We start from the raw sequence: 72,089 nt of genomic DNA, 5'->3' as shown, positions 1-72,089 counted from the left end.
CATGGGATGGACTTGTATGTATGTAGTATGTGGCCAGGGCCTACTTAAAGCGTCTGCGGTGGTGTATACAGATTAGGCTTATGAGTGGGGCGGCGGAGAAAAAATTGATGAAGAAAAATTAGAAAGAAGATTTTGGAAAAACTACGGGAAAATTGCGCACCGTATTATCATGTGCAGTAATAATGAAACTTGAGAGAGCTTGCAAGATAATTAGCTACTGAATATTTGGCAACTTTTCACTGATGAAAGTTTTGTTACTATTTCCAGACTGAAAAATCCGGATAAATTCGCACAAATTTATGGGAGGAGGCATTGGCAGTTAGTTCCAGCTTTAAGTTGGGTAGGAGTTGACATTTATGCGCTAGTCCCAGGGCTCCACATAGAGGTCGCCAAAGTCTCTCATCTCGCAATTCCTATCTTTCGCCAACACAAGGCGAAATACACTTCACACCCTTTCAATCTGAAGGCATGGTTTTGCCATTGATGGGCACTTAAATGATAGCCTATATAACTTGACAATTTTCTTAAAAAATACGAAAGGCGTGTGTATCCATAAAGCTAGGCCGTCAAATAAATTCCACACTTTCACTTGCTTCTGACGATTTAGAGGAAACAAATATCCTCGAAGAAGATTTAGTAGCATGATAATTCCGGACTGCATCGATTTCCTAAATTCGAGTAGACTATCAAGATGAGTATGAAATCACCGAACCGTGATTTCAAGGAAATTGTCCAAATTTGCTGTGGATGGACACTCTAAAACGTTTGATGTAATTTAACTTAAATATCTCGAGGTAACTCGTGATCCTTTTTTTATAATCCTACACGAACACAAAATTTCAACGAAAAACAGAGTCCTCCAATTTGTATCGTATCGACGATAAATATAGCAAGACAGCGAAGAAATTAGGTTGTATGAAATGGAAATGAAATGTGGTACTAATATATTATAGCTTTTGTACAATTAATCTGCTTTAAAAGATTCAAGGTCCAACATCTGTCGAGCACGATATTCCCCGTGGCTAACAGCGAGCTGCGAACTATACCGCACGTTCGAAAAATCGATCTTTATTTCGGCGTCGCAGGTGGTCGCAATTCCCCTTTTGGTATAATACTCTATAGGTTTTGTTGTATCTGTGGAGTAAATATCTCGAGGTAACTCGGTGATCCTTTTTTTATATAATCCTACACGAACACAAAATTTCGACGAAAAACAGGGTCCACCATTTTGTATCCTATCGGCCACAAATATTGCAACTGAGTCGTGAAAGTAGCAAATAATTAACAATAATAAACCGCATAATAATATTGTAATTTTTTGTTTCTATTGAATCACTAAAAAACGTGTGGCATTAGTTTTAACATTCTGAATTTCGAAGAAAGTTCAATGGGGGCAAATTTTGCGAAATTTGCTCAACTTTGAGGCCAAGTAATTTGTTTAAAAAATTTACCTATGAAAATAGGTTTGGGTCAAAAAATGCGCTAATGTATTGACAACATCTGTGCTAAGTTTCAATTTCCGCACTCAAAAAAATCGATTTTGAGGTTTTGTCCAGCTTTTTTCGGTTTCAGCCCACTGTGAGCCGTTTCAGCTTGGTTCCTTCAGCTAGGATGTCATGAGCATGCTGAATTTCACCTTGGTTCCCGTCACACCTCTTAGGACGTGGCTAATAAGAGCGACTAACACTGCCTTTACTGTTTCGAGTAGCAACTCATCATCACTGGTCATCATACCTAAGATTGGTTTGACGCATCTTTCCCCTCTATGCTCCTATGTTCTAATCTTTTCACACCTACCTATTTCTTACTTTTCGCATCCTTCTTTACCTGTTCCATACATTGTATTCAAGGTCTTCCTTTTCGTTATTGCCATTTACTTGTCCCCCGACGATTGTCCCCATCAGACCTGACTCAAGATATCTTCATCACGTCTCAAGGTGTGGCCGGTATGGTTGTTCCGTCTTCTTATTAATATGTTCATGAGGCTTCTCTTCTTCCCTACTTTTCTTAGGACTTCCTCATCACTAACTCTGTCGATCCATTTGATTTTCATCATTCTTCTGCAGCACCACATTTCGTAGGCCTCTATCCTTGCTTTCTCCGCGGCTGTCATTGCCCATGCCTCACTTCCGTACAGAAGCACTCTCCAAATGTAAGATATGATTAATTTTTTCTTACTTATATGCTTAAATTTCCCACATAAGGACATCTTCCTCCTGGTGGAATGCTCTCTTCGTCTGAGTTGTTCTACTAATAATGTCTTTCTTACTTCTCGCTTTTAGTAGATCCGATTTGAGTAGCAGGCATATTGATTGGATACGACCTTGACGTATAGATTCTCGACACCTTTCGCTCTAGTGATGAATTCATAATGAACCTAGTTGCTCATTTACTCAGACCGAATCGCCTACACGAAGAAAAATTGCTGTTGTTGACGTGTTTGAAATGGCATGGGTTTCACGTCTAAATAACGAAGGCATACGATATTAGTGACGCATGTGAATTCATTTTTTTAATCACGACAAATACATTTAAGCCGGCATAAAAATAGTTGTTTATGATCATAAAAACGCTTACAAAATCCGTTGAAATTTATCAAATTACCTAATATATATTTTAAAATGAGGACCACTTTTTTTGTTTCAACTGCAAACGTCGTCAATACTTGCAAATTGCCTGTGGAGGTCAAATCTATCCACGTTCCACCCTCTTCACTTGACGATGCTGTGACCAAAAACGGATATATACCCTAAGGATGGGCACATACTTACGTTGCTAAATATCGGTAAAAGAGGCTTTCTAAGATATAAACAGCGGTGCTTATCAAAGACGGAGCGGAAGTGGTGAAAAACGGAGTATGAGTTTTCTAGAAGAGACCAGAGGCAGTGATTACCTAACTAAGTTTTCCTGGATATAAAACACTATTACTTGTGCCACTTCTTTATTACGAAGCGCGACCCGGGTTTCGATGAAGTATCATCATCTTCAGGCGCAAATTATGATCTGTTTGTCTTATTCTTGTTACCTAGAAATTTTTTAAATTGAATTAAAATTCATCAAGTAACTAGGTAACAATAATAAGATAAACAGATCATAATTAGCGCCTGAAGATGATGATACTTCATCGCAACCCGGGTCGCGCTCTGATATAAAAATAAGTGTAATATAAGTAATTGTGTAATAACCAAGAAAACTTATTATGGAATACCGCAAAATTAATCATGAGTTTGTGAATTTTAATTACCTAACTCTCATTTTTTGACACCAATTATCAACATATTGCGTCAATTGTATTGTATTATGTCAAAAAGTCCGGTGACTAATTGCGACGAATACCGACCGGCATTTTTGATTGGATAATATTTCTCAGCATTTTTCATAATTAGATGACTCGTACTTTTCCACCAAATTTTAAATAGAAGTGCAACACATTTCATCGCTAACCGGCATCATCGGACACATTAAATGTTTTAAAAATTACCTGGTGATGCCTCTTGCAATTAGTAATGAAACGTGTGGTACTGTTAATTAAAAGTTGGCTAAGATGCAGACATTCTCTAATTATGAGCACAATTTACTTCCGCGAAGTGAATTACCTGATTTGGTTGAACACATTTCTCAACCTTTTAAGGAAGAGATGGATAATCTTTTCTTAATGCGCTATCATCTACATACACGTTGTCTTTTCATGAATGTAATGTCCTCATCCATTCACAGCAACTGGCCTCTGCTTCACCTTTACACCCTTAAGATGCAAAAACCACATGTACGCCGATGATCTTCAGATCCACATTGACTGTTACCCATCTGATGTGACTGAAGCCATTAATAAGGTGAATGATGATATTCGAAATATATGCAAGTGGTCACAGGAAAACTGTCTGCAACTAAATCCCTGAAAGACCAAAAGTATTATCATTGGTAGTAATATTTATGTTAATAGAATTATACCTGATGCCCTGCCAAAGATAATTGTTAAAGGTGTCGAAATTGATTTTTCTGATTGTGTTACTAACTTAGGAGTTACACTAAATATAACCTTATCACGGAATGAACACATAAAATCCATTTCGCATTGGGTCTTTAAGACTCTATATCAGTTAAAACAATTTAGGCACCTTATCCCCGTCCCTCTTCGCCAAAAAGTAGTTGACACTCTTATTTTACCTTATATGGATTATTGCTGTGTGGTATATTCTGACCTTACAAATGAACTAAATCTGAAACTGCCGAGGTTATCCCTTCGCGTTGAATAGACATTTCCTCCATCGGTTTCTCAGTGAATGGGTTGTCTGAATTATATGCAGTATCGTCCGTAGCGTATAAAATTTCGAAGTGGGAGTTTAACGAGTTAGCTTTGCCAATATTTTCGGTTACTAATTTCCCTATCTTTATCAAGGAACGAATCTACGGTTGAAGATTTTCCCTGAAGTCTATCTTACGTGACCAAAAAAATTTCGGATTTTCTTCGACTTATTCAACTGGTACTTTTTTGTATGAGTATCGCAGTGTGATCACGCGTGGATATTCTTATGTTTTGGGCGTTGAGGAGCACATCTTTGTTTGGCTTCAAGTTCCTTCGGCTTTTTACCCAATGCAATGGACTTTTTGAGCAAGTTGTAAAGTTTTCCTCTGTTTCCTAAGCTCTCTCCTGACATCGTTGTTGCACCAGCTCGGTTTTTTATTATAACTTTTTTAATTTTAGCGGAGTATATTCATTGATTTCTGGACGTAGAATTTCTATGAAGCATTTTCATGATATGTCAGTGCTTTTATTCTCTGTTTTAGTTACGACGTCCATGTACGTATCACGACAAATTTGCATTGCATGTAGTTACATTTATCAAATAAATAAATATTTCGTGTTGGTTTTACACTTGACCCTACTTCTTTTTTACGGTTGCAAAAAGCACTTAAATGATCACTTATACCGTCAAGAATATCGATTTGTTTTTATCAACTTAGGATGGCTTACTGCCAAAAGGTCTGACATTTTATTTTCTCTCTTAGGCCTGTCAATTACTTGTGCAAATGAGTTATTCGCTAGTGCGTTTACCCACACAGCACAAAGTGAATAATATGCACTTCATATTCAAATATCATGCTAATATTATGCCACCACAATGGTATAAATTGTGCATGATGTGTACATAAAAGGAGCATATAAATGGTATAATTTCCTCATAACTTGCGATATATGCGCATAATATGCGGAATATATGCACTGAATGGAATGGCATATTGTTTGCATGTATACGGAATATATGAGGACATTATCTATATATATAAAAGAAAGTCGAAAATCGTGTTAGTTAGAACACTTATAACTCGAGAACGGCTGCACCGATTTTAGTGACATTAGACTCTTTGGATTAGTCTCAGCCCCGGATAACATATAGGACATTTAACAATAGGAAAAGTTCACAAAAAAATTCAACTTAATCTTAGAGACTTAGTTTTTAGGAGTTGATTGTTAAGACGGTCAAAAAAATAAGATTTTTTTTTCGTTTTTACTAATGTATTGACTGATCTTTTTAACAATATTTAAAAAAATTTAAATGTTCAAGCATATTAAAAATATTAAAGTAATATTAAAATAGTATTAAAATAATTGAATTAGAGGTAAGCTCAGCTCGAAATGAGTTGTCAACAAACACATAACTACCGTGAGTGTAAACAAATATCCAAGCAATTGTTGATTATCAGTAATTCAAACTTTATGTTTCACGACCCCTTATTATATATATATTTTTTTTAGATCACGAGATGTGGGTCAATTGTAAATATTATTTATTTTTTCCAAACTTTGCCAACGTTTCGGACATTATATTTGTCCATCCTCAGGGCTATAAAAATGATAATTTATGATACAAAATTAGTTAAATACAGGCAATTTTACAGTTGTTATACATTAAAATACATGGAAATACATATTCAAAATTTACCTTGGCAAAACGCTGGCAAAGTTTGGAAAAAATAAATAATATTTACAATTGACCCACATCTCGTGATCTAAAAAAAATATATATTATCAGTAATGTCCGTGTACTCTGCATAAATTCAAATCTTTTAACTTTGTAATAAACGAAGACGAAGTCACCAACTATCTATCTAAGTATTTAAAGTCCTTGGACGCACCGGGCTTACCACGGCACGATTTACAGCTAAAGGTAGGCTCTGTGTTCATGATCTTTCGAAACCTAAACCATCCAAAACTATCCAACGGAACGTGTTTGGTTATCAAAAAAATGATAATGAAAGTGATTCACGCCACTATACTCAAAGGAAAATTCAAAGATGAGGAAGTTCTCAATCCGAAGATTCCATGATCCCAACTTATATGCCCTTTGGAGCTTAAACGTATTCAATTTCCAATTCGTGTTGCATTCGTGATAACGATTAACAAATCGCATGGTCAGTCTTTCAGTTTTTGTGATGTTTGTTCTCATGTGTCAGTGAAAACCCATGATTTTCTCATGGTAAATAATATGTGGTATGTTTACGAGTCGGTAAACCATCCGCTGTATTTCTTCCTTCGCTTCAAGGGCGCAGCTAGGAATTAAGGATAGGCGCAGCTAATACTGGCGGGTCTGTAGGGTATAGAAAACTCGCCAAGGTAAGCGAGAGGTGTGGGGGCCCTCCCCAGACATTTTTTTTGGGAATAAGGTTCAAAATGGTAGGTTTTGCGGCTGTGTGAACAGTTAAATATTTTGTGACTCATCCGTCCCCCTAATATTAATAACCAAATGTTTTATAAAAAAATTCTCTGAGCTTTTGGGGGAGTTTTAACCCCCAAAAACCCGTTTTTTTAAAAACCCGGGACCCCCAAAGTCCCGGATCTTAACCCGTCCCTGCTTCGCTTCGTTATTTTATTTAGCTTCATTCGCTTTATCTTGCGCCTGATAATAAAACAAAAACTGTTATTTATCAGAAGGCGCTTGACGCAAGACATTAAACCCGAATGTGTAGGGCACACCGTGGTGCGTTTACGCATGCAGCACGTTTACACAGTGCATTTTTTCCAAACAGAGATGCTATAACTGGCGCGCCTTAAGTCATTTGATACGAATGCTGCTTCATAGGGGCTTTTCTTGCACGATTTTGAGCATCAGTCAAGCGTCGGTCTAGCGTTGCGTTAACCTGCCCCGTGAACGAGGCAAGTTTACGCTACGGACTTAGACCTAAAACCATTTTTTTTACGGTTAATAACACAAATAGCCAACAACTGAATGATTATAATTTTTATTTAATCAATATTTTCTCATTTAATTTATAATAAATCTAATATGATTAAAACGATACAGCCGCTCTTTATTTATACATGGTGCAACTAAACTATAAGTTCATTGAATGTTAGGCGGTACGAAGTTCGCCGGGTCAGCTAGTACCATATATATGCACGTTTTATGTACATATTATGCACATGCATACTATTAATATGTACTTTTTATGCTAAATCTATACCATTGATGTGGGCTAATATATATTTGCATTATATTTAAAAATTATATGAATAAACAGAATGAATGCTGGAAACGAGCTGAGAATTAATGAATAATTCACCTTGGAACAGCATACATTGCACAAAACGGGGCATAATCCTCACTATACACATAGCGACACATCACAAATTTACATGAACACAGATTTACAAATATTCAGTTAGAAAGTCAATGTGAATATTCAGCCGCAAAGTTGGTTAAAATAACATGAAAATGGCACCTAAAGGCAAATATTCACACTTCCATAATCGTTACTCAAGAAAATGAGATTCGAAAGCACAAAGTATGTCAATCGAATTCACAATCACAGCACTCGCGATAATTCCTTCCATGACATCCGCGTGGGTGAACATCTACGTTTTTTCCCCCAACGAATGCATTTTAAATTGTCTAAAATGTGATTCAAAGCCACAAAAAGGTTTACTAATCGCACAATTACCTCTGTGGAAGTCGTAGAGTTGTGGCGAACAATCACGCAAACGATGTAAACAAGCCGTGCTTGAAGATGAACTCCGAAAAATTAAGAATAATACTGTCAACAATAATCACAAATCAAAATAATTATTTGCGTAAATCATCAAGTATGTGATATCTTCAAGTCGATAGTGCAACTCACAAACTCGATCCATAAGTGCCAATACTGTATCCTTCCTCAGAATAGCCTTTCTCCATTTTTCAAACTGGAACTGAAAAAGTATCGTTAAATATATATCGTTATATATAAATTTTCGGAATTCAAAGAATTAATTTAAACACTGTGAATTAACGCACAAAATTAGGAGCATAATGACGTCAGATTTTATTGAAAACGCTATGGTAAACGACAACGACTCACGTGTACTTTTTTTGGTTTTAAATAAAGTCCTGTTCTTCACACCCTGAAGTTTATTTTATTTAGTTTATTATTCCTTTTCGTAAATGTGTTTCCAGAAGAGTACTTTGACACAAAAAAGTTCCGTAAACTGATTTTTTCCAATTAATCTTAGATTTGTCAAGAGAATTTCAATTCACTCTTGCAAATTCTCATTACAACTAACGGCAAAATGGCTACCAAGCTGCCTACCGTGCCAAACCAAAATATGACCGTGTTGAAAATAAGAAAAAACAATAATATGTATAACTTTTCACATATTTCAATGCATATGATTTATAAATATCAATTGCTGAGGATTTGTTACATATAACGGATTTATATGTATATCCAATAGATATTTTGTGCTGGGTAGCACACATGCATCAGAAAATATGTACATATTATGTAAATATTATTTTTCAGTTTTTCACTGTATAATATTCGCGTATTATTTGCATGCAGTGGATATTATTCACATTATTTTCATAATCGACGGAATATTATTTGCATATTATACATATCATTTACGAATACAGTTTCTTCTCCTGACCTTCCTTATTATTACAACAATGTAGTGTTTATGATCTTGGAGTATAGGTCATGACCTATACTCCAAGATCATAAACACTACATTGTCATATCATTTACGGAATTTTCATGAGGTGTAAATTTTGAGTGTGCTGTGAGGGTAGTAAGATCTCGCTGATTTTTCTAATCCTTGAATTCGGTTTTGAAATGCGTTGATAGAAATTCAGATTGCCTACAAATGGCAGACTGATGCGTGAGAGCAAACAAATAACAGAGAAGTAGAAATAATATTTGGAAGATCGAAATTGCTCCTAGAAGGAAGCCAGTGGATTTGGACTTGAAAGCAGAAGAAATGGTGCCAACGTAAGATAGAGGTTTTGTCAATGCTGATGAGGGGAAAAAGAAAAAATAACTCGGGGCAGAAGGGCAATGGAGACAGAAGTGGTGAAAAAGACCTGCTAGTACACCGCATAATGATGGCTGCTTAATAATTGTTACATTACTAGAGTAATAAACTGTGGCCTTATCATGTCAAAAATTCTATTTTATAATGTGGCATATATATTTACTTTATCCTGGTCTTCGCCGGGTGTGTGAAGGTCTGATTACACAATTCACGTACGAGTTAATGTCTAAATGTAGTATGAACGCGTAAATGGACACGAAAATTCACCGTGTAACCACCCAACTTGTGCAAACTCATACAGGGAAAATTCATTTGAAATGTGAAATGCATGAACCAAATTAGACCTTTTCTAATTTGGTTCATGCATTTGTACATGTTCCATAACCCGTCCACAAAAATTATTCATGCTTCTACTCCTTGATTAGTACGTGTTAATGTACTGAGTAACCAGGCCTTAAGTAACATATGAGCCAACCGTTCAAATAATCTAAATACCTCTTCCATAAAAATTTCAACTATTCACGTCACAAATTCTTATTTATCCTTTAGACATACTACTTTTTCAGATTGTATTCTTAATTGGTATAAGAATATTATATTTGAACCTGAAGCCAAACTTCAAAGATAATTTTTTGATTTACTTTATTACTACTGTTCACATCAAATAATCTAATTTATTGTTTTGGCTAAAATCTTGCAAGATTTATTTTCCAGTTTTCACTATGAACGTTAAATATGCCAGAACTCAGTGTTAAAATATTATAAATTGCGTATTTTTTGCGTTACCATTCCAACTGAATAAGTAAAAATTCTTATGCTCCCATCCTTTGGACATAGCTTGCTCTGAAAAATTCCTTACCATTCAGATTAAAACTACGTTTAACCCTCTGCGAAAATTATTCAAATTGTATTGCAAACATTTTGAATTTCAAACAATACGCATGAAAATTACTTTTTTTTGGCTTCCAATTTCAGATTTTCCAGCTTATTCCAAGGATTCTCAGGGAACATGAAATCACCCCTTCAAAATAAGTCAATTGGTCTTCTTTTTGCGTTCTATTTTTTCACCTTTCCGCATTATACAACCCTTGTTGATCCGCAGGCCATATATTTCCGCGAAAAAATTCCTCATAAACACCGGAAAAATAAAAAATCACTCTTGAAAGAATTTTATTGCTGCATTGTTGAGTTTTATTATTCAATTGCTTACCATGAAATATCTTATATATTTCTCCAACACAACGAAACGTGTCCTGAAAAACTTAAAACTTTTATCATATCCTTCGTTTACCATCACACTTTGGCAGACGTGATCACGAGAAGAAAATAAAGGAAAGAGACTGCAAAACAGAGATAGTTAAAATATAATTCATTCCTCTTACTGTAACTAAGGATAGCAACGGTGCCTCAATTAATAAAATACATAAAATTAATAAATAAACTCTAGCTAGGACGACTCATTGCATGTTTACATTTTCCACTTCTCTAATATTGCACGAATAGGAATCGTTGGCTGGTTTTGCCTTTGAATGGACTTGACGCATATGTTGTTATTCAGCGTATTTTCATGTCATAAAACACACACTGCTCACTGTAAATGTATCGATCCGCTACGTATAGTAAAGAACTCTTATGCATCCATCCTGTGGAGATAGCTTACTCTGAATGCCTTACCTATGCCATTCATAATAATGTTACGTTTAACCGTCTGCGAAAATTATTCAAATTGCATTGCAAATATTTTGAATTTGAAGCAACACTTATGAAATTTACTATTTTTTTTGCTTCAAATTCCAGATGATATCTCCATTTTCCAGCTCGCATGCTGCATGCTGGTGATTCATCAACACAAACACCCTAGAGGTGGCTCGCAGGGTGTTATGTGGATGTAGACCTCAAGTAATCCTAATGTTGAACAGGAATATTGGATATATTTGAAATAATTGCTTAAAAATTCAGTAGCTTTTCATTTTCAGTTTTGAAGGAATGTCAGTTCTGCAAGGATGTTAGATCCTCCATCGCTGATCTGCGTTCGGCAATATGATCGTGTCGGAAAACTCTGGACCGCTCAGGGGTTCATTACACGGCCCAGTAAGCTAGGTATGCAGCAAGTAGAATCTTAGAGCATTTTGGGCCTTTTTTAGGCTAGTGATTAGGGCAGAGTGCAGGGTTGACCATGGGGATGCAGGTTACGTTCAAACAACAAAAACGTGTTTAAATTGCCGAAAATGCCTTGCGAAAATAGTGACAGTACAGCTGTTAACTTCAGGCTTGACTATGTGAAACCTCTCCATATTGGAAATAAAAGAATAGCATTAACAAGTTTTATTCCGTTATTTCCAATAGTGACAGTAAGTGTATCAGAAAAATCACATGTAGAATGAAACTTAAATTATCAAAAAAGTTACAAAACCACGTACAAATGAAGCTTTATCGGCCGTAGTTGTAAATTACCGTAGTATTAAGAACACAGTTGCTGATATCCACTATCTAATTCTAAAAACAGAAACTGATGTAGTCATAGGAACTGAAAGTTGGTTATCGGGTGAAATTTATGACAGAGAGATCTTCTCGAAATCATATGGAATATACAGATAGGACCGGAAAACGATAACAGGAGGAGTGGTATTCATCGCGATGAAATATGAGACTAAAAGCAGAGCAGAGGCTTTTGTAGACAGTAATTTGGAAAGTGTTTGATGTTAAATCAAGTGCTCAACTAGGAGTTACTTCATATGCGCGTGCTATAGATCACTAGATTCTAGAGAAAATTTAGTGTTGGAATTAGACAGTCTATAATAAGGCGTTTCACGTCTCAGAAAAATGATAACAGTGACAATTTAAGGTGATTTCAACATTCTATTGATCAATTGGGAAAATTATTGTTTTAAAATAGGAAGTTGAGATAAGGTGCTGAGCGAAACGTTGAATTTGAAAAACACTCTTTTACACTCTATTCCAATTCTTTAACTAGCTTGCATAAACACCTACCAGGAGTAACTAAAATTTCCTTTGACCTTTCAGCAACGATTAATCATGTGTGCGTCGTCAGAACATAGGCGGTGGCTCATATTGTTGACCATAAGGCAGCGCATCAAAATTTCCATATCATCTCCGATAAAAAACCTGCGTCGAGAAGAAGGGTCTACTGATTCCATAAGGCGTATTTCTCCGGGTTGAAGCAGTACCTACTTGTCGATCTCGTTCACTGATTTTAAAGACGCTAAAGTCCGTAAAACTCGAAAAGGCAAATAGTAATTCTCGTTAAATTAAAAAAAGCCACATGCGAGTCTCAGAACTTGTGGGTAAAAGGCAACAAATGTGCGAAAATTATTTATTTTAATAGAAGAAAGAATCACAGAAAACTCCAATGAAAGCATTGAATGAATTCGATACAAAAATATTGAGCGAATATTTAGATGACAATAGTGAAGCTTTCCAATCATATGTTAGGGAGATACATTGAAATAGCGCCGTCTACGTGACTCTTGACTTATAAATGATCGAGAGGATATAGATATCAACAATCGAGACAAATCTAATGCCTTAAATGCCTTTTTCTGATTTTATTTTTGTGTACAGAAGTCTGCTTTGCGTGTTAGAAATTTTGTGTGCAATTTTATAATCTAATTTTTTGAAAACTCTAGTAAGTTGTTCAGATAATTTATTTATATAAATGATTCCACGGAATGGGGACGTTATTGTGTTTGTTAAAGCTAATTTATTTGGTGAATTCTGTGTTTGTGGACATAGAGCGTTGTTTTTTTGTAGTATACATTGAATGAGTCTTTTTGGAAAATTGTTTTTTATTAGAATGTCCTCGATTATTTTTAAGTTTTTTTTGTGAAAAATTTTATCACTCAGATTTAGCGCTCTAAATTTTAGTGCATTGGCTATATTTATTTTATTTCACCCTCATCTCATTCATCGAAGAAAAGAAGAATAAATAACAGAAGTGAAAACATTGTACAGCAACTCATAGAACGGATTTTTTGGAACATCAGAAATGGAATATAATAATTTAATTGACAACTCAAGTGGATCCACAACATATGTGAAAGGTTTTTACTCCCAGTTTCGAATTAAATATGGTAGGAAAGCATTACAAATAGTTAATGAAATTTCCAAACTTACAAAATGTTTAGCGAGCAAAAAGAATACGAGTATTTTTTTACTCAAATGTAAAATATCTAAGGTTTTCCCTGCTCATATTATTAACAATGTAAAATGTACGCATTCACTAATAAGCTCAAATCACCCTTTCTCTAACGATGTTGAAAAACTTATTTACAAATTTAAAAGATCCATTTTACTCACCGAGATTAGAATCTGTAATTGGGAATTACAAAACATTTTGAAAGAGCTGAATGTAAAAAAAGAATCACTATCTTTATTGATTCCTAAACAAGATTGTGAAACATTTTTTTGTTATCAACAAAAGTTTTTTGAGCAGTTTTTTAATCTAGTAAAACAAAGGCATATCAAAAAATTTAATGAATTAATTGGTAATGTTTTGAAAAATGATAATACCATATGGCTAAAAAATTTAACAGACATCACCGTTCCAAGTAATATAGCTAATTTCCTTTGCTTAGGTCCTAAATTTGCTCTCCCCTACACAATGAAAGACTTTCCGATGGCACAATTATTAGCAGACATTGACAACATTATATTTGATTTAAAAAATTCATCCATTAAAAACAAAACTAGGGCACAATGCACTAACATTATAACTAACTATATTCAAAGACAAATACAGCATTCAAAATCATCAAATTTACTCAATATACTTCATAAAACTAAGGTTTTTTTAAAAAATAATCCTGATATAATTGTTCTTAAAACTGATAAATCTAACAACACAGTAATAATGTATAAACATGAATATGATAAAAAAATTAAAGAATTACTTGATGATAATGATATCTATACGGAAATTCCCAAAAAGAAAAACTTTACCACTTCACTTCAAGCTAAAGTGAATACTTTTGTGAAAAAGCTTTTTAAAGAAAAGAAAATAGACTTTAAAACGAAATGCACACTAATAAAAAACAATGGCACTCCACCTAAACTTTATGGTTTAGTGAAAGATCATAAACCAAATATACCTCTAAGACCAGTGGTAAGTTTTGTAAATAGTCCTACATATGAATGCGCCAAATTTATTGCAAAAATTCTTACACATCTATCCTCAGACAAATACAACATTAAAGACTCCTTCCATTTTTTCAATAAAATTAAGCAACAAAGAATTCCCCTAAATTATATAATATGCTCACTTGATGTAAAATCATTATTTACGAACATACCACTAGATTTATTAAACAACATTGTGATAGATAATTGGGAAGTAATATCCAATCATACACTTCTAAACAAAGAAGAATTTACTGAATTATTTGATATTGCTGTTAATCAAGGCTATTTGCAGTATAAGGATCATCAATATCGAATGAATGATGGAGTACCTATGGGTTCCCCGGTGGCGACCATATTAGCTGACCTGACTATGAATCACCTCCTAGACAATGTTATCGCTAAATTACCATTTAATATTCCCTTCATTTACAAATTTGTTGATGATTTATATCTAGCATTACCCAGTGATATACACGAGAACACAATTTTAAATTATTTCAATTGCTTCCATCCTAAATTACAATTCACAATAGAATTTGAAAATAATAACACACTCCCATTCCTTGATATGTTGACAATAAGAAATCAAGATGGATCCATAAGTGTGGATTGGTGGAAGAAACCGCATAAATCAGACAGATATCTAAATTTTCAGTCTCATCATCCTCTACGACATAAAATAAATATAGCCAATGCACTAAAATTTAGAGCGCTAAATCTGAGTGATAAAATTTTTCACAAAAAAAACTTAAAAATAATCGAGGACATTCTAATAAAAAACAATTTTCCAAAAAGACTCATTCAATGTATACTACAAAAAAACAACGCTCTATGTCCACAAACACAGAATTCACCAAATAAATTAGCTTTAACAAACACAATAACGTCCCCATTCCGTGGAATCATTTATATAAATAAATTATCTGAACAACTTACTAGAGTTTTCAAAAAATTAGATTATAAAATTGCACACAAAATTTCTAACACGCAAAGCAGACTTCTGTACACAAAAATAAAATCAGAAACCCCAAAAAAACTAAAAAGTAACATAATATACCACATACCATGCCTCGATTGTAATAGTTGTTACATTGGTCAAACTTCTCAATATTTAAAAAACCGAATATCCCAGCACAAATCATCAATAAAAAATAAAATCACTCTTTCTGCTCTTGCAAATCACAGTCTAGACTATAGCCATCATTTTGATTTCGAGAACACCAAAATTTTAGACATAGAAACCAATTTTAAGAAAAGATTATTTAAAGAAATGTTTTACATATCAAAATCAAATAACAGTTGCAATAAAAGATCGGACATCAAACACCTAAGTAAAATTTATTATTATTTAATTCATCGAAATTAAAATTGTTTAGTATAATTTAGATACCATTTGTTAACAAATGAATCAATATTTATAAGTAACCATGATTAGCCTAGTAACGAAACTTTTCTATCACAGGTATGTTGCTTAATTCTGTTCACAATTTTTAATTTACCAATGAATTTGTACTGCACAATTGTATTCAAAATTTTTGTAACCACTTAATTAATTTATTTTCTTTATTTTCTTTGTAAACATTCATTATAATTAAGAGCCCTGAGGAAGGAGAATAAATCTCCGAAACGTTGGCCAAATGTGTATTTTATTAACGTGACCTATACTCCAAGATCATAAACACTATATTGTTGTAATAATAAGGAAGGTCAGGAGAAGAAACTTTATTCACTAATCATTCTGCAACTGTACTGCCCATCTCAAGTAGTAGCATGCTCAAAAACATAAATTTTCATCGTTTTTACACCATTCTAAGAACACATTTCAATAACAATACATTCGGTACGATGCTATTATGTTTATTTTTACTTTTATATTTATTATAAGTCGCGGCGTAGAAAAACGTAGAATTAGTTGCATTGATTAGGGTCCTGTTTGTGAAGCAATTGTATCGTAGGCTTCGTTTTCTTCTTAGAGATATTGAAAAGGTGAGGTGTCCCCAGGACTCAAAGCTTCGCATACAACCTGTAGTTAACTTGAAAAAAATAAAACCCTGGATGACTGATGAAATAATAAAAAAAATGTGCCTCAAACATCTCTTACTTAAAAAGGAATAGAAGCATCCTCATAACGAGGAGTTAAGAAATAGATTAGTTAAACTGCGAAATAATTTGAGAGCAGTCACAAAAGAAGCTTCAAACAGATTGACATGAAGAAATTTGTCTAGTGGGAAGGTAATGCAAAAGAGCAGTGGATTGTAGAGAAAGAATTGACTGGCAAAACAATTTAAGTTTCTCACACCCCAGCACAAGTGTATAATAACCCAATTCTCACAGATCCTGCAATTTTAGTGAAAGAGATTCAAAAACTTTTTTATTAGTTTTTTTCAAGTTAACCAGAAATACTGTCTCCCTTCAGCATGGAAATGTTTGTGGACCTAGACTCCTACATCCAAATCTCAACATCCTAGTTCAATGGGTGTAGAACCAGTGTCATCTTCTGCAATACGTAAAATTGTGAGCTTTCTTTCATCTGAAAAATCCACTGGTCCAGGCGTAATATATGCAGAAATGCTAAAAAAACATAATTAACCTCACTGCTGATTCTCTGACCCATATTTTTAGCGTAAATTTTTTTCAAGGCAAATTTCTCGATGACCTAAAGAAATACATCTTTATTTCCATTCCTAAAAAAGTGACAGACGCAATATATCAAAATATAGGTCAATTACATCGTTAATCTCTTTACTCGAAAATACTTGAGATACCAGTTTTTAAAAAAAATTTTCTCCGGGCTGGACAAGCAAAATTTTAAAAGGTGCAACCAGGACTGGTTCATGAAGGGTAGAGTCAGATGAGATAGTGATATCTTACAAAGCTTCATGACACATGTCTACGACACAATCAATTATATCTAACACGTTGCAGTACTGTTACTAGTTAAAAAAAGGCCTTTGATTCCATAAACCATGATATTTTGTCAGAAAAGGTAAAAAAGATTAGGCGAATTATAGTGAAAGTTTGAAATAAGGCAGTTGTACTATTCAATAATTATTTATGCGTACGACAAGCTTCGGCTCACAGAGAAATCATTTGGTATTAGTTGCATTTTTCAAAAAAAAACAAAATGAGGGGATGGGGTTGGTATGGTGGCTAGAGTGTTGGCTTCACACCCGGCGGGCTCGGGTTCAAATCCCGGCAGTGGCAGAGAATTTTCAGAGACTGCCCGATCCCTGCTTGAGTGTTGTGTGGAGGACATTTCAAGCGCAACACTCCGTCCGTCGGATGGGACGTTAAGCCGTGGTCCCCTGTGGCGGCTTTCCTTAAGAGCAGGCTAATGCCGGCGCCGGGTTTCTCTCCACCCTTCCTTACCTACCCTTCCCTCATGGCGCAAATGACCTCAGCTGTCGGTCGCCTCCTCTAAATACCATACCATACCAAAAAATGAACCTTCTTTTTTTTCTCGTGGCGCACCATAGACATGGTTTAAGATGGTTATTTATATTTCCGCTCACAGTGTGTACGGGTAAATAATTGAGTAAGAGATAATGAAGCCATATGTCAAGATGTGCCCCAAGCCTCAGTGCTAGGTCTAATATTATTTCTTATCTACGGGCTTATGAAGGACCCTTCCGTGACTATGCGGGGTAACTCAGTTACCCCAAATTATGTTACTGTTCTATGATTTCTTTAAATTCCGTTGATATTTTATTGTGTTTAAGCTCAACCACCTTGTCGTTACTTAAGCGACGAATGATTTCTTTTTAAATTTAAATTGTTTTTCAAAAAACTTCAATTTTTAAAACTTGAACTAAGTTACCCCGCACAGCTGTTCGCGGGAAGAAAAAAAAACTTGTTTGTCATATGAGTGCAGGGATAAAAGTTGAACGCAATAAATTTTATTATATTATAACTTCAATAACGCCAATATTCTACACGATGGCACCTTTTTTACATCTTTTTTATTGCATGTTAGTCAATGTACAGTTCCAATAGCAAAATATGAACGATCCCTACCATTTCGCTCAAAATCAATGTAAAAACCTAAATGTATTTATAAATTATACAAAACAAGATATTATATCATTAAAAAAAGACCCTGGTGTTTAATTGCAGGAAAAACCAAAATACAACGCATAATTTATGAAATATAAATGAATTATGAAGAGGTGACACTAAGTACGGAATGATCTAAGCATAGCTAACGAATATGTGAGGTGGTCGGTGTCCCCGAAAATTCATTACAACTATTTATAATGCGTTAGTGCAATCTACGTAAATTAAACTGCGTAATAATCAGCTGGGGAGGTGTTTATAAAAATTCGCTCAATCCTATGCGGATTCTCCAAAAAGTAATAGTGATACTGATTGCTATAAAATGTCAATTTGAACCATATTAGCTATTTTGTGTATTTATCATATTTTTTAATACACAGTCGCTCTCTTTACGTCATATTTATGTTCAAAAAGTATTGAAGTCGTTCTACCTCAGAAAAAAACATAAAGGAAAACCAATGCATCCAATACAACACTTGGTGCTTTCCCGGCGAAGGATGTGGATGAATTCTTCCCGGAAATCACACCAAGTGAGCCATTCAGTCAGAGCCGAAGTTTCAATTCATGAGAGCGATTTATTTACGCTCACTCACTGACTCAACACCCTCAGGACGATGGCAGAGTCAGCCATTGAAATATCGGCTCTGATACAGCGGCTCACCTCGTGGGAATCCCGGGAAAAATAATGCATCTAGTATCATGATCAGAAATTGAGAATAGATATCTTACGGAGCGACACGAAAAACAGCATATAAGAATACCACTGTACTCTCAGGCCCCACAGAAGCGATAGATTTAACGAGATATTTTGCCGAACGGATAGGTACAGGAATTCGTTTATCCCTCAAACAATAAATAATATAATAAATGCTAGACGGAACTTGGAGTAGAGAGTTGGAGTACTTTTTTATTTGATAACGGCTATTCTCTTAACACCTCCCGCCACACGCCTTTTGAGCTGGCTCGCGGGATAGTTATGTGATGTATATGTAGTTAAAAGAATGACCATAAACTAGTGATATTGAAAATCAACGACCACAATTGTATGAATCATAATTACTTAGAGTTATACCCATTGTAGATGCAATAAAATATAACACCAGTAGTGTGATATAAATTTCTATTGGTAATGATTGACTTTGAAAAACCATCCACAAAATGGGGAACATGCATGAACTTTGTTTCTCCCGTTATTGTAGCCTATCTTATAGAGAATTTTCTCACCAATCCGAATATATAAGCCAAAGTTGTCTACGTCAATCACAAATTCTGTAAAATGCTAATGAAATTCTAAAAAAAAAATCGACGAAAGTCACGTGACCCGAAACGCTTTCTCATTGGCTTGACGTCACCGAACAATATTCAGTTTCAGTGGCCTCAGTTCTCCGTAAAATTCGGTGTCTAAATACTGCTGTTTATCAATGAATACAGATCTTTAATGTCGTTAGGGAGTTGTTGATGGAAAAAGAGGGGGATTGTTGGAGGAATGAGGTGAAAAGAAAACTGATTGACAAAATGACTGAAGTGGGATTTAAGAAGGCGCAGTCAGACAATTTACCTATGGTTGACTCCTTTATGGTGGCCGCCTTCCTTAAAAACAGTGATTCTTTCGTCGCCGCCGAGATGCGTGGAGTGAAAGCAAGCAGGTACGCAAGCTATTTAATGCATAGGAAAATTTTTAAGTTTTAACATTGTTTTCTGTTTATAAATACTTATTTTTGAAATCAAATAAACTATCCTTCATCAGCGGTTAATTATTAGTTACCCATAAATTTAATACCAAACTTATCATGCGGTTCTCTTATATCAGCTCCATAGTCGTTTGCATATAAGTAATGAAATAATAGACTAATGTACAAATGTGTTTCAGGTATGATTAATGCCTAAATAATTCTGAATTATTACAACATCATCACTCACCAAAAATACGATTCGGCATTTAGGAAACTAAATGTGTCTCATAATATGACACTATCTCTGAAAAAAAGAAAAAAGAGATGCACTTTGTGTTGCTGCTCCTGATTTTGAGAAGACAAAGAATATTTCTTGTCTATGGATTGAGTATGACTATGATTTTGTAATGAATGTTGTGGCTGCCGCCACAAGGTTTTGGGAGAAAAATATTTCTCCTATTCTTTTCAACAGCTGTAAACATGATTCGTTTTTTAAGTTACCCCAGAACTGGCCCCATATCCTTCTTGTTATATTTTCGTAATAAATTTATTTTGCAGTCTCTTTCATTGTCGGCATTTTTTCAAGGATGCTACTTTATTAATGGAGCCTGAAGATTAATTAAGCCACAAGATATAATAATCACATCATCCATCAAGGTAATAAGATTGTGATCTATACAGGCATGAGGTACTAACATTTTAAATTCCCTAATGCGTCTGATAACACGCTCAACATGAATCCTCAAGCTGGCAATATTTTCGTCTCCATTACTTCCTTTTTGGTGCTCTTAACTTCAGACTTAACACTGGGGGGTGGAATTAATGTGCAGCCTTTTTTACCAAGAAAGCAATCAATGTGTTTGAAACCCCGATCACCCATCACAGCACAATGAGAAGGCAAGTATTTAAAGTAATCACATTGTTCTACAAGCAGTGAATCAGATATCCGACCTCAAAAGCCCTTAGATATGTAATTTATTAATCCATCAGGTGTGCTAGACACCAATTACTTCAGAGTATTTGCAGACTTGTATTACGACCATGTTAGAGCTTGTTTTACAGGGTCCGATGGTTTTTCTATCTCTACTTCTAAGCAATCAATAATTGATTGTACATGGCTATACCTTGATCGAAATAGTATGGGCAGTAACTCTAATATCTTTTTCTTGGCTGGCCATATAATGAGCTGTTTCATACATCGGGATATTTTTGGAACAGCATCATGGAACACCCTACTAGCTGTGCTGAAAGCTATGCTAAACTCGTCAGAGAGAATAGTAAAGCATTCATTAAGTCTAATCTTTTTTAGAGTTAGCATGATCATGGACATATGTAAATTTGTGTTTCTCTGAAGAGTGCCCAGAATGAAGCTACAGTTTTCAGGTACACCCATTTATAGCTTAGGGTTTCTATTAATTAAATTTATTCCTGCAATTGCTACTTGCTTTCTTTCAACTGAGTCATTTTCATTAAGAAATTCAGCTTCTGAGTCATTAGATGAATTATCAGAAAAACTGTACTCATCTTCTTCACTCATACCCTCCTCAGAGCTCGACTCCTCACAAGTTTCACTGACTTTCCTTCTCTTCAAACTTTGAATGGGGGATGTCTGGGTATTTACATATTTTTTTGTGATGTCGCCCTATCAGAAATACATGTCTTTATTTGCGTTTGTTTACTCCTGAATTTAGTGCGTACTTGAACCCCAACACTTGATGTCACTTGAGAGGAAATACCTGAACTACTCTCCCGGTCATCCTCTGACTCAGCTTCAAGTTCACATAGTTTGTCAGCTTCATTGCCACTGGAACCTGTGCTCAATTAGCTATATATATGAATTGAAAAATGCAAGTATCAAAGCTCCATGCACACGTACTTAAACCGGTAGAAAAATTCTCAGCAAGGTCAACCCGAAAACCTTGCTGCGCATGCTGCACCACCCCGCGAAAGTCTCCATCAACACGGTAGAAAAATCTTGTAATAATACTTTTCTTGAAATAAAATAACTCTTTTTCCGTTCATAATTAAGTTTTTCCTTTGATGTGATTGTTTGTAACTTTTCAATTTATATTATGTGGCAATAATATCCTTGGGCCCAATTCAATCTTTTTTAACTCACAAAAATAAGATTTGCAACCTTACTGGCACGTACGCTGAAATGATCCTCACAACAGAAAGCTGTTGATAATTTCGATATAGAATTTACGTCTCAACCATTTTAATCTCTTCTTCGAATCTTTCGGGACATAAATGAAAACCTTCTTCGGCGTGGAATTTGAGGTATTTGAGCAACAGGGCACGACACAAGATTTGTAAACCTTTCTCTCTTTTTTCTCGTTCACATCCATTATGCTTGTTATGCTTGAATGAAATAATCAATTAAGGTTGGTGAAAATCACTAATTAAGAAACAAAAGCAATAATTTACTCTAAATGCCGTTCCATCATTAGCATCCACTTACTTTATTATCAAAATATAAACAATAGTCTCTAGCGTTACCATTCTGTGACGTCACGCGTCCATTGCCCCGTGTTTTCAGGCTGCCGAGAAAGAATTATTTTTAAAGAGTGATATCTCAGTAAAAATCGCAGGCCACCTGTGAAATTTTTACCAAATCCATTTTAGATAGTGGTCTTCCGATTCATCTGGTTATAAAAAATTGTGCATGTTCCCCATTAGCAAATAAATACGTAAAATACCTAATGAAATGTTTCATCGCCGATATAATATACTACTGAGGCTGTTGCTATGAACTGTGCAATTGTGCATTGTTGTTGTGTATTATTGGGATGTATCTTTAATAAGATATGGACGATTTGGGATAAGGAAAGGAATTACTGCTAGAATACATGTAAAAAAAACCTTATTAGCTATAAAAGTCGGATGTCGGAATTAATATACAGATATGAACACTAAGAGGTGATTTTAAGGTAGTTTAGAATTCATTCCTTCAGAATATCATTAATCGGGAATTTTTAGTTCTACCATTGCTCCAAGAGCTCAGTTAGTTTATACTGAAAGCATAAAATTACATCAGTAAAAAATAAAAGCCCAAAAAAGCATTAAATATCGTAAGATACGCATAAATATTCTGTTCCGAAGGCATTTACAACACACAGTGGTAAAACGTAAGTGGTACTTGAGGCCAACTTATTGAACTTTCCAATAATTTGCAATTTGCAATTGCAAAGATACCCACCATGAGTTTCATTTGGTAATTGAAGATATATTTCATCGTTGGAAAAGTATAACCTAGGTATTGAATGTTTTTTTTCATCCTAATATCGAAATGAGGCATTGAATTTGTTGCGTTGTCATGAATTTTACCTGGTACTAAAGCCTTTTGCGTGATCTGCTAACGTAAGCAACCCCTGACGTGCCATGGACTCAGCAGGATTTATATCGTGGAGATTTATTTCATGAATGTTACGAAATATGCTTTTTTAAGATTTGAAGTATGAATTACAGCCAAATCTGTAAAGAAAACCTTTCCCATTTCCATAATTTACTGGCGAAGTTAAAAAAAAAACTTCTCACGTGAAAAAGTACGAGTATTATTTATTCTCAGATCACCATTTTCTCAGAGTAAATTAGGAAGCTTTACAGGCCCTTCGAAAATATTTTGACACGCTATTGAATAATGAAATTATTCTTGAGCCTCCCACTTCAAGAGCCTACATAAAAGCAATATATAAAAATAATTGTATACATAGAGAAACTTTTTATTTGTATGCTTCGCAACAGAATTTTCAATTGTGTTCCCGGGGTCCCGATGCCATGGATATAAAACTATACGTATAATAATGTAATCCCATGCCATCTTATGAAAGAGAGAGAGCTTTGAATGACTTCAATAGATTATAATGTATGTACATTTCTCCTTGAGAAACGCTTCTATAAAGTTGAGGAATTTTTTAATCTGTGTACTTCGGTGTAAATATGTTTCATTGTTCTCAGTATATCTTTTGAAATTTGACGTTTTCTTTACATTGCATATAATTTCTTTGAAAAAATAAATTAACTCCCATATTAAAAGTATTTTAGCATGAAAATTTTCAACTTGTTGCCTCAATGAATCTATGCTTAAGCTACAACTTTCCAGGGATATTATCTTTATATTAACAAAACTTACCTCTACAAAACACATGAACATATGACAAAATCTACCCTACTCTTTGAGGAAAGTCTGATAATGCAAAAATTTATATCAGGAAGGCAATAAGTATGAATTCTAAAGAAAAATTGCTTATCTGCGGCAAAGTTTGACTTAAAAAAAATATCTTGACGAAGCTATAGAGTTCAAAATTTCCACGTATCAGCTACGAATTGTGAAATATCAAATAGATTCTGTTTCAGATTGAATTTAGTGTAGCCTACTATATCTCTCGAAAGATTACTACGTAAATTATGCTAAATAAATTCTCATTTTCAATCCGGTACAGTCACTAGCTCGTTGTTTGGGACACATTTTACGTTATAATATAAATAAAAATACTGTAGGAAATTGTGAATACCAAAACGATAAATTTTAACCAAACCTCTGAAGAGCACTTGCAGTCTGACAATAAGGAACTGGTAACACAACATTCTATTTTATTTATATTAATTTGTTTGTGTTGTCACTGGTGAGTAGGTTTTTTATTCACATTTAACACTAACAAGACTTATCTGCACAAAACGCATGAGCATATGAAATATCTACACTACGCTTTGAAGACAGTATGATTATTTAAAACTGATACCACTCTAAAAATTCACGCTGCACTGTTAGCATCGTGGTAGCAACCTAAAAAAGTAAAAAGTCCCCTATTATCCCAAGTTAGACCCGTGTCCCGAGTATGGGAACTGACTGTACATATCTCCTGAAGCAGTGCATGGATGGACATTGGAAATTGTTCAAAAATGACATGGAAATTTCTATGGGGTGTTTATTGCTTACTTAGCAAATTTAAAATCAATGCAATCAAACTATTGCTCACAATAGGCATTAATTTTACTCATAAAACTGAATTTCTGTGATAAAGGTAAATATCACAGAACAGCAAATTTTCGTCTAACACGTCAAAGCCGGAACCTTTTTTCAAGGATTTTGCACGGAATGCTCAGCATAAAATCTCATAAAGCATATAAATATAGGCTACATATATCAACGAATTCCTGCACAATTCGACTACAGCCTTGCAACTGAATTTAAAAGGCTAATTCAGGATTCTAATAATTTCTTTAGCTCCGATTATTTCTTTGGTCATAAGGTGTAATTAACAGGACGAAGTTGCGAAGATATTTTATACGTGTCTCTTTTTACACTCGTATAGTCACCCATAAAGTTAGGAAGCCTCGGTATTTACAATCTAAAATTAAATTTCTCAACCCAACAACTCAATACTCAACAGGGATCCCCGTTAATTCTAATAAAAATAATTTTTATCCACACATAATTGCCACGGAAATGCTAGTCAATCAAATTAAATTAATTTGAAATGGTAGTAATTTCTTCCGTGTTGTTACCCAGACATTTCTCAAAAAGACCTGATGATAGCTTAAAAAGGTGAAAATCATTCCTGAGGTCACATAAAAAATATAACGTGAATTTTACTATAAATAATGAAAGTATTTTAGATTTTTAGAGACTTTTTTAATTAGCGACTTTATCCTTAAAAACTGATAATTTTGCCAAAGAAATGGCGCAAATTATTATTTTAGCGCAATTGAAAGTTTGATTTTTTTTCGTTTCATTAATTTTCATTACGTATACTCGTAGTAGACCATTGAAGCACGATGCCTCCTATTTTACCACTGTCTATTGACAAGGTATAAGTATACAAAATAACGAGTCGATTGGCGCTTGAGTTCATCAAGCGGGTAATTAGGGGGGTGGGAACATATTTGTGTCACGTGTGTTCAAGTATTGGGTCCATAAGTTCTTAAAAAGCGGAAAAAAACACTCAAAATGCCGTTGAAATGGGCGGAACAACTCGCTCATTCGCCCTCAACAATACTTTAGGTCGTCTAGGTAACCAAGATGATATAAGCTTTAAGAGAACTTTTTGAATTGAATATTTACGTAATGGAGAGAAATATAAAATTAATGACGCATGAATTTGCGAAATATCGCCGATTGTTCGTATTTTAGCCTTTACCCTAGGATTGTAGCTCCTCTATTTCTGATTATGTGGGTTTGAACCCAACAAACTTAAACAAATAATAACAGAATTTTTTTGATAAACCAATTGAGACCAATAAATACCAATGCCCAGCTGTTTAAGTTAATTTCTCTGACATAATCCCAAAAACCGAGGTTCTATTATATGTTATCACCTTTCAAGCGAGAGAAGGCGCCATCAACGCTGTGTCCCAATAAATCCAGCATTCGCATATTCCTTGAGGTATATTTATAAAAATTCGACAATTCATACACATGTTCATCTATTCATAACTATATGAACGCGGAATAACGTGAAAGATAGCTATCACCTTGCCTGTAATTTATTTTCACAAACAGCCATAAAATTAGCTATTCCAAAACCTGGTCTTCTTTGTGAGGCAAGAGATGGCAATAGGAACGCGAAATATCGAGACACAAAAATATCACCAGACACGAAAGTTATTTTCATAACAATATGCATAAAATAGCTAAAACATGTTTTAATTGTTACGGTATAGCTGGCGCCATGAACGCAAATCAGCGTTATATGGTTTTCACAAATAGAAGCGCAAGATATTTTCATAATCACTACACATACACTGGAAATTATTTTCGCCGGATTTATTCATTTTTTGGCAATGGCATTCATTTATTGTGACGCCTTACGCGACCTTCATTAGATATCGATTCCCTATTACTTTAATCCCATACGATTTCCGTGTAAAATATTTGTAAACTCTGAATTACTTGAGGAAATGCTCTCCGTTACCATAAATGGTCAGCGTCAAACAAATTAAGGACAGCATTAGGCGAATTGGAGTTGGATAACCAGGCTTCAACAATCACATTCTGCCTTAGCAACCGCATCGAAAATATGAATTTAATCGTAGGTAAAATGAACATAGTGTTATTTCCATTTACCTTACACTGAAAATAAGTATCGTTATTATATGATTACAAAAAAGGGGCCCAAAATATTATGGACGATTATTTATGAAATGTTGACAGCCTCATAATTATCTGTTATTTAAGGATACGTGTCTATAATACTATAGGAGACATTTGATGGTACCTATCGATATATATTTTAATCAATATATATCAACACTTTGGCAATATGGGTAATAATAAATGATATGTACCATTAATATATTGCTGTCCAAGTACACTTTATGAATTTAATTTTCGTACCCACAATAGTGATGCTGCTGTGTGCAACTATCAATTGTACCATTTTGTGGGCCAAAACTTTATTTACACTACCATTATATGCAAGATTTAACAATAATTTGATTAGGTAGATTAATAATGACATTCTATGTGAGTTTCAGCCTTGTATCTCATGAAATGAAAAAATATGAGGGAAAAGTCGAATCCCAAGAAAGTCGATCTGATTTTACTCGCAGAAAATTTTAATATTTGGTGCGCCAATCATTCACAAATTTGATGTACGTGATAAGGATTATACCATTAAAATATCGTTCATCTCCCATAGTAAGTAGAATCGTATTGAGAAGGATTTGAGGTTTTTCCCCTTTGATTTGCATTGCTTTTAGATATCGATATAATATGACAACTATGGTTGGCAAGGAGACTTAATTTTCACTAAAAAATGATATTGTTAATAAGATATGACGCTGAAAATTTCAGACGGGTAAGGTCAATATCATGGGAAAAAATGACACCTATCGATATACCTTGATATCGATATATCTTCATATGGAAACGTATCACATCAAAATAATTTATATTTACGAAGAGTACATTGCTATCTTAACATAATGGTTAAAGTCTTGCCCCAATTACTATTGAAATTTGTCTGGAGAAGGGATGTATCGAACGCTCACTTGTATCGATTATAACTTCGACTGTAATTACTGCATTAGTTTTCTTTTAACTTTTATATTATTTTTTATTACAATAGGTACTATATTTCAGCAAGACTTTCAGTCCCTTGCCTTAATAAATAAAAAATATTTAGGTAAAAATCGTATTCCAGGATTTTCTATATGATTTTTCTTGCTGGTTAATAGATGAAGTGGAATGCCCATCATTGCTTATTGTTAACTCAGTGATAAGGATAATATCCTTAAAATTTTGTTTATCTCGTAAAAGGGGAAAGTTGTATAAAACGATTTGAGTGTAACCCCATTCACTTTACATTGAAATTAAATGCCGGTATAAAATGAAAACTATGGTTGCTATGGAGCCCTTATTATAACGAAACATTTATGATACCAATCAGGTACTACCCTGAAAATTTCGGACTGGTACGGTCAATAGCAAAGAAGAAAATGAGTCATATCGATATAAATACATATCGATATATTTTCATTAGGAACCTTTACCCATCAAAATTATTTACATGTGTGCATAGAGATTTTCTATCTTACCAAATTATTAAAATTTATATCCCCGTAACTATATAAATTAGACAGAGAAAGGGCTCTATCGAATGCACACTTGGATCGATATTAACTTCGGCTGTAATAATTCGATCCGCTTGATTTAACATTTGTCGGATAAAACACATTAGCAGCTTTCCTATATATAACTTTCATATTCATACCTTGCTTAACAACGAAGTTATTAGCGAATAAAGCGTATCCAATGAGATTGGTATCGATATAACTCGCACGTGAATCAATCGATCGGAATGGCCATCATTGCAAAAGTTGGACTTTTTGATAAAAGTATTACCCTGAAAATATCATTTATCTAGGTTGATTGGTTGCTAAGATATTCAAGATTGCATGCTCCACAAAAAATGGCGTCAATGATTTTTCACGTGCAGGATATTTTTCGGAATTTAATTATGAATTAACTAAGAGGATTAGGGGGAAAGTAAGGTGAAACGCCAGGGTGCGAAGCAACCTAAGCGGTTTTTCCAGGAGATTCCAAATTTTTATATGGCACATGTCTCAACGCCGAAATCCGAGTGAAAATTCGCCCTTCACGACAATGTAAAATCGAAATCGTTTATTCCTCAGAATTGTTTCGACGTATGAATATGACGTATAGCCAAAAATCAACCAAAAAATCTTCCACCTTATCTTTCAAGGAATTTGTCACACGATTGTTGCAAATTGGTCAAAAAATTCCTAAAATTTTTCCATAAGAAAAGCATAGAAAACGTTCAAAAAATAATTAAAAAATACTAAATATCAATTCGTAGCAAAACAAACCGTACCAAAAAATCGACCAAAATATCTAGTTTATGTCCATTGAATATCATATTCTTCAAACGTTTAAAAGTACAAAATAAAAGTCGATAAATCTCGAAAACTAATCGATTTTTTTAAGTTTTCAGATTTTTCCTCCCGATGAATTTTATTTTTACTTTTGCGTCCAACAAGCCAAATATCCACGCCTATCACAGTTTGGGCTGTGAATTTTGATGAATCAGTCAGTCAGTCAATCGAATTGCCGGTATATGATTGTTAAACTATACATTACAATACCCTATGTTTCAACGTTTAACTCATGCCTCGCTTGTTTTTTTAATAAAACGATCTGGGTTTCGATGAATCATCATCATCATAAGGCGTAAATTATTATATATTTATCTTATAATTGTAACCTTATTTACGTAACAGAAGAGGAGATAATTTTGAAACGGACGCCATAATAGAGGAAAAAGATGAATAAATTTATGAGAGCGTTTGTCCTGATCACGTATTAAATTTTTTTGAAGTTCTAACTGCCCTCTAGAATCCAATTCTTGGTGGTCGATACATAATTTTAAAATTACTCCTATAGCAGTTACCAAGAAACCTTAAAATGGAATAGCACGCAGTTCAACTTGAATTAGTGAATTTTATTCATTAGAAGTTTTGCACGGATCCACCTCAGTACAACATGCAGCAATGGTCACTGGCGGAACCCTTATTTTCAATTAATATTCACGCTTCTCCGGACGCAGATATTACGATTCATCTCGATAATAATGCCACTTCGAGTGAAACCACGGTAATGAATCAGAAGATAAGAAGACGAGAGTAGAAGATAGCTTCTCACCAGAGCGTTGAGCGAATATTGTTGTGAATAATTGATGTAAATGAGACAGAAATAAACTTAGCAAATAGCTTTAAGCTGCGCACTTATTTTACATAAGCTAACACCACATTGATCACAAGCGGAAGTAATCTCAGCATACAGAATTCAGTGAGGCAAGGTATCAGAGTTATGAACCACGTAAATAGAAATCAGTGTCCCGGGAAACCTCGTTCGAAGAACTATCACAAGTCAAATGTGAGCATTAGAAGCTAAGGTAAACCTTCTGGCCTGAATCCATGTCTTTCAGGAGCAATGAGAAATTTAAGAATTTAGAAAAAGGAAAGAGACGCCGCGGCGATAGTAGCCCGACGACGCATCTGGGATAAGGATAGGTTCGGAAGGGATAGGACGGGGAAAACACCTCAACGCTATAGAAGCGAAGAAGGCTCAACTATAAGCGAAACCAAGCAAAGCTATTAATGTTCTAACAATTTTGGAGGATCATTCTATGAGGAAGAATAATCCAACGATAGATAATCGTTAGATAAATGCGTAATGCAGTGGAAATATTTGATACTGTAATGAAAAGTACTTGACCATTTTCTCAATAATTTATGCCAACCGATCCAGGTTTCGGCACATGAATTGGCATTTATAGCCCTGCGTCGGTTGAAATGAGAGTGGAAATGGACAAGTACTTTTCATAATGTTTACTTCGTAATACCCGTCTTATTGCATGGGGTGGAAACTTAGAATATTAAGAAAACATCAACTAAAAGACAGGAAGCAACTGAAATGTTAAGACGGTTCTAAAGACGACTTCACAACATCTCATGAATCGAGCTCTGGAGAAAAGTTTCTCGGGTTTTCCACCGGTTAAGGTCGTCCATGTCTCCTGTATCCTGGGAGACATGGACGACATCAAGCGGTGGAAAACCCGAGAAATTTTTCTGCAACTGATACGCCGGGAAAACTTAAGATCATACAGAGCTCTGGAGAGTTTAAAACACGGGTTCTGCGAAGAGCAGGCCTTGATCGCTCGATCCTAGGAAGTTAATCGAGAAGAGGAAATCTCATACCTTGGACACATTCTGAGAGAGAAAAAGTGCGAAATACTCATTCTGATCTTGGAAGGGGGAGTTGAAGGAAAGCGAGCAAGGGAGAGAAGAAATTGTTCATGGGCACTAAACATCAAGGACTCGACAGCAATTAGATATGCTGGCGACCGATTTTAACGGGAAAGAGAGAGATGTAAACGCACTCGATAGTGAACGGCATCAAGAAGAAGAAGAAAAACTTTGTTAATTTGAAATAGAGCAGGTATAAAAAATGGACTCCGATTTAAAACAATCTTCGGGATAATCCAGCAAATATTCAGAAATATCGAGATAATATTCTACTCACTTGTACTGTTACTTTTTCCAATATTGTTACCACTCCTCCCGCAAAAATCATAAGTTAGCAAAACTTGAAGTTTATCGCAGCAAATTATGTGAGCAACAAACCACAAACAGTGAATTCAGCGTTCTGGGAAGCGTATGCACTGTTCAAATGTATGAGAAGTTAACCTATAACTCATAGCCTGAATCTAAGTTATATAAATAATTAGGAGATATTTATTTATATCATTACGAGCTATTTTGATAATTGGGTCCCTTATCCTAGAGTAGGTCGCGCTATTATTTTTAGTGACCATTAAAGTCTGCAATTGCGTGTGGCAATCTGAAAACATCATCGATTGTTCATTGAAAGAGGAGAGGGCATTCATAGAGAAACCCCTAGTTTTTCCATGAATGGGATGTCAGAGGTCATTTAATCATTGGCTACCAACTTATTTCAGCTGCACATGAATTTGATGAACTAATCATAATCAAAAATGGACAGTTGAACTCCTTCGAAAGCTCATTTCAAATAATGAAGTTTCCAAATCGATTACCTGCTTCGCCGAACGCGGTTTCTGTGAGAAAACCGATGCAAATTTGGACAAAAGGAAATGAACAGCATACACCTAACATATTGACTCTTTGAAGGTGATTCTGCGCAACGTGGTAATATCGAGGGGGACTATAACACCCGCGTTCGTAAATTTTTTCCTGAAAATCTGGGCTCCATTAACGTTGATATTTAAATTGACTAGAATTTGAAAATTTATTTGAAATAATTAATCTCCGGTAGAAAAGAGAATTGAATGAGGTACGTATGCATATTTCTCAGGGCTCCACCCGGAGGCAGACCCGAAAATAATTATGAAGAAGATATCAAAGGAATATGCGGGGAATCCGATCTGGAAAGTAATCGAATTTTCATTAGCTCTCGATTGCTAATCGACTCTCGATACTTACCGCACACGAAATAATGGCTAACGGCGATTGTTTCATCGACCGTTATGTGCTGGAGAGTATTGCCGACATTGCGGGGTTGCGAAACGCCTTTGCAAATGTTTATATCAAATAATATTGCGTCCGCTTCCCTCCCTCTCCAACGCAATGGCCCTCTTAACACATTCACGTGCGCGCAGCCGCCATGACAGCACTCGACATCCACGCGGTCCTGCTCCTGTTCGCCCTCTCGCCGATGGCGGCGCTGTCGGCGCTCACGGTGCCCTGGGAGCCGGACGCAGCGCTGCAGTGGCCTGATGCGGCGGTGCGGGCCCTGGCGCTGCACAGCGGCCTCTGGGTGCCGGGCGCGGCGCAGGTGCGGGCGGTCGCCTTCGGTCCCGGCCGCGCCTTCGTCTGCATGCCTCGCTGGCGCCCGGGTGTGGCGGCCACGCTCGCCTGGGCGCCGTGGCCCGCCGCACCCCGCTACACGCCGCTCCGTCCCTTCCCTTCGTGGCCGGCGCAGTTCGCCGCTCGCTGCACCAATCTGCAGTCCGTGGTGGGTGCGGCAGTGGGCGACAGGGACCGCCTCTGGGTGCTGGACGAGGGAGCGGCCGGTTGCCCGCCCAAGTTCCTCGTGTTCGAGTGGCGGCTGAGGGTGCGGCCGATCGAGACGGCGCGGCATGCGGTGCGGCACGCCGCCCTCGGAGAACCGCCGCGCCACCTAGCGGTCGACGGCGAGTTGGCCTACGCGTCCGCTGCCTCGGCTCCGGCCCTGCTCGTGTTCTCGCTGAGGGAGAGGGCGTCGTGGGTGGTGAGGGCCCGGCCCTTGGGGCCCCTGGCCCTCGTCAACGGCCTCCTGTTCGCCACGCCCCGCGACGGCGATACAGAGCTCCTGGCTTTGCCCGCGGACCGCCTTCACCACGCGCCCTGGAATGGGACGGCAGGCCGGGCGGACGGCGAGGTTGTGGGGTCGCTTTTGGGGCCCGCCTGGGGCCTTTGCGCCCATCCTAAAGGGGCCCTCATCTACTTCCTGCAGAGGGACCACGCTGTCGTGAGCTGGGACACGTCTGCGGTGCGGCCCGTCCGCGCTGAGGCCCACCGCGTGCTGCTCCAGGATGCGGCCCTCCTGCCTCGAGTGGCGCACATCGCAGTGGACGTTACGGGGACTCCTTGGGCCCTGGGCGTGGGCCCCGACGGCTCAGCGACCAGCGTACGCCTCCCAACGCTCTGATGCGACCAACGGTATCCCTACTGGAAGTGTCAAGGTGAAATGTCGATAAAAGGACTCATTACAACTGCTGTGGCCCATCACACACTAAATACTGTCGCGAGCCTATCAGAAATATGGACGAGAGCTCTATATTGGCCGACATTGTGACGTGTGTATATGGTGAATGTAATAGAAAACCCTTAATTACTCCACATATAAGTTGTCATGGAAAATAACCAATAATGGGTTGTTGTTTATGTTTTGGGGACGAAAGCGATAGAACACGGAAGCTCATATAATTTTTTGTACTGAAAAAGACAGAGAGGAAAACTAAAGGAAGTAAACAAAACTGTAAGTAGTAATAAGATAGTTAATTCTATCGCTACAATACGATAATTGTTACAAGTGGCTCACATGAGGCCGTGGTTCGTCCCGTGGAAACTTGATTCGTGTTCTTGCTACTTCACTCGCTTTTCAACCGTTTTCCAAAAAAATGTTCACAGTGTCGCGATGAGTGCAGATCAATCCATTCATTTCCATTACTTTAAGCTTGATATTTTCACTTGTGACGAATGGCATTGAAAACTTATTTTTTCGGTGTAATCACTCATCACAAAAGTAAACTTAGGTTTTCAGCAGATTGGATCACACGGGCAAAGTCCGGTTCCGCACGAATGGAATTCCCACTTGCCTTAGGCCCACCGACCCCTCACCCAAAAGGATATTTGGGACCGAGAACAGCCATGTGTGAACTGATTGCAAGAGGTATTGACAGAGGAATTCCGTACTCTCTCATCGGTGAATTTGGGTGATGAATGAACTGCAGAAGGCTGAAAGACAAAGTGCAACGCACAGATAAGGAAAGATAATCAAGCCCACTTTCCTGAGATGATCTGTTTGAATGGAAGAGTGTTAGCCATTTATATGGTGGTTTATGAGTAAGTGAATTGACTATTATGGCAAGCTGAGACGCATAATATGTACTGTGATTACCAAAAATAGCCATATTTTGGCTATTCCATTCTCATTGACATTTTTGTTGCATCAGTTTCACGTGCAAATGAAAGAGAGTTACGTCGCAGAATGAGACTTAAATAAATCGAATCTATTCGAGTCAATCTTCCTTCGCCAAGTTCTTCATTCAGTCCTTCACCTCTCCCATTGGCTCTTCGCTCGGTGGGTCTCCATGGGAATACAAAAGGGCCCAAAGGCGGATCTAGGGGGGGCACGTGCACCCCCCCCCCCCAAGACCCTTCAAAAATATGCAAGATTTTTAATATGGTCCCATTATCATTGCGCTCGTTTTGTATTACGAGGTATCCTTGTGCTCCCACAGAACAAAATCCCCTTGATATAAATAAAATACGCCCTTGCTTGTGACCCCCCCGCCCCAGAAAGAAATCCTGGATCCTCCCCTGAAAGGGCCTATACGCTCCAGCCCGTATTGAACAAGCCAATTCATCCTATTACTTACAGTTATACGTATTTTAATCGAATATGTCTGCAGCGCGGCAATGAGGTCTAGCTAGTTGAATTCATTTAAACGAACGGTGGGTGACAGTGGCCGAATGGAGAGTCCTCTTTTGAAATGTTCGTAGATCGTATAACAGCAGCGTCAGAACTCACAAATAGATTAGACAACTTGTATTGTAGCTTACTAATTGTAACTATTATCATTTCTAACAGCATTTTTTGTGTTTTCTAGCTTTATTGGCGGAAAACCTAAATGAGTAGGGGGCAAATTGTGCCTTTAAATGAATGCGGTTGTATCATTTGTCAGTATGAGTGACGTTTTTTGGACCAAGTGGTTTGAATATGGGAATTCTGTTGAATGCTGCATGTTGGTGATTGATCACCCTCTGCCAAACATCCTTGAGGTTGTTCGCAGAATATTATGTAGATACACATGTTTGTTCACTACGATGCGGTTGGAGTCCCCCTGCCGTTCGGCTATTTATGCGGCTTAAGGAGGGGGAGAAAGTAAGCAGATAAGGCGGGGACTTACGGAGGGTATGTTATTTGGGTAGATTGGATCCCTTCGGGCCAAATCAAGTCAACACTACGATTTGGCGTCGATTGAAGCGCCATCACAATGGACGAAGGAAGCCCCTCTAACTACTCTAATCTCCCATGACAACAAGGAGATGTGAAATTACTACGCAATCAAATCAATGGTTTGCGAGTTATCTTCGTGGAATGATGGTTAAGTATTTATATTAAAAAAATCGACATTTTCAGGTCATTATCAAGTGGTAAAAGAACCTCTTTTCTTCTTTTTTTCTTTTATTTCTTCCTTTTAAATGTATAACTTCTTTTAACTCTTGATAATGACCTGAAAAGGTCGAAACTGGTAGAGTTAAAAAATACCTTGTAGAATATAACAACATTTATTTTTGAATCTATCATGAACGCAAGCTGGATAAAGTGTTTTTGTGTTTCCAATCGGGTTAGAGTGTCCGTTTTGCTCAATGTTTCGAGGTAACGTCACGTTGGCCGTCTTTAAGTAATGATGCCGGTACCGTGTCTTTCTTATTACTTGTCGCTCCTAGGGAATGTACAGAAGCTGCCACGGAGAATCATTTTCACTCAGCCAGTCGACAATACAATAACTTTAGTGCACATTTCCCTGTGATGCATGAGTATTGTGTTGTTTGTATTAGCAGAATTTTATAACTTAAACATTGAGATAATGAATAGAACCATTTTTTAAAGTTGTATACAGAATGTTATCTACAACGTATTAAGGCATGTTTACACGATACATTAACACGTACGAGTTAACGTCTGTTTGCATGAATGATTTTGGTGGACCGGAACGGAATATGTACGGATGCATGAACCTAATTAGAACAGGTTCTATTTTCTGTGCATGTATTCGCACAAGTTGGTTGGTTACACGGTGCATTTTGGCATTCATACATTTAGACATAACACCGTACGTGTCAATGTACCGTGTAAACAGGCCTTTATAAATATAAATTACTCTAATTTTAACTATTTCATCCTTTTCATAATTTCTTGCTATTTTGTTCTCTTTTGTCGAAAGAAGACATTTTTATCATTTTTTAGTCCTTTTTATTTTTTTTATTTCAAACACAATAAAAATATTCATCAAATGATATTATTGAAAGGTGAAGACGAGGAAAGGCATAGGAAAGACTCATGGAAGAGTAATTTGATGAGATATGTTGCTGGAATTGTGGAGTCGCAATCCCAAATGTCTGTAATTAGCGGGTTATTGTTTGTCTCGAGCCATAGTCGCTTAATCGGTCGATCCATTTTATCTTCATCATTCTGTGGTAGCACCACATTTCGAATGCTTCCAGTCTTGACTTCAATGCTACTTTCAACGTCCAAACCTCACTTCAATAGAGAAACATGCTCCGTATTGATGAACTGTTTCCTTGCTTCTACGCTTGTACTCTCAGCTATAAGAAGATTCTTCTTTTTGTAGAAAGCACTCTCTGCCTGCAATATTTTGCTATTAAATATACATGTATTACTGACTATTTCTTTCTTGCTTCGCCCATCGTTGGTAATTTGGCTTCCTAGGTACCAAAATTCTTTCACCTCTTCAAGCTTTTGCTTTCCTAGGGTAATGTTTGTACTAGCCTCCTCTCATTTCATTGACATCTAAATACTACCCCGCAAGCCGCGTAAAAGGCGTGTGGCAGGGGGTGTTAGGACACCAGCCGTTTACACCTAAAAATGAAGTTCTCAAACGAAGTTGAGACTAGCGTTTATTAAAGTCCTTTATGGTCCGGGGGAAAAACGAATTCCCATATCTATCCGTTCAACAAAACATCTCTCTTAATTTATCGCTTCTATTGGATCTGGAAATAAAGTGTAGCTCTAATATTATGCCCTCTGTGTCGCTCTTAAAGATATCCATTCTCAATTGTTCAAGCAATCTAAGCCTAGCGCGCAGCCTCCGAGTCTCCAGTGGCTCCCAGCATAATTCGCAGAACATCAGGGTAACGCTGTCTGTACGCCCGTAGCAGTTTTTGACGAACCGCGCAGCCTTCCTTTGTATTTTATTCAGATCACGAACTAGTAAGTCTTTTTGTACCGGATGCCATATGCTAGCAGCATATTCAAGGTGGGGTCGGACGAGTGCGAAATAGCACCTTTCTTTTACTTTCTCATTCGATAATCTTCCCACAATACGCTTGACTAATCCTAATTTCTTCAGGGCTATGCCGCAAATATTCCTTATATGAGTTCCCCACGAGATTTTCAAAGTTATCGTAACTCAGAGGTACTTCACTTCGTCTGTTGCCTTTATGCTAATACCATCCACAGCATAAACATAATTATAGTTGGAAGAACTCTCCAAAAAATATACCGTACATTTGCTTAAATTAAGGTTGAGTCCCCACTCTTGGCTCCACAAATGAACTTTGTTTACACTCGATGATAATAATTTCATAGTCAGGGTGATCACTTATTTCACGATAGATGACAGCTTCGCCAGCAAATAAACGTATTTTATTGCTAATTCGGGATCAGTGGTCATTAATGTACACAGAGAAAAATGTTCAGGCGGTACGCCTAAACGTTCGGCCCTAACGACCAAATATTTTAATCGGTATGGGGCTGACTGAACTTTTCAGTGAATTCAACAGAAAAGTCCAGTCACACCAGTTTAGATGCTCCCACCAAAGTGTTTCCTGCGGGTGACAAAATGATGCAGTTGTTGCATAGGAACAATCTAAATAATATGACTAAATGAAACTTCATCAGAATGTCTGAATTGAGTCAGTGCTATTAGTCAAACACGACCAGATCCATAATCTCAACTACCTTCTGTGATGGAGTTTGGGTAAAACCAAGGATATTAATAGAGGGTTTAGTCACCTTGATAATAAAAGAATAGGTACTGTCTTTACAGAATTTGATTAATGTGACTAAATTGTTTAATTAGCCTGTTTGAAATTTTTTTATTATATTGGTCAAATGCTTTACTAATTTGTCTTTTTTTAAACTCCCTTGCGGTTGGTGTAAAAGTTAACGTACAAGCTGGTATTTTGATTAATTTATCTCCCCATAAATAAGGTAGACAATAACTGGACCTTTTTTCGCATGAAGTTTATTTATTAAATATCTTTAGTACATACAAAAATATTTTGTTCATTCTCAAGTATTCGTGAAAACGGACAGCTTAACATTTTGCATTCAAAGCATGAAACATTTTCAGTGAAATCAACATAAAATGATGACAGATGATAACTCCATGATATTGTAATAAGTTGAGAATAAAATAGGAGACTTCATTAGAAGTATTGACAATAATTTAATTTTACATTTCCAAAATTGGGAGATCTTAACTCATTGGCACCCACCACAATACAAGAATTGTCTTTAAATTTGATACCGTTTAAAATGACATTTGTGGATGCTCTACACAAACCTTGGAAAAAATTTGGCATCTTACTCTTCACTAGAGGAAAACAATGTATTTTATTTGCTTGAATGACATTGCAGTTTGAACTGAAAGTTATCCTTTTATGAAATCCTTTTTGAGATAGAAAGCGGTAGGCTAAACTTAACCAAGTTTTAATACAAATAGGCATTGGAGTGTCGATACGACTAGAAATAACAGTAGCAATTCGTTGTAACATTCTATGCCTTCTTTCAAAGCGCATACACCACGTATGAATTAGTGGTCCGCAGTTAGAACACAGCAGTAATAAAGCATGAAGCGAAACTTGGGTTTAAAGGAATTACCAAATAACCTAATATATGTATAGAGAATGATGTTGAACAATAAGGTAATGAAACTGATCGATTAACTCAACTTGAATCGATGTACAACACAGGATTTCAACAATATCACGTAACATTAAGAAAAGTCTCCTAGATGGGTCGTCTTCAGGCACTAAATTTCCTATCATATGGGCAAGGCATAAAACGAAATTGATCATTTCACTGGCTGATATTCTAATAGACCCACGACATAGTTCTTCTTTAGCAATAGCGGCAGGTTTATTAGAAACCGTATCTCCATATTTAAAAATAATAATTCTAAATCCAAGCTGATCTTCGGCGCAATACTTCTTGGAAATTAAGTCTGGCATAATATTTATAAGGTCATATTTGGCTACAAACTATGACTAACCTAACTAACTAAAACTATGACTATGACGACTTCTAAGATATCATGCATCAAGTCGAGGCTTCCCCCTTCTATTACGTTGAACCTTTCTACCTAATTCCATATACATTTTTCCATCATTCCAGTAAGAGAACAGTTACGCACTTCAACATCAGCATTGTAGGATTCAACAGTTCTCAATAGTTCCTTTTTTTCTTCAGTGCATGAGCAGGACTCAGATTTAGTAAGTTTAAAAATTTGACAGATATAAGTAGCACTAAAGCTCTCCATAAATCCAAGAATACAACGAAAACCAAGATTGTCATCAATAATAGATCCCAATGCAAAATACACTTGAACATTTCCATGCTCTGTCACAACAAAAATATGTACCTTGATAACTAAGAAAATTTAACCCTTCAATGAACTTACCAGAAATAATATGGTTGCTTGAAGAATCAAAAAAAGGATTATCGGGCTTCCAGTAATTAGAATGGAAAAACATAGTCAGAACTCTAAACTAGACATAAATTCAGAGGGGAGACATGGACAATACAGATAAACTGCTCCTAGTTGGTATAGTCCACTATGAGAGCCTAAAACAAATTCCAATTTCAAGATCATCAAGAAGTAATAATACGACAATTACCAAACATAACTAATTAAGACTAACAGTCTTTCCTTGGCGTCTTGTTCAAAGGAGGCTCGTCTCGCACAGAGTCGATGTTAGCACGGAACACCTTGCAAAATTTTAGAAACTGGTCTGGCGTCAGTAATATTTGTAGAGTATCTCATCTAGTAGCTGAAAGGCTACTTTGTCGATTTCTGCTCCTTCAAAGAAGTACAATGGTTAAAACTTGATAACTAAATTTAAATCAAATTAAAATTGAATTAACACCATAAATTAGGTGTTAAATGTAAGTTTCTGCAAAAAAAATACAAAAAAGAGGAGAAAAATACGCCTGCAAGAAGGATTGAACGTGGCCCCCCCGCGTTGTAACAACGGTCTCTAACAACTAGTCTAAATCGGTTACCATAATAAATATTTACAAAAACGCCGCAATATATTATTATTGTAAATAATCAACCTTTGTTTTGAAATGTGAATAAAATGTGACTACAGTCTCCATTTGTAAGTTTAAGAGGATTACTAAATGCACACAATTACATTACGTAGTTATATATCAGTATCAAACGTAGATGCGTAAGAAAACTTAATTTGCAGGCTCTTTTCTATCGCTCTTACGCACTAACTGGCAGAGCTTCGGTAACTATGTACGTAGAGCTTCAAGCATACCGACAGAAGATGAGTAGTGATGACTTCTGAACAGGGTTGACTAGACGTGTTCCATGTTATTTGTTGGAGATACTCTGGGTGATGCGACTAGACTAAGCTAGAGGGGCAGCACAAAGCGTTTAGACAATCTACCAAAATACCTCGGATTACGTGGCAGAGTGTCCAATAATTGCCATAGAGGGGGCGGACTGGATAGCGTTTAGCTGTAACACCCAAAGTTGTTTTCTCCGTGTATATAATGAACAAAAGGTGCTTATTTGCTTATGCTTCCTTGTGGAACACCTGATGTCACTTTAACAACATCAGAGCTAATTCCGTCAAGAACTATTTTTTTTATTACGATCACTCTAAAAGTGGCATATCTAGTTTATCTATCACTGTTCCGTTTTATCCGCATGATTGTAATTTGTATAAAAGTTTGTTGTGAGGTACCGAGTCGAAAGCTTTCTTAAAATCTAGAAATAATGCATACATTTGTCTTTTCGATTCGCCAGATTTGAGAACGTCGCGTCGTGAAGAAAGAGCGCGAGCTGTTTTTCACTTTTTCGGAATCCGTGCTGACAGCCATGGAGGAAGTTACGACTGTCGAAGAAAGTCATTACATTGCTAACGACGATATGCTCCATTATCTTGCCTATAATCGATGTTAATGAAATTGAGCGATAGTTGCCTGGGTCATGTTTCCCTTTTTGAATATCGGTGTTACGCTTGATAATTTCCTGTCTATCGGTAATTTTCCTTCAGATTCGATCTGAGGTGCTACCTCCTTGAGAACACGCGTGGGTATTCCCTCCGGACCCGGATATTTACTATTACTTATCTATTAGAGGTTTTTTAGGTATACCTTCGCGTTTTATAGATATTGCTTCCAACGGTTCCTCAGTACATGAGATGTCTAAATTAAATTCAGTGTCGTCAGTAGTGTATGCACTTTCGAAGTGGCAATTTAACGTGTTACCTTTGTTAATATTTTCGGTGACAATTTTACTTTTTCTTATAACGAATGAACGGTTGAAGATTTTCCCTGAAGCTCTCTCGCATACGACCCAAAATATTTCGGATTTTCTTTGAGTAATTCACAGAGTAAAATTACCTTGAACTTTCGCAGTGCAGTTCGCATTGATATCTTGGTGATTGAGCGTTGTGCAGCGTAACTTTCTTTTGCTTCAAGTTCCTTCGACTTATGACCTGACGTAATGGACTTTTTGTACAAGTTGCAGTTTTCGCTGCTTCCTAAGGTGCCTTCTGACATCATTTTTGTACCAACATGGTTCTTTATTATCAAATTTCAGATTTTGCGGAATATGTCCATTGATTCCTTGGCCCAGAATTTTTAAGAAGTGTTTTCATGTTACATCTGTGCTTTTCTCCTCTTTTATAGCTACGAATTTTGTGCAGGAGTCATTAAGAATCTCGCCAAAAATGAAGTTGCATTTATCAAATAAGTTAATATTGCGTTTTGCTTTAACATCTGACACTAAATCAGTTTTTAACGCTGCAAAAATTACTCTGTGATCACTTACACCATCAATAAATATTGACTTGTTTTATCCCCTTGGGATGGCTTACTGATAAAAAGTCTAACATCTTATTTCCTCTCCTAGGCTTATCATCTACTTGGGTTAGATAGTAATTTTAAGTACATTGAATAAGATCTCGCTGATTTTTCTCTTCATTGAATTCGGTTTTACAGCGTAAATAACCCAATTCATAGATGGAAGATTAAAATCTCCCCCGATAACTTTAAGCATTTACTGTCTCTCAGAGTAAATTAGGATAATGATGCTGCAAACTTAGATATCTTAACCTTCTTTTTTTTATTTTCAGCTGATATCTTGCCATTGTTATATCCATATTTTTCAAAGTCTTCCTCAAATCACTCACTGTCTCGGCTATGTCAGCAAGTCTCAGCATACTCTTTCCCTGTGGATATTGACACGCATAGCCTTCTTTGATTTAATTGATGGGTTATTCGGAGTAAACATTACAAGTTACGGGGGACAGGGCACACCCTTGTCTCACCTCTTTTCTTATTCTTGCTTCTGCAGTTGGGCCCACATTTCATCGCAGCTACTTGTTTTCTGTACAAGCTATGAACAATTCTACGATAATTGCAGTGCAATCCGATTTATTTTAGAATTCTAAGCGTTGACCTCCATTCCACGTCATGAAATGCCTTCCCTAAATCGATAAATGCTATGAAAGGTTTGTTTTTCTCCATTCTCTTCTCTATGACCTGCCTAAGAGGTAAAATTGCTTCCCTTGTGCCCTTGCTTTTCCTAATTCCGAATTGGTCCCCATCCAGAAATTCTTCTGCTCTTCGTTCTATTCTCCTGTAAATGATTCTTGTCAGAATCTTCGACGCATGTGTCGTTAGGCTTATGGTCCGAAAGTCTTCGCACTTCTCTGCTCTCTTCTTTTCGGTATGGGAATGATGATGTTCTTCTCGATGTCACAATCTCCCGATGACTACATATCACATATAGCTTGAAATAATTTAGTTCAAACTTTTTCCCCTGCATTTTTGATAAGCTGTATTGGAATATCATCTATTCCTGGGGCCATACTCTTTCGCAGACCTTTTATTGCAGAGTCAAATTCCGATTTTGAGATGCTAGCTCCCATGTCATTATTTTCTACTTCACTTTCCTCTTCGATAGTTTTTTAGCTGAGTTTGCTTCCGTTGTATAACTCCTCCAGGTATTATTTCCATCTTTCGGCTTTGTCTTTGTTTTCAATCAAAATATTTCCATGAGTCGTTCCAACAATATTTGACTAGCTATTTGCCCCCAGGGTCACTCATTTGGCCAAATTTGGAGAATCGTCTTCACTCGATTGGAAAACGAAAATCCCAAACTATTTTTGCAATGCAGGCAACGATTTACAAAATATTGCCATGTTTTAAAATGGCGATTTTAAGAAAGCGTTCTGGCATTGGAAGTCGTATCTCCTGAAATAAGGAAGATGTAAAAGCAACCAATATTTGATTTTTAAGGTCTTCAATCGAAAAATATTATAAATGGATATTTATACGAATTTTCACATCAATTTTTTTACCCTAACCCCTCAGATTTTTTTTTATATTTTGAAAACAATTAGGTTTGTGTAATATTTCATTCAGGAAAGAAAATGAAATTCGAATTAGGGCGTGATGATGGCCTCCTGCCAAAGCGGTATCTACCTCTTCGCATTAGACGCCATATCTCCATTTAAAAAGGAGATAATAATACATGCAAAAGCCTTTTTCTAAGCAATTACGATTTGTATCTCCGTTCCGCAGTTCATTTTTTAAATCTTCAATTCGTGATTTCTTCTGTCCTAGCATGACGGTAAGTATTTGTTGACTTGGAGAAGGCATTTGATAAAATGGAATGGAATTCAATTTTTGTAATTCACAAAGAAATCAGAGTGCTCTACGACGATGGTAGAATTATGCGCAATTTATATAAAAACCAAGTAGCGGTGATAGAATGTGGACCCAACTGTGCAGAAGCAAGAATAGCAAAAGGGGTGAGACAAGGGTGTGCCTTGTCCCCTGTTATTTTTAATATTTACATCGAGAAAGCCATCAATGATATCAAAGAGAGGGCTATGAATGTCAAAGTAGGCGGAGAAAAAAATAGTATGCTGAGATATGCTAACGACATATCAGTCATAGCACGATGATATCTGTTGCAATACGCGAAAAATTCCTTTTGGAATTCTCTGTACAATTCCAACATCTATTGGCTCTGTGGTAATGTAAATAGATCCAACCCAACTTATAAGGGAATTGGTACACTGTATAAGTATATCGTAGCAACGCATTTTCCAGGACATCAAATTGGGGGGTTTTGCGCTCTGCTGTATAAATAAATTTCATCTGTCATTCTTACCTCAAAAGAGTCCCACACACCAGCAGAGTACTTTGAGGTCTTAACAGAGAAAGGCATTTTACCCTATTAACTAAAGCATTTCTAAATAATTGTTATTACGTATCCCAGTTAGCAATTGGCAGTCGTCTGGGGAGAGATTCTTGCCGGACAAATGTGTTTTGCCCCATGCATATAGGTATACGTTATTGCTTTACATATGTACCGGGTCTTTTTGTCCGAAATATTTCATATCAAAAGGGTATTAAAAAAATAATCATGTCCTCTATATGCTATCATATAAGCTTAAACCAAGGTTATTCAGCTTATGGCCCCTAGAGGATAAAGAAAATATTGTTTGCGCTACACAATACAAAACATATATAAACACACTCGTCAAAAATAATGTCGAAAGTCGCATTGATTGACTGAACTTTTTAACCAATAAATATTATCATTTGAAATAATATGTTCTATTAATTTTATTGATTTAGTGATGACGAGGAGCATTGAGGACGATGTGAAATCGATTTTTGGCCCTTGCATTAAAAAAACTTGAGGACCAATGCCTTCAAGCCAAGACGGCCTAATATCATGATAAATCGGTAAGCAGTGAAATAGCTCAATTTAATTTTAAATTCGAATACCCGAATAAAAAATGGGTTAAATTTCACCCGACCGTTTTCCACTAAAAACTATACCTGTAATTAGAGAAATGGGCAGTGAAGGAAGTCAAAATGCTTCATTTTCCATGGAATGATGCTTATAAGGCACACCAAAATATTGCTTTGGAACGGTTTGAACAAAATGCGAAAAAACCGACTTTTTGTCGTCCACAGAAAAGGGCGTGTCTGACATCTGTGCGATTTGCTTTCTCATACCACGCTTGTGTTTTCCCGATGAGATATCCCAAGAAAGAGTGGTTTGCCATGTATTTCACAAATTCCGCTGAACCGCGTTCAAATGTAATTACTTCTTGACGGGATACACTTCTGGCAGAAATTCACAACCACACACCCCAAATTTATTCATTTAAGTGATTAGTCCAACATCATTCATTTATGGGATTTAGATCTGTTTATAATGCTCTTCTACCGGCCTCGCCATGAATTCCTCTGCAGGAAAAAACTGCATCATCTGCGGAAAGGCGAATATTTCTCGCGGCGCGCACATCAATGTCATTCACGCAAAGCAGTCAAGGCCAAATACAAAGCCATCTATTGAGGCGACATAGTTTATCGTTAGTTTGTTTGTTTAGATAGCTGTAGCGTAGGAACGAGGGGACATGATACGTTCAGAGAGCCTTGTTCTGCATTCAGTGTGTGTCATTGCCATCGAATCACAGGCAGGGTACGCTGAGTATATCCACAGGAGAGTTGCGGAACGATCGTAGATTTGAATTGGATTGTTTCTAATATTCACCGAATGGTCAAAAATGCGACAAATACAACCAATGGATCCAAAACAGTGAAGACCAGTGTACCAATGCCAAAAAATAACGTCCAACAGAAGAAGAAACAAGGATAATAGGTCGTAGATGTTGCTCGGGGAGAATATTTCCAACTATAGCGATTGAAAATATTTTGAAGCTAATTTCACAACCAAAGTGAAAGGGAAATGTATATCGATCAGATAGTGGGAAAATTACTTAAAACTCTGCATGGAGTCATGAGAAATATTAAAAAGAGTACAAAAGAAACCAAAGAAATGGCCTACAAGACTAAAGTTCGCCCCGTGTTAGAATATGCTACTTCAGATGGAATCCTCATTGTAAAATATATATTTTAACCCTCTCTAACCAGAGCTCACCTGGGAAAAATCAAATTTTTTTCATTTTGAAAACTCGAAAATTTTGCTCTCAATCATAATCAAATATCGTGGTAGCTGGATATTTCGTCATTAAAATTTACACCACAAAATAATGTGTAGTTTAGAGATTCCCTAAATAGAGCTGAAAAGACGTGCATTTTTTAAGCTGCTCAGAAGCAAAATTGGATGAAAATGGGCTAACTATCGAAATGGTTCGAAGAAAGGCAGCCAGGTATGAAGGGAGGCATAGAAGGGGAGACAGTGTCACAGCTTCGCCTGGGTGTTTGGGGTAAAAACCATTGAAAGTAAGGATAACCATAGAAAGGTTATGGGGGCAATTCTGCATTTCCACATATAGCGTTTATAAACAGGTGGGCTAGGAAGGAAATAGATCAAAATCTGGATTCACCCTGCTACACAGGAAAAATACAATCACTAATTAAATGCAGAAAACGGACATTTTGAAGGAATCCTTTTTGCATGGAGGAATAACGGATTTGAAAACCAATCTGACGAAAATTTTAAGATTATCCCCACAAATATTAAAATTTTTGAGATTAAGTGTACCTCGATGTCATTGTGTTTCATTAGTACTATTGTATTCGTATTAGTGTGGGTTTTGCATCCTATAGGTGTATTTTCAACAATACCTTTACAATACTCCTAGATAGGATAGCTTCTAATTTATTAATTTTAATTCTACATGTAGCGATCTGTATTAAATAAATAAAATGCAGGGAGCAGTGGGTGTGTATTTAGGAACGGGTGCATTACTACGTCTCCGTGAGGTGAGCACGAGCAGTGGATGACAAATATATGAGCAAAGGCAGGACTGTGGCAGTCGAAATCAACAGTCATTCGCAACTTAGAAACACAGCGGAAAAAATATTCTCAGAGAAAGAAGTATCTATGGTAATTCAGCGCAGAAATACAAAAATTAAATCTGCGTATGAATTACCTTAATTTTGAAACTTACGTTACAAGATTTAAGCGAATGATACTGATTATGAGATAAAATAGATAATTATGCAATTAATATAATGAAAATCTAATCCATTGAATAAATAGAATTGGAAATAGAAATCTGGTGGTTGAGCGGAATTTCATGAATTGCGCACGATCCTAAAATAAAGCAGGGAATTTTGGTCGACCTTTCAATTTTATGCTAATACTTACTACTAAAAGTTTGGAAATTTTAGTTTTAAACGTATTGATGCTATAGTGTTCGGTTGAATAGAGTGATGCAGCTTTGGAGGGGGGTGATCACAGCGCCCGCATGAATACGTGCATCGTATTTTAATTATTCATGATAATGTAGATTGAATGTTGGGAACCGATTGTACGCTGGAAAATGGCCATCCGCTGTCAAACACCCAAGAGGCGGCTTATTGCAGGAAACTATATAGATATAGCTGCACCTGCAACCTATACCTGTACTTTTACAGAATTATTCACTTGGTCCATTTCATGATAATCAGCCGTGCTGATAGAGTAAGAGCTGGCAAATCAATAAAGTAGCTAAAATGTATACCTATTTATGATGGAAGACGGAAACTGTTCATTTTGTCTGTTCATTTTTAGCCTTAAGATAACGCCCTTTAAGGGCTCCTTTTTAACCCAAAATATCTAGGTGAAGAATCGAGAAGTTTTTGGTATACCATGAAATGACAGCAGATAAGTATTACAGAAAAAAGCAAAATTCACACGTCATCCTATGAGTGCATTATGCACGTTGTGGCGTATGTGCATATTATGGCATAGAGTAGGAATTCATTTCCCTAAAAATGTCATATATTTTTTTTGGACGTTCGTTGGAATTTACGCGATGTCATAAAACCCTGTCATGAGTGTCGAGGCAGCAAAATACTTCGAAACATGATGAAACAATGGATCATGGAATAAAATTCACTAATTCTTGATTTACTTTGTTGTATTCCATTATAAGTTTTCCTGGATATCAGACAATTACTTACACCACTTATTTTTATCAGAGCGCGACCCGGGTTTCAATGAGTTATCATCATATTCAGGCGCAAATTGATTTGTTTATCTTTTTATTGTTACCTAGTTACTTGATGAATTTTCAAACGGACGCCAGAATCCGATATATATCCGTTTGAAAATTCACAAAGTAACTAGGTAACAATTAATAAAAACAAATTAATTTGCACCTGAAGATGATGATAACTCATTGAAATCCGGGTCGCGCTCTGATGAAAATAAGTGTGTAAGTAATTGTCTGATATCCAGAATCATGGAATTCTGCATTCGTACGGAATCACCCGGATTAGGGGGTTAGGAGAGCAAGTTGAAAAATGAAAGCAATCGAAAGTAGGAATCAGATATAATTTAATGATGAAATATATAAATAGTAAGAGGGGATGGAGACTAGAAGCAGCCCTGGATGGTGGCGATGGCCTGCACAGCCCCGCAGCCGACCGTACCCTGCAGGTAGTCGTGGAAGTTGGACTGCAGAAGCGTCATGCGACCGCGCTTGTAGTCGGGCACGGCGTGGGTGGCCAGCAGGCAGCCGTCATCCTTCCACACCAGCACGAAGTTTTCTGACTTGAAGCACTTGTTCGTGTCCCAGCTGTAGATCTCGGTGCGTCCCTCGTAGCGGAAGAACACGTTCGAGCCCCCGTCGGTACCGAGGATCACGACCTTGGCGTCCTTGCGCCCCAGGGCAATCAGGCGCCCGTTGGAAGAGCCGCGGCGGAGGTACTCGGTGCGGATGGAGAACACGCTGGCGGAGGACAGGTAGGTGAGGTAGAGCACAGAGCCCGAGCCGGAGCCGCACTGGCCGACGAGAGCCAGGTAGAGGACGTCGCGACGCCCGCCGCAGCCGGCGGTCACGGCCTTGGGCAGGACGACGCGGAGACCGCGAGAGCGCTGGACGTCGTACACGATGACGGCGCGCGTCGCGGCGTCGCTGACGTAGAGGAAGGTGTGTCCGTCTTGGGCGACGTCGGCCACGACGTACTGGAGACGACTGGCCGGGCAGACGAGGCTGGACAGGTCGATGACCTTGACCACCTTACCGGTCTTAACGCAGAAGCCGACGATCTTGGGGGGGCAGCGGCGGATGGGCTGGTCTTCCAAAGTGTTGACCACGCCGACGTCGAGGGCCCAGAGCACGTCGTTGATGTCCAGGAAGATGTCGACGACGTTCTGGAGTGCGTTGCAGTTGCCCTCCTCCTGGAGGCTCCAGCAGGGGAAGGGGGCGATGATCGGCTGGCACGTCTTGGCAGTCAGGTCGATGCGACCGAGCGTGACCGGGGTGCCGGCCTTGAATCTGGGCAGGGCAACGTAGGCCGTGTCGCGGCTGATCTGCATGCGGGTGGCGATGATGCTCTTTGGGTTGTAGCGGCCGGTCGACGTGAAGATGCTCCTGGTGGACTCGCACGGCCACTCGAACACGCCTCCGTCCCACTTCAGGCTGCGGGTGACGTCATCAGGCACGGAGGCCGACGAAGCCGTCAACGCCGAAGCGAAGAGGAAGACAATCAGGGACAGGGACATCATGTCTCCTCTGGTTTCTTTTCTGAAGAGGAAGAGAGGGGGAGGTCAGTCAGTGACGTCGGAACGAGGTCTCTAGAATGCGTTTTCGATGGTGGAAGCATTCGATTCGATCATTTTCGATTTCCGCTCGCTCGATAGCCTTTCACACAATGGGTGTAATTCGCTATGAAGAGACGTCATACATTCAGCTCAGCCGATACACCAACTCGGATCTCCCTATTACCCATTAGGTATGCGACCATTTACACCACGTCTTGCATGCCTCCCACGGTATCAGACCTGACCGGTAATCGGGAGATTCGGGTTCGGGCCCCGGCTAAGCCGAATGAATTATTTTTCTTGGCAAATTTCATCGTTGGTTTGAATAACTTCGCAGCCGTGCGCGTGACTGAGTCGGAAGCTACTTGTTGACTCACGCAGTGTTTTGAATAGAGTAGTCGTTTCATGTTACATTATGGGGACACAATACGACTTACGCGCATTCGTAATAATCGTAAACTCGCGACCTGTATTCCTTGCGAATGTCACTGGCTTAAAACCCACGCCATCGTGTGATAACTTTCGAGCGTGTAAAGCACGCCCTTTTGAACACTTGCCTACCAATTAAACATTTTAGCACCGTTAAATAAATATACCCATGACTTTGATTATTCCACTCACTTACTGAGGTACAACCTCCACCGGTTTCAACACTTCCGTATCATGTCCAAGAGTAAATGCAACCTTTTCTCCCGTGCCGAGTCGTTGATATAATTCTTCCTCTCCTCTCATTCCCCTAATTCCGTATTTTATTGACTAGCCATGAGAAAAAAAGGCTTTATTTCCTCGTGGACATTACCTACCCGTTCGAGGCTGTACCTGATAAAGTGTGTGGAATGTAAAAAGTCTTCAGTATATTTATCTAACATCACTAAATTCCGCAATATCAGATTGCACACAATTTATGATATATTAAAACTGTTATATAATTTTTCAAACGCGAAAAGGTTGTTTCCTGTTCCCCAGTTTTATAATTCAATTCCAAACATTGATGATGACGATGTATATGCAGAAACGCATGCGAGGAGCTAAAGAACTCCTTTAACAATAAACCCTCACGATTAACTGAGGACAACGCTATAACATTTACGTTAAGAAACACATCAACTAACTACGAATCCCATATTTTTTTCGCCAAAATCCACATTGCGTGTACAGCACCTCACACGGCGGAAGCAGAAGCTTCGCCGAATGAACAAATGAGCGGCGCGGGTCGACTTACTTTGGTAAAGTGATGTCCGTAATGTGTTACGTGGTCGTCCGGCGTTTTGGAAGTGCACGGCCCTCCGTCGGCGGGCCGCTCTTTATAAAGGCTGGCTTTGTTTCCACAGGTGCGAGAATTGGGCCGAGTGAAGAGTAGCCCAAGGGCGTCGGCACAATTCACCGCCTCAGTTCTTCATCCTGCCTGCAATGGGGTCGGATACACATTTTTAAAGAAAACTTCAACGCCTGCATCGAGATCACGCATCTGCGATTGTAAAGCTCCTGAACGGAACGAGAAGAGTCGGTGGTTGTGTGGTAGATTGCTCGCCTGACGCGGGGACGGTCGAGGTTCGATTCCCGGAGCCGATACCTACGGTGAAATATTGGCAAACCTCAGTGACGGTAGGGTAATGTTCTCGCTCAGTAAACCCGAGGTCGCGGGTTCAAGTCCCACCACAGAGTTTCACCACCAACTTAGGATACAATTTTGTGTGATCCGCCAGCTTGTAGAATGAATGAGAGGTCTCTTATGTCCTAATTTCACAAATTTCACCCTTACGTTCCCACAGTATTTTCCGTTTTATCTCCCATTATAGCTCAAACCTGATTAAAGAGCACTTCAGGCGTTCTTTAATTAAGTGTTTTTTTTTAATCTTTTGTTCATATAGAACACGAGAAACTCTTGAATAAATATCATTTCATCAGGAGAGATAAACGTATAAATTCCCGTATAAGAGTGAAACCAACTCAAAATGAACGAAATTAAAAAATCATTTTTGCATGGGATGAAACACAGGGCCGATATGAGGGCCGTCACCCTGAGCATATTTAGGCGAAAACTGAGAGCCGATATACCGACACCTTTATCGTCCAAGTTTAATGAAGATGTAATTTAATTTAACCGCCTACTCTTGATGTAAATTGCATTTGATACCTGTCAGCACATTTCATCCTCAGATGCAGGTGATTGCAGGAAGTTTTGCATAAAGTCCGCTTGCGTTCCCGTAACTGAAGAGTATCTTAGTAATACAGAATCATGCGAGGCAAATCTGCTCGCCCAGTAGCATAATCTCCAAATTTGGAACCTTCACTAAGGCATGCAGTCATTGAAAGAATTCGGTAGTGACTCAAAAGCAAAGGTGCCGTGGAATAAAAATTCCTCTTGCATCAATACCCGTAAGGGCTGATTCACAGAAAAACTTAGCAATAAATTATCCACAAGAAACTCTCAGCATACGCCTAAATGGCAGCGTTCATAGAAAATATCCGTGCGGAACCTATTTAATGAAATCAGCCCAAATCCTGACGAAGGATTTGCTTGATTTTGAATCAACGGAGAAATAAGCGTGATACTCAGGCACACGCAATTACGAATCCATTTTTTCGTGCGATTTTTAACCGTTTTTTTTTTGCTAGGCCTAACCGTGAATCGTGGAGGAAGACATATGGCAATTATAAATAACGTGAATATATTGTATAGATTTGAGAAATAATCTCCGAATAAATAAATCGATGCGGCTGCGAAACAGCTCAACACAATTTCAATACCAAATCGTGTTCGGCAATTTGCTGTTATAGTTCAGGATGAGGATGAAAGATGACGTACAGTCGAGGCTAATTTAATATTTTTATATTAACTCCTTGAAGCTGTGAAGCTTATTTTTTCATTCATCCAAATTTATATTTATTGCCATTTTCCTAAAATACGGCCTTAATGTAAGAAAAAGCGAAAGTTGACGACTTTTCATGAGCTGGTCGTGTTAATCAAGTTTCATGAGTTAACCACGTCATCAGAGATCTCGCTAATTCAGATACTAGGGGAGAATCTTTCATTGAGCGAAAGAACCGCCCACCGGAATGGGAAAAAAAAACTAGAATCACTCGGGGCCCATATGCAAGGCCGAGGAGTAGCGGCTACCATCTCCGCATGAGTTTGTGGCGTTATCAACCTAAGACAGAAATGTCAGGATGACAATCTGTAAATGTGAATCATACAAAATTTAGGCTAAATATACTCGAAAAATTGGTGAACGACATTTTCTCAGACGATGTGAAACGCATCCTTCATTTTTGGTCGTTCTCTGATTTTTCACGAGAAGATAAAGTAAACGGAATACAGTCTAAAGAAATTTTCAGATGCTATTCGTCCTTATCTTAGATTTTTTCTTATATTAAATGTCATTCAGGAAAATAGACAAGAGATAGAATGAGGGCTCAGGGGAGCTCTTCGAGGATAGAACACACCGGGGCCGGGAGCCAAGTCAAAGACTTGTACGCCCGCGCTCCCGAGGAGGGGTTTGGATGGGAGGGAACAAGGAAAGAGGCGCCGCCGCGATAGGAGCCCATCGACGCCTCTGGGGTAGGAAAGGGTTGGAAGGGATGGGACGGGGAGAAACACCTCAACGCTATAGAAGCGAAAAGGGCCCAAGTAAACAGCGAAACCAAGCATCAGCCATTACTGTGCCAGCGATTTTAGAGGATTATCCCATGAGGAAGAATAATCCAACGATCAAATCGCTAGATAAGGGAAATAGAGTTTCTCAATTATTAAAACTAATTTAGAAACTCGCTATGACGACTAATAGCATATTTTTTATTTTTATTTGTGTTTTTTGACTTGCTGCATTTTAAAGCATCTTTTAATACTACTTAATATTAATAAGTATATTTTGGGCTTAAAGTCTTCGCAGTAAATACTTTGCATTATTCTAGACTACCATGGGTGTTGTACTACGCCAATTTAAAACTGTCCACAAATTTAAGCTTTCTATGTAATAGTATTGTTATTATTTGTCTCTGGTTGCATGGAAGCGATGTATGTACGCTTAGTGGTATCACAAACCATGTGCATGCATGTGTACGCTCGTGGTATTTTTATCACTGCATATACTTTTTACGACCGTGTGTTCATTTAAATCTATCTACCCACATACTACCACAATGCAAGCCGCCTAATCAGGCAGGGACTCAAGCCGTTTACACATAAAAAGGAAATTTTCAAATGAAATAACACCTAGCATTTTTATAGTCTTTTATGGTTAGGGGAAAAAGGAATTCCCATATCTATCCGTTTGCCTAAATATCTATCTTATTTAATCGTTTTTCTCATATCTAGAAATGTAGTGGGCTACTAATAAGATGACCTACTTGTTCCTCTTAAAGATATCCATTCTTAACTGCTTAAGCAATCTAAGTGTAGCTCTTAGCCTCCGAGTTCCCAAGCCAATTAGTTTAATATCTGTGTAAAGATTTCTCAGTAGTTTTTGACGAATCAAGCAGCTTTCCTATGTATGTCAATAAAATTGTATTTACCTTTTGTTAATATTTTATTTCAGTAATTATTTTCATTTATTATGAAAATTTATTAATGTTGTGCATGGTGGGAACATATTTCATGATGCTGATTGGTCTCCCCCTGCTAATCACCATGGAGGGTGAACGATCACTGCAGGGTATTTTGTATTTCATTATTCGGTAAATTAGCTCTTCGCCGAGTAAGAAGGAGAGAATAGATGGGGATAATGACTGAGCACTGATATCGAAACCGAATGATTTATTTAGTATAGTTTCCTAGTTTACCACTTAAATTATAATGTGCCATTCCCACTGAACTCTTGGATTTGTTAGAAACCCTTCCCTTCATCTTAGCTTTAATTTAAATATATTGCTAAGTCGATTTTATCCGAGTAAATCAACACAAATAAAATGTTGACTAGTTAATTTTTTTGCATATCTTTATAACCAGTGCGTTTATACTTTGATAATAAGATGAGAAATTTAAATGGAGCGTTCGCGTGGTGCCTTACGACGCCCATAGTCACCATATTTTTTCGAATATTTTGTGGTTGGTCCACGAGGTTGTGATGTTGAATTTATATTTTAGACTTCAATAGCATGATAATATGTTATGATATGAATGGTGATGTGAATTTTCATCGCTGTAGACGCACAAACCTAGAAGACATGAATGTTGGCCAGCTTTTTCAAGCACTATGCGTCGAAACTGTAATTTGGAAGATAGACCAACTCAAACTCAGTTGTCTTTCTTTTTTTCAAAAGACATCAGCTCTATTGCTTCGTTTTAAATTCTGTGTGCATTGACTCTTCCAAGATTTGCGAGTTCCCTATTTTTTTTATTCTGAAAGTCGAAGAACTCCGTGGTTGAAATCCTTTTTTTCCGAAAGAAGCAGTAAAGAGCACTTCATAATTACATTAAAGTTGCGTACCATCGACTTTAAAATTGATTACCATGCAATGTAAGAAGATTGCGTTACGTGAATCAACTTCCCGCTAAACCAAATCGAGGATTTTGAAATTATTTGCAAACATTTCTGGGGCACAGAAAGCAAGGAAGAAGCGTTGAACAATAAAAAAAGGAACCCTATCCAAGGGAATCCTAGGAACTGCACAACAACCTATCCGGAGAAAGATCTCTGGAATTACACTCCATTTTTATCCCTAGTGTAATTAATTGAAATAATGAAATAATATATTTCTCAGCCCAAATGAGTCGTATAAGATTACGAATTGTGACGTAAATTACATTGGTATCATACGAAAGTATTTTCACTCCAAAATGCACTCTCCTTTCAAATGAATTCAGCGCATTTTCCATTTTAAAATAGAACAATATGAGAGTTGACCTTGTTTAGAGGACGTGAACAGCCTGGATTCAACTGTTCCCTTGCACAGCAACCAGCATATTATTTATTTTATTTTATATATTTATTTTATTTTATTTTATTTTTATTTTATATATTCTTTTGTTTTCATTTCAATGGGCGATTTTAATAAAGCGATTCGGAGTTGTTTTCAAACTGCGAATACATGGAGAACGCCTAGGTAAAATGACCAAATAAACAGAAAGATTTCCACAATTTTATCAAAAGTAGGTATATATTTTTACAAAAAACAACCATAAAATACACTTGGGAAACACATGGTGATAACAAGTTCCGATGCCAAATCCAGTTGGCATAACAGGGATGCAAAAGGCGAGTTTTTTTTATTTCGAAGACATTTCTCCAGGATTAGATTGTCCAGGTGCCAGAGCATGGCTATCGGGAAGAAAACCCAAACCTAAATACCTGAAGCAAATGTAATACACATGGTGGTTTGAAAACTTGAAGATGAAAAACAGCGGAATTTGCAGAATGTTAACTGTTGAGAATTTCCTGACATTAAAACATTTAAACCTCCACGGGCGCAAGGATGAAAACTTGCTGTTGGGCTTTTGCCTCTAAAAGACTTTCCCGTCGATTTTCTCTCTCGGGCTTACAAGCGGGCGGTTGAGATTTGGCTCCATGCCGTCGTTCCGGCAGCACTGTGCTGATTGAGTTTCAGGCATTTTACGCAATCCCTGGAGATTGTAGCAGAGTCAGCAGTCCAAACGTAGGCATGGAGTGAATTAAAACCTGGTTGAAAGCCCAAAAGCGTTTCATCCGGCTTCAGCTTCTTCTCATAAGGAATTAAGGAAAAAATAGCAATCGCTTCTATAATTTGCATTTGGAGGAAAACCACGACAAACATGTCACCCAAAGAGAATGGAATGAATGCTTCTTAAATGAAACAAAAGAAAACTGCAAGGCGGCATCGCGAGGAAACAGCTCATAAAGCGATGGAGACTTCGGATCTATAGCGAGGCAAACCCATGGTTTGAGACTCGCCGCTTTGTGGGGATAAATAGTTCAACGGAGCATATCTGCCTTGGCTGTCACCATCTGTGTCGTAGTCTACTGAGTACAAGCCGCTTGGACCCACTGACTTGTATCCACTTATCTTGTAGTTCAGGGGGTATGATCTGCTTGGCTTGTGGCCATCAAGGTAAAACTCGCTTGGCTTGTAGTTCACTGAGTACAAGCTGCTTGTCTTGTAGTCGACTGGATATAATCCGCTTGGCTTGTAGTCTACTGGGTGTACGCTGCCTGTCTTGTAGTCCAACGGTTGAAAGCTCTTTGCCTTGTAGTCTTGTGAGTATAAGTGGCTCGTCTTGTAGTCTACTGGATAAAAGCTGCTAATCTTGTATTCTAGTGGGTGTATCTTGCTTGATTTGTGCCCTTCTAGGTTGTAGAAGCCCGGGCTGTGGCTGCCGTGGACGTCGAAGAATTGCTCTTTGCCGTGGTAGCCGACGTCGAATGTATGGAAGCCGTGATCGCCGTGCGTTTTGTACTTGTACTTGTCTTTATGGGCTTCATGGCCCTTGTATTCACAACCCAGGGCCGCAGAAGCCATGGCTAACATGATCACCACGAGTGACATGGCAGGTTGTTGCTTTCCTGGAGGAGAGACGGAGAAAAAAGTGTCAAAGTCATATCTTAAGAACGAGGGGATAGATTCATTACAGAGGCAGTAACTAAATAAGAAGGAATGCAGTTTGTTTTCGGCGACTGCACGTACGACCAAAGATTTAAAATGCAAACTTCCAGATCCCGTCGCCCCTAATCAGTCTTACACATGAATTATCAAGGGGAAAAAACTCCTCCTGGCTGGGAATGGAATCACGGATCTCGGCTTGACTATGATAATCAAGGCACATTGATAGTGTAGTGACCCTTAAAGTCCGTAGTTCGATACCAGATTCAGAAAAATTTTCCCCTCGGAAAATCGCGAGAACTTCAATGAATTTCACGCAAAAGGCAAGAAATATTCCAGATAATGGGTGCAATAGACGGATTCGAGATTAGCTTGGTCCTTTGTATTGTCTATTGCTACTTAAAGTGTTATTTCCATTGAAATTAGCACTCGCGAAGATGGAGAAGTGTCGGGATCAATTTTTAAACATCTCAAATGCCAACTCTTTCCGTTCTGAATAAAAATACAGGGGTTGGGAGTGGACAAGGCTTTTGGTTTCCACCAGTCAGCCACCTCCTTACTCAATTTCCCTATCAATTCAATTGATACGGCTGGAAGACGCCAACGGTGAGTTCAACGCCTTCGCATCCGTTTTGAAACAGCGAAACTTACTGAATGTGCACATGTCGTATCCTTCTTATGTTCCGTGATTGTCCAGTGTGTTCACAGTGCACGACCTTCCGTCGGCGAGCCACTCTATATAAAGGTACACCTGTCTTCCCCCCCCCCCCTCAATCCGAGCCGCCGCCAAAGTTCAGAAAAATCACGATATTTTCTTTCAGTGGTGCTCTGACGCGGACGCAATCCCTCCCAGGCCTCATGATAAAAATGAAGAAACTCCGCACAAAGCGAGCATTCAAAAGGAATATTCAAAACAAAAACAAAAAATTCCTCAAACGCGCTGTTTATAAACCCGTAGTCAAGGTCCATACTACCATAAAAAAAACTCCCACGTTTGATCGCGTTGCACAACGTCCATTCACGTATGCAGGACGGCTAGATAGCTCGAAGGCGTTTCTAGGGATTTTGCATGCTTGGTCGACTTACGAAGATTGCACTTTCAGTTCGATAAGGAGCCATCATGATGGTCAAAATCTGTTAGCTTACGAAGATCACGTATTTAGAAAAGGGAGGTCTTGTGAAACCCACTTCACTCTCATTGTTCGTGTTATCTTGGCCGTGTGTGATAGACATGTTCGAGTCGATGCCATGTTTCAAGACTTCAGAGTAAAGGAATTTGATTAATTCCCACATTAAAAGACGATTCAAAAGTTGAACTCGTGTGGTATAGATAGGCACTTTGTCGGTTGGATCTGGGATTTCTCGCGAGCAGAGGGATGTTTTGGTTGGACTCTGCTCGGATACTATAAAATTTACGTCGAATGCAACTCCAGGAGGAGGTGTTTCGCGGGGCATTATTTAAATATCACCATTATTATCATTAGTAATTCTGTTCACGGACAGTTTTTAACGGCATTGTTGTCTCCATAGTTTCACTCTGTCCAGGGCCTCTCTCTCCTCATCTCCAATGTGCAATTACTTCCTTCTTTGACGTCATTCCGCGCCTCCTCCTCCCCCTTCCTCTTTTCTCTTCCCTTCTATAATAGGGTAGTTTCCTTCATCAAAGAAAACGAAAGGTATTGATTGCGATTCGTTACCCAGAATTAGTGTATTCATAAAATACAAATTATTTGGTTTTAGAAATCCCAGTTCAGACGAATGGCAATGGTCAATTTTAACCTCATTTGAAAAAGGCCAGATTGCCGCCCATGCGATGCCTCTCCACGTGACGTCACAGGGACTTAGTTTTTATACGAGTAGTCAGGAGTTTTACATCGTCTGAGATTACCAATGCATGCATGAGGCACAGAGCTCAGGGAAACATCTCTTAATAATCACCTATTAAAAATGCCTATGGGCGGAAAGTTTCTTTCGTTTGATAGGATATTAATAATCCTTATTTAAGCCATATGCTATCTGCTAGCAGGATACTCTGCTACCTGCTAACAACCAGCATCGCAGCGACACACAATATACTCGCCCCAAGGTCACCGACCACGGCGGCAGCGGGAACCATAATGACGTTACATGGGCTTTTCCCAGCATTCATACTTAGCCGTCGCGTTTTCGCGCGCTTGAAAATTTTCCCTTTTCATTTGATCGAAAAAAATAGATATCGTCATTTAAAAATCTAAAATCGTGAAATGCGTACTCCAGGAGTACGATTCGATCTTTCGATTTAGGCAATAAAAAAATAATAAGAAACCACCCTATTTTCTTTTATACGCAGTCACCCCTTAAAATATGCCCTAAGAGTTTTACCGTTCTTCTTTCAATTTCTCTCAATATACTTCTTTCTTTTCCTATTCTCCTTACTTCTTCGTTCGTAAATTTATCTTTTCATCCGATCTTCTCCATTCGTCATCAAAGCCATATTTCGAAGCTTTCCAAGTATCTTTTTTCTCTCTTCTTCAATTTCCACGTTTCGCATTCATAAAATACGATGCTCCATGTTAAGCATTTTGCAAATCTTATCTTAATATTCAAATTGATATTCCTTGCTGTCAACAGTTCCTTAATTTACTAAATGCTGTTTTTCCTCACCCCTTGCTGCTGTTTCTGTGCTAATGCCATTCTGGATAGCTATACTTTCAAGATACTTACTTAGATATACTTCCATTTTGATGTAGACATTTGTCGGCAGAGCATAAGGATCGCCGGAGCATAAGAGGTACAATCAGTGCCTATGCTCTTCCCTCGATCTCAGGCGGAATCTTCTCTTCTTTTGTTTTCATCTTTATAGTTCATAATGAGCAGACATTTGATATAGACATTAGGGCCTGTATCTGAGCGTTATCTTGACTCAATTGTTGCAATTTAAAATCCTGTTTTTATAATTCCTCAAACTCCTCCGCCATTGGGACACTTCACATAATGATGTACAGTGTCACATTAATTTTACAGAGCGCGTATTGGCGCCTGAATTCCGCCTACTCAAGAAACTACTCGAAGAAGTCAATAATCCAAAAAAATTCCTTCCACGTAAGGTTCCAATACAAGCAACAATCGTTAAAAATACTCATCCGTAGTACGAACATATCAGTGGTACCCAGTCAGTACATCTCGAAGTGATGACTCGCATATCTCCCTCTCAACTATACGAAATTTTACCCCAATCATTCCAAGTGTTCATTCGCCCTCATCTCACCCGGTGCCTATAAGGGTTACTGCATATGATCACATCCGATAAAAAGGCACGCTTGTCACTGAGGTAGACTACATGATGGTTTTGGTTGCGGGATTTGTAATGCATCCGGCTTTGGACATGAAGGTTCAAAAATCAAATTTCAGTTAGATGCTCACTTGATACTGTCCAGAGGATGAAATTCGACCACTGATAGTTAATTTGTTTTTCAGTTCCGAAAATTCAACTACTGTATTGCTAACACATAACATGAGAGTTATAATTCACTTGTCATCGTATTATGGTATATGGTATCACGAGAGGAAGAGAAAATAAATAGATGGCGGAACAGTGTGATTTAAGATGTCTTTCTTTCCTAGGACTATCGGAAATAGTAAAAGATGTGCCAGCAATGTAATTAATCGCTGCACTCGATAAATCGACCAAATTCATTCATTTTATTATTTTTTTTCCTTTTCTAGTTCTGGTTTGTTGGTCTTTGTTTTCCTCTGCGGCATGTATCTAGTTTTATCCAGCTGCATGTAAATTGATCCACTTAATAATTTTGTATTTTTTGCATGGATGGTGTCAACTTTCATGGAGAAATGCGTGAACGGTGAGACCTTACACCATCTGCTGGCATTTGTATGTGTTATGGCCTTTTTCCGATTTCTACGGAGACGTAGCGTATTGTATGCTGCATTTGGATGCATTCTCAAACACCCTTGAGGTGAATCGCAAGGTATTGAGTAGGTGCAAATAACTGTTTGGGCTGTTGACAGCAGATTAGGGAAATTCCTGATTTGCATCATGTGTGCTTAGTGTCTTCCAATGCACTCTCTTCCCTGATCCAATGCTGAGGAACATTTCTCTAAACCAGACACAGCTGAGCGAAAGCAGAATTACAAGCAACCTCTAGGCTACGGAAGCCATTTTTGCCCATATCAACGAAGACTTTGTAATTAAAACAATATTTTTCCGCAAATAATGTTTATATCACTTCAGACATTTACAACGAAAATCAATTTGGAAAGTGGACGTAAATATTTTTTATCCTTGTTAAGCTTAAACACATTTTTTCTGGATATAGACAGTTACTTATACCACTTATTTAAATAAGTGGTATAAGTAACTGTCTATATCCAGGAAATAATGGAATACCACATAGTTAACCAAGAGTTAGTGAATTTTATTTTCTTAAACACATTATTTTTTTCAATTGTACCGGAGGCAATGGATTGTTTTACATATTGTCAATGAAGTATAAGTATCTTGTTCTACCTACCTTGTAATCTGCCCACAGTTGTTGTAATTCTTATGCTCAAGTGGACTCGTGAAACTTATTTTTGTAAAGTATTTTGCTAAAGAGAAATTGATATGCAATTAGAGGCTAACGTTTTAAACCCATCAATGAATGAAATACAGCGAAAGCGAAACGGTGTCCAAGGTACTGTTTCACTTCACTTCATGTAAGTAACAATATTTTCCGCAGATAGTATTTTAATTACTGCAAGTGTTGAATTTTAAACACACGTAATGTGGAAAATCGACGGAATAATTATGTATGTGCTCTATTGAGGCCATGCAAATTATTTCAGACTGTTCCCGAGTAAATGGATATTTTTTTTCAAAAATCGAAAATAGCCGTAGATATAATGTTAAAGTAGCATTTTAAAAGTAAATTATTGCACAAAGCCGTATTAAATTAACAGAACGCTTAGTGGCGTCAGATCCAAATAATATCGGGAGCCACCTAAACATGTCCATTGTCGGAGTCCATCCTTACTCCAAGATCACCTTACCAGAGTGAAATCAGAATTCCAAGCAACCTACGAATTTCGGCGAAACAGGTTTGTCGACTTCCATGAAGGCATTGTAATTCAAGCAATATTTTTTCACGGATAATATTTTGCATCACTTTAAGTGTTGCATTTGTTGGGACACGAAATTTGGAAAGTCGACGAATAATTTCGAATCTTTTTTTCATATTCCTTCCGTCCTCCAGATTCAAAAAATAATTTCACATTATGCCAGAAGAACCTTTAATCTTCTTCAATACCTAAGCAAGGTCCGGAGTGCACAAAAGCAAGTTTTTGAGTAATCGCATAGGACCGAACAAGGTGGTTTTTCTGTATTTTCGAATGAGAATGGCCACGTTTAAATTTTCATACCTTTCCATGTGACACTATTTTTATATTTTTTTGGAAACTATCTTGTACGTTTAAATTAATATGGTATATGCATTCATTTAATACACAATGAGACAAAGATGAGTAAAATTGAAACCTTCGAACGCCTGACTCAATACACTTAGTTGTTCTTCGCCATTCAGAAAGGAGTAATTTACGACTTCATTTTATGCTAGCATAATTTCGTATGTGTAGATAAATATGAACTAATTATTGGTGATGTCATCTATGGGATTAAACAGGAACTCACTCCGCAAAAATACACAATCCTGACGGAAGAGTAAAATCGGAAGCGTTTATGTTTATTCGTTATACCTTGCGAGTCACTGGCAAAGGGAAACTGCAGAATAAAACGAAACTAGACCGCATAACGCTACTAGGCTGCATCCAGTCTTCAGAGAAAGGAATGCTTTAATATAAATTAAATAAATTTGGCTATTCGTTCCGGCTTTTGATTTCCCCAAACTGTGAACAGCGATGGCTGTGTTTAAGGTAATTACCTGCGTATTCCAATGAGATTATCCTTGCAGTTGCCATGACTGTACTCGTTAATAAGTTAATCAAGCACTCAAGGAGGATTTCGCCACAGAAACATCAACCTCAGGTCTGTAGATATTCGCCTGGACATTCCCGTATTCGGTTTAGTTATCGTGTTCCTATCCGACCACTCATGAACCTGCCTGGGTCATCAGGGGTCCTGCCTGGGGACTGAGGAACCTCTCTTGGTAATCAGGAACTAGTGATGGGAAATCGATTACGAAGAAAATAGAAAATCGAGTTTTATTAGTAAAAAAAATCGAGGATATCGAAATTGAGACATGATCATCGAGTGTCGATCCAAGCTCGAGTTTGGATCTTCGATCTTGACCATTTCGTTTAATCTCAGTAGCGTCACTATCGGCCTATGATAATGTCATTCGTCCCGAGTGAAAGTCTTTTCCCTAAGACCGGTAAAATTGGAATCAAGAAATAATCTCATTTAGCTGACCTCTCTGAAAATTTTTATTGAAGCCAAATGGTTCCAAGCGGTGGTCCCAAAATCTCTGTGCATTATTAAATTTTCACTAATAATAATTCAAGCATGTATATTTTATATCCTAGCTAGTTTTTTTTACTACTAAATTGTGTATTTTGAGTGTTTTCGAATGAATAGTAAACACAAACTTTTTAACTTTTCTTTTTGAGCGATCAGTCGATATTTCGTCGATTTTTTTGGGATCAGTCGATATTTCGGTTCAAATTTCGATTTTTGTTGAAAAGTTGAGCTGTTCATTTTGACAAAAAATCGATTGCTCGAAAAATCGATTTCGACCGACTCTTTTCCATCACTATCAGGGGGGCTAAGGAATCTGCATGGGTAATCAGGAACCTACCGGTATTCGAATACATTTGGCAAAATCCTAAAGTTAGCAATAAATCCGGAAACGAGCATGCGGCGAAAAATCGCGTTGAAATGAGTAATTTGCGGAAAGGAGAGAGATATATAAAGAAATGAATGATAGAAAAAGAAACTTAACTCAATTATCGAACGCCTCAGGAGCTATTCACTTCGGGTCCTTACTCGCACGCTGTAGTCGGTCACTCATTAAACTTCCACACAATGCCCATATCTAGTCAAACCTGTTACATCATCCCAATAGGGTAGTTTCCATCATCAAAGAAAACGAAAGGCACTGATTGCGATTCGTTACCCAGTATTATTGTATTCTTAATATACGAATTATTTGGTTTTAGAAATACCGGTTTAGACGAATGGCAATGGTCAATTTTAACCGCATTCGAAAAAGGCCAGATTGGCACCCATGCGATGCCACTCCACGTAACGTCATAGGGACCTAGTTTCTATACTAGCAGATAGGAGTTTTACATCGTCTGAGATTACCAATGCATGCATGAGGCACAGAGCTCAGGGAAACATCTCTTCAAAATCACCTATTAACTAAATTAACTAACAACTAACTGCCTATGGTCGGAAAGTTTCCTTCGTTTGATAAGGCATTAATAACCCTTATTTAAGCCAAGCCTGCAAGCAGCCTGCATCTCAGTGGCGCACACATCCTCGCCCCAAGGTCACCTCACTTTGCGGCAACGGGAACCAGAATGACGTCACGCGGGATTTTCCCAGCATTCATACTTAGCCGTCGCGTTTTCGCGCGCTTGAAAATTTTCACTTTTCATTTAATCGCGAAAAATAGATATCGTCATTTAAAAATCTAAAAGCGTGAAATGTGTACTCCAGGAGTACGATTCGATCTTTCGATTTAAGCAATAAAAAAATAATAGGAAACCACCCTATTTGGGCTCAAAATCGAATGAAATCACATGCATAATTAGATAATTGAACCGTACAGGCACTGTTTGGGGATAAATACTCAGCACCTGCCAAACACCCGTGAGATAGCAAAGAAAAGGAGAAGAAACGGAACTGAGAAATAAAACTGTGGAAGGGCATAAGCGATAGGATGAAAGTAGAGGGCGGGTGACGTCACTCCCTCAGTCTCAACACACCTCGAGCGTATCCATGGCAACGTGGGCATTGAGTCACGTGACATGCGTACGATTATCGAATGATAAAATATCGCTGTGCATTTAGGACTCGAGTAAAATCACTCAAGCGAAACTTAGTGACCTCCCACAGATGATTGACGTTAAAAATATTTTATTATATTGTATTTAATTTCGATACAGGTCCAATTTTTCCTCGCGGGTTTATTGATGAATCAACAATAATCGATTAATTTCACGTGCATTTAAGCTTGCTTCTTCGTCAAAAGGAAATATTCCATAATCTTTAATGAAGATTCCATTTTCAACTGGTGAGTAAATTACCCTCGTCACGTGATACATATGATGGGTGTCAGCTTTTACTGAGGAAAGTGCCTCCTACTACATTTCTCTCTGCTCTGAGAGAAGGACCCAGCGGATGGGAACTAAGGATGAGTTAAATGACCAAACTTGAAGCTACGGAAATGTGGTTCTGGAGAATGGTGACAAGAAGAAGGTGGACAGAAAACATATTTGTAAGTACAGTCAGTGGCCCACACTTGGGACAGATTTTACGCTATTGTATTAACGCAAATACTGTTGGTAATAACTACAATCTGTACATATTAACCAAAACTCTGAAAAGCCCTCGAACTTTGAAAACAAGGAATTGTTAACACGCTATTCTTATGTATTTTTTTATTTTTGGTTTTCCCAAGTTAGTGACAGCTCCACCTTTCTTGAAACGCTTTTGTTTTCATATTCCTGTCCCTTATGAAAACTAAAATACTGTAGCTTAGGACGTTGTAGTAGATTTTTTAATTTACATTTAACAGCAATAATTCAGGGGGACAAAAACATTTTAGTATGAAAATTTATTTCTTGTTTATTTCACAGCTAAACTGTCGAAACTACTAAAACATTGATCTAGCATTAAGAAACACTGCTCTCATCAGGTTGGTCAACCTGAATAAAAAGTCCCCATTCGTCCCAAGTATGAGCTGCTGATGGTACCAAATGAAGTCCACGCAGAAAGAGCGCTATAAGAGACAATCCAAATATGAAAATCAAAGCTTATCGGACGACAACTAACTGATAATACAGAATATTAAGGAAGGGAAAAATGCTAGCAAAAGACAGAAGTGACGTCAGAGAACTTCAATGCATGCAAAAAAACTATTGAGGGCGATTGAAATGGAATTCATCTCGATTGTATGTGAAAGGAAATGAAGAGGAATGCCTAGTAGTAAGTTAGAGTTTGTTGAAAGAATAGGCTCAAGGGAAACCTTGTTGAGAAGACAATGAGAATTCCAAGTGAGTTGCCCGTGAACCGTGATTACGTGAGTATTATAATGGAGGGAAAGTTGAGGTAGAATCAAATCGTAACAATTTAATTGCTTCCCATAGTTACATGAAATGCAAACAAAATACTCTCGAAGTGCCACGTGCCTAATAACGCTTCCCCTTCACTGAATGCGTGAACTTCTCACGCCTGTGGCTTAGTTAGGATTGAGCTCTACCCTCACCAACCCAAACCAACCTTTGGGTGGAGTCATTGAGTGAGTGAGTTACATAAAAATGAATACATGGAGCGATTTGGAAGCCCTTAAAGTAAGAGTGACTTCACTTCCACAGATAGCCCCACTACACATGTTTCGGGTACACTTTTAGAGAGGCTAAATTTGATCATTTTTAGGCTAATCTGTGGAAAAAACTATCATACATTATGTTTTTTAAACGCATAAAAGTGTATTAATCAAGAACCACACCTTATATAAGTATCCATAAGCGGCAACTTATTTTTTGTGATTTTTTTATTCTTGCTGTGTTTATGAGGTATGCATATAGATTTTAGTCACGTGTAAATTAAACGTGTCTAAATACTCCGGTTTTTAAGCCATTAATCTTAATTTTAATTACTCGACCGCTACTGAACCACTGTATATGGAAGTGATTTTCTAAGGTGACTCTACGAAAGAAAATTCATCAAAACATTGCTAAAATAACCATCACCATGTATACGAGAATCGAATCGCATGAATCGATTTGAGATTCGACGCACGTCACTTCCGTTGGATTCGAGACGGTGCGTTAGGCATTGGAGAGCGCTGATTGGTTGGCTGGCATCAACAACATTTCGCCTGAGGGAGGAAATTTCACTGCGCTGTGAAATACGAGAGAAATGATCTCGGCAATCTAAGTAGATGGTCATATTCATCTTTCAACATCAAATATGTATAATATATGTCTATCGAATAGGAACATGCGTGTGTGATGGCAGTGGTTTGTACAGGCACAGTGGAAAGGATGCAATTCACTTCATTGAACTCTTCAGAACGCCTTAAGATGCCTGCCATTCAGACCGAAGTTGAATCGTTAGAAAACAGGTTTAATATATGTCATTATGAAACAATTTTAAAATAAAAATCTTAAGAAGAAGGATGGACAGCCTCAGGGATCCATTTATTCACACTTCGAACTTTTTTTATCGCTAGCAAATAATTTATAGCATTAAAATTGAATACGGTTGATTCCGCATTAATTCAGCAAATGATGATATAATTTATTCGCAGATTTCAATAAAAAATGCAGATGGATGTTTAGTCACTCAATATGATGCTATTTTACGAAAGCTATACACCTGCGATAATGATGCACGTTTTAGTTTTTTTTCACATTTTCGCAGAAAAAAAAACGCGAATGGAAACATTCATTTACTTTTTGGAATGTTTTTTTCTCCTCACATTGAAGCTTAATATACATGTCAAACGGTCAACAAACATGATAAACTTATCCTTTAATTGTCCTTTATATTATTGTTGCTGGAAATGTATATAAAATTTGTAAATAGCAATTGTTTGTCATATTCCCCATCTTAAAAACTGTTCAAAATTTTAATTCAGTATTTACGCCTGTTCCCTCTGTATTGCCGGCATGAAAAGTAGGAAAAATTCAGGAGTATTCGTGTAAAAAAGTATTTAAAGGTTTGCATTTTCCTGCGGTGAGCATCGTCGGCTAGGTATCCCGTCATGCATCAGGTTTACAACGCAATTCTATCTAACCTTTGCGGCCATTTTAATGCGACGGTTTGTATACATGCTAAGCTACATATATCTGTTCCTATTGTTGCTCAAATCGTTAATATAATATGATTTTCAAGGTTTACGCGAGAGCTAAATAAATGATCCGGGCTAAATATGAGCTTGTACGGCTCAACTGAACATTAAATTCGTGCAAATGTGCCTAAATAAGTTGAAAATAATTTATATTTTCAATTTAATGGCAAGCTATTATTTAAACAAATGAAGTGGTCGGCTGACTTCAGAGGAATGGAGAAGAAAATGATGAACGTGGAATGAGGCACCGTTCACAACAACTTAACTTGGCGTAACTTTACACATTATGAATCAAACCATTTAATGATACATCCCTTCAACCGTAGCGACGATGGCTAAATACATTTTACAAGAAATTTAAATAGTTTTGCACTTCTCATAGTAAATAAAACTGTTTTCCTTGAAAATGGCAACCGTAAATGTTATGATATATTTGGCTTTTTTGTCTACTGACTACTAAAAATAAAGGTACGCCATTTAAAGAGTTTTAAGCCAACAGACCCTCAATATAAGTTTTCACCTCCAGGGTAACGCTAAGTTTAGCTGTTGTGAATAAAACCTTGAGGCCTTGGCTTCCACAAATATTGTATTCTTTACACATGGTTTATTTTCAATATTTCAGAAAGGTTATGGAGTTTCGACATTAGATAATAATGAAAAAAAATTCAACTTACCGTTAGCAACCTCGCCAAGTTTTCGTTCTTCAATGCAAACATAATCAGGGCTTCAGTTTCAAAAAGTTGTGTCCATGAAACTGAACTGAATTCTTGATTATATTCGTATTAAAAGACGAAACGCTGGCGATATGTTGATTCTCTTTTAATATTTCGTACGACCAAAACTCGTTAACCTTTACGAATCATTGAAAAAAAGAGGTCAATAACGACGAGGTAGTGTTTTATTTTCTTTCAATGTTTTACATTTAACTGAACTGGTTTCTTTGCATTTTAATGAACTTTCGATACGTGGTGAAGATGGCTTTGAAAGTGAAAACTGGCGGAAACGAGAGTGAAAAACGTAAACCGCACCGATATGGTCATAGAGTTCCATCGCGAGAGAGAGAGAGAGAGAGCGGTTGTTGAGGCGTTGCTAAGGCTTCACCACGCCTTCACGTTAAATGCTAGAAGTTTAAATCTTTCTTTTTTTGCCCGTTCAAAGTCAATACAGCCATCCATGGATAGGCACGGGGTCAGAAATTGGTCCGGGGAGTTCCAAGGGTACCTAAACTGATATTGGCACGCATCGCAAAATCGAACAATTCTTAAATCAGCTGTGCATTTCGTTTGCATTATGCTGAGAGTTAAATTCATCGTTGATTATTGGAAGGCACAATGAAATATAATTGAATATATTTACCCTTAACCGGTGACGTGCGGTCTAATAGAGATCGCTGCGTTTCTAAAAATATGAATATTTTCAAAATTAATATTTCAAAATATCTATAATTCTCGTTAGCTTCGTATTTTTCATAACAAGGTTATCCCACTCTTAAAATTTAAGGTTCCTTTTATTAATTTCTGAAAATTTGCAACTGAATTCGGTTAGCGGTCTGTGAGACCGCACGTCACTAAATTAGAAAAATCAATAAAGGCAGTGCTGGTGGAAATGTTTCAAAAAATTGTTAAAAACATTTCGTACTGATTTATTAAACATAAGAATTACTTATATTTTGTTAGGAAGCATCTTAAGTTGCACAAAGTGGATATTTAAGCGCTCAATTTTTCTAAAATTCATTGCGTTAGAATAAACGACAAATCAAGAAGTTTCTGAAGTCGAACGTAAAACAAATGAAAGACAGTTTTTATTGGAAATATCACTCATTTTGTTGCTTAAATGCTAAATTTTTTAATAAATTTTATCAATAATTAGCATAAATAGTGGTAAATGTCTCGTACCCTTATCAGGAAGTATACATATAATGTACTTTGTAAATTGGAACCAATTGAACCACGAAATTTCGCGCGCTCACGGCTGGAGCGCAATATTTGTTTGCGGGTATCTCTCAGCAGTCGGTCTCCTCTTAAATATCTGGAGACAGAACATCTTAGCATTGAATTTTACCGCAAGAAGAAATAATAAAAAGCCTGAGAAACACCGAGAGTGAAACGCCGAAATGCAAGTGACATTACCTCTACATTTGTCCGAAGCGTTTTTTTTTTTTGTCCCTTTTTTTCAAGTAACCAGAAAACCCTCGAGTGCGTACTTTCTGAAAAAATTGTCGACAAATGCAGACAAATACAACTGATAGTGAAGGAGGGAGCACAGATGATGACAGAAGTGATGCAGTAAAAGATCTCCCCAGGCAAGAACATTTTTTTACGGGAGAAATCGCTATAAGTGGTAATCGAATGAGCCAAAGAGGAAAATTCGTACGCCCTTCCATAACACCGCTACTCAGAAACCTGGTTTGAAGGATTACATTACATCACTGGGGGGTAGGGATATTGAACCTCTTGGTTATTAGTCTCAGATTTTTGATGAGCGAATTTTACAATTGAATATGTTAGTATGATCAAATAAATGAAAGGGCCTAATGATTTTGCGTCATCCAAAGGACGCGTAATGGGCTCTTCATTTTACGGATTCTCGGCGAACAAGTCTGTAATATCCAATGTCTCCAATATATATAATGCTGTTTGTTTAGTTTCAATTGTGCACTACAGGGTAGGTGATGATATAGAGCCAGGGAAACCAGTGGCAATTGCATTTTACTACGCAACTAAAGGTGGCGTAGATACTTTAGACAATTTGTACTGTACATACACATCCGGGAGGTTGCCAATGATAGTATTTTTCAGGATATTAAATATTACCTTGGTCAACTCTTTTATGCTTCCGCAGTCTGAGAAAGATAAGGGAGATATGACACGATTTAATTGCATTCAATCAATGGCGGAGATCTCGTTAGACTCCAAATGGGAAGGAGAATGTCAAATGTAAGACTCCCGAGAAGGGTCGGATAAATTACTGCGCAAATTCTCCATCTACCGTAGGAAGAGGCAGAGGAAGTTGAAATGTTTGAAATGCGGACAATAGGTAGACTTTTTCCGCCTTACAAAAACACGGAAAACCTCTTTCTTATTTTTCCAATGCAAAAAGCCTTTGTGTGCTTTTGTGAAAAATTGTAATT

General features: G+C 37.6%; 3 protein-coding genes and 1 long non-coding RNA gene across 4 annotated transcripts; 1 reads left to right on the top strand and 3 right to left on the bottom strand.

Annotated features, from left to right (window-relative positions):
- The first annotated feature begins 32,783 nt into the window (after window positions 1–32,783).
- LOC124153934 lies at window positions 32,784–34,946 on the top strand. Its single transcript, XM_046527350.1, has one exon. The coding sequence runs from the start codon at window positions 32,819–32,821 to the stop codon at window positions 33,842–33,844; it is 1,026 nt and encodes a 341-aa protein (XP_046383306.1). The 5' UTR covers window positions 32,784–32,818; the 3' UTR covers window positions 33,845–34,946.
- Window positions 34,947–39,355: 4,409 nt separating this feature from the next.
- On the bottom strand, window positions 39,356–41,128 carry LOC124173029. Its single transcript, XR_006868338.1, has 2 exons — window positions 40,591–41,128; window positions 39,356–40,513 (listed from the first exon to the last, which is right to left on the bottom strand). It is a non-coding gene; the product is annotated as an uncharacterized LOC124173029 (long non-coding RNA).
- Window positions 41,129–49,206: 8,078 nt separating this feature from the next.
- Window positions 49,207–51,760, bottom strand: LOC124153926 (major royal jelly protein 1-like). Its single transcript, XM_046527337.1, has 2 exons — window positions 51,655–51,760; window positions 49,207–50,415 (listed from the first exon to the last, which is right to left on the bottom strand). Exon 2 carries the CDS (start codon window positions 50,394–50,396, stop codon window positions 49,263–49,265), a length of 1,134 nt encoding a protein of 377 aa, XP_046383293.1. The 5' UTR covers window positions 50,397–50,415; window positions 51,655–51,760; the 3' UTR covers window positions 49,207–49,262.
- A 4,752-nt stretch (window positions 51,761–56,512) lies between these two features.
- Window positions 56,513–58,677, bottom strand: LOC124153919 (adhesive plaque matrix protein-like). The gene is made up of 2 exons (XM_046527327.1): window positions 58,599–58,677; window positions 56,513–57,910 (listed from the first exon to the last, which is right to left on the bottom strand). The coding sequence occupies exons 1-2, from the start codon at window positions 58,609–58,611 to the stop codon at window positions 57,243–57,245; spliced, it is 681 nt and encodes a 226-aa protein (XP_046383283.1). The 5' UTR covers window positions 58,612–58,677; the 3' UTR covers window positions 56,513–57,242.
- Between the last annotated feature and the right edge of the window lie 13,412 nt (window positions 58,678–72,089).

The sequence above is a fragment of the Ischnura elegans genome, chromosome 1 (assembly GCF_921293095.1).
Source record: "Ischnura elegans chromosome 1, ioIscEleg1.1, whole genome shotgun sequence".
NCBI lineage: Eukaryota > Metazoa > Arthropoda > Insecta > Odonata > Coenagrionidae > Ischnura > Ischnura elegans.
This window is presented reverse-complemented; position numbering and strand designations above follow the sequence as displayed.

Bases quoted from the DNA above. Each gene is read 5' to 3' on its own strand.
- LOC124153934 (XM_046527350.1), top strand. From the start codon at position 32,819: ATGACAGCACTCGACATCCACGCGGTCCTGCTCCTGTTCGCCCTCTCG.
- LOC124153926 (XM_046527337.1), bottom strand. From the start codon at position 50,396: ATGATGTCCCTGTCCCTGATTGTCTTCCTCTTCGCTTCGGCGTTGACG.